The following is a 72089-nucleotide window of genomic DNA, read 5'->3' as shown; positions in this document are numbered from 1 at the left end:
ACCACTTCTGGCCATTTTCTATATATGTGGTGCTGGGGAATTGAACCCAGGGCTTCATGTGTTTGAGGCAAGCACTCTTGCCAGTAGGCCATATCCCCAGCCCCAATAAACTTGGACTTGAGCAAAAAAAAAGAAGCTCAGGAACAACATCCAGGTCTTGAGTTCAAACCTCAGGACTAGTACCCATACCCTCCCCCCCCACACACACACACCACATAGATGTATATGTGTATATGCATGTATTGGGGTATATTTGGTCACACACACACACACACACAATCTTTATATATAGTCCTCTCCAATGAAGCACATTGGCTGACATGGGAATCGTGGAATTTATGCTCTATTACTAAATTGTTTCTGACGGTATTAAAAAGGATATTGAGATTATTTCTAAATGTGAAGACCAGAAAATTGAAGAACTCTGTAAAATTAGAAGCATTTGAATTCATATTGGTGTCAGAGTTTACTTCACAAATGTTTAATTTGTCATTGTAAGATAGATTTAGAAACACTGAGCACATCAAACGAAAGATCTGTTGTGATATGTCTTTTTTTTTGAGAGCTACATGCTTCCAGAGAGCTTCTGTCATCCAAGTTATTCTAAGACACTTTTGTATTCCTGCTGTTACTGTGAGTGACAGCTTAATACAACATATAGCGAAAAGAAAAAAAGGCAGAGTTTCTTGTTCAGACTCTGAGCTTCCATGGCCCTATCAACAGCCATGAAGAGCAACTATATTTTCAAAGGATTATTGAATTCTAAGTTAAGATCCTTTTGCATCCACTCATAAAAATACTAATGTGGCATCCTGAGGCAAATTGAAGCAGGCTGGGCTATTACTTTTAGAAATGAATTCCTTACCAGGCATTTACTTCTTTGTTCACCATTATGAAATTGTCCCTTACTTACCATAATAAAATTTCACTCACTGGTTTAAATAAGAAAGTAAGTAAGTAAATACATACATAAATAAACAAGTCTGTTTTGCCTAGGAACTTTATTGTCCCTCACAGGAACCTCAGGGTTAATGCTCAGTACAAAAGGATTTTCTTTGTATTTGGTTATATTTAGCTTTGTTGCGAACTTTTTGCTAAATTCAAAGCAGAGATTGACCCAAATTCCATCCTGACGCCAGAGTATTTCTGTTTCTCCAGCACAGTATCCAGTCCTAATACTTGTAGATATTTCAGAAGTTGCATTTTTAGAGGACTGTTATAAATTAACTTTTTACTCTATACTTCCTTAATTTTGAACTGTGGTTTCTTCCCCTTAAAAAACCTTGTATTTGTTGAGCAAATGATATTTGAACTTACTTTCCCAACTGGGTAATTCTGATCTCATTTTAGTGAATCTTCACGTGCTTGGAAAAAGAATCCTCTTGTCTCCTGACTTTCTGAAATAGAAAGGCATGCTCCCGGAAGTAAAAAACAAAATTCTATGATGTCAGCATTACTGTGATACAAAAGGTAAAGTAAGATTCTACAGGAAAGATAAATGATTGACAAATATCTCCCAGAAATGCAAAATATTATAAATTAAATTTTAAGAAAATTGAGTCCAGCAATATGTGAAAGGCTAATATATCATGAGCCAAAAATGTCTTTACAGAAATGTAAGACTGGTTTGACGATCTTTATTCAAAACTAATTAATGTCAGGGAGGCTGCAGTCCAGCCTGAGGAGCCAGATCTGCTTCCAGCAGATTACCCCATTGTGACCACACCGGGACAGAGCGGGCTGGCCCTGGACCTAAGCCAGGCTCCTGGGACTGTTTGTCACCCAGGTGCTCTGCCTGCTCCTCATGAACTCCTCATCCCCGATATAGAATCCCCATATCGGGCATTACTTGTGTCTTCTGGGCTGAGCGTATCAATGGAATGGATGCCATGAATTAAAGGTTGTTACTTCCAAAATACCAGTATTGGGGCTGGGAATGTGGCTCAGCGGTAGAGTGCTTGCCTAGCATGCATGAAGCCCTGGATTCGATTCCTCAGCACCACATAAACAGAAAAATCCGGAAGTGATGCTGTGGCTCACATGGTAAAGTGCTAACTTTGAGCAAAAAGAAGCCAGGAACAGTGCTCAGGCCCCGAGTTCAAGTCCAAGGACTGGCAAAAACAAAACAAAATACCAGTATCCAGGAGAATACACATTCTAGTGTGCTCTCAGCTATTGTGGTTCAAAGCCATGGTCACAGCAGTGTTGTAGGTATGTAAGATACAATGTGAAGGCTGACTTCAAGAGCTAGCTGAGGCAAAGAAAGGAGAAAAAAAGGAGAGAAAAAAGAAGAGAGCAAAGAGGTAGTAGTTTGTGTCTTCACTTACTTTGCTCCTCCACCATGGTTATTTCCAGGGTTAAGGTGCACAAGTCCAGGTGTGCTCTGGCAGCTGACTTGTGGTTTGGAAAATGGTTCATAAATTAAATGCCCGCAGCAATGGAGCACATGCTAATGCTGGTTCTCAAAACCCGCGCCAATCCTTGTTATTAGAATGTTTGTTTGCCAGCAACCATCATTAGCATGTTTTGGGTCTTTCTGTTCCAGTAATAAGAACAGTCCTATGTACTTCTTCATAATTTGTAAGTTGATCACATCAATTATAATATGCTCTCTCAATATTCAATCTATGATGTTGAATGATAAACAGTACCATACTTTTCATGGGCCCTATGATCTGTTTTTCCTTGTGAATTGAAACAGGTGGCTTCTCTTCATTTCCCTTGGCCACCCTACTTACTCCTCAGCAAGGGAGCTTGTGGCAAATTTGGTGATGCTTGTTGCTAAGAGGGAAGTGCTGCTTGCATAAACTGAGTAGAGTCAAGAGGCTGCAGAAAGCCTTTAGGGCACAAATGAGCCCCACTGAGAAGCCTTATCTGATATAGAATGCCAGCCCTGCCAGGAGACCTTCCTGAGATAGAACTCAAAACATAGTGTATCTACTTGTACTGACCTGTCTCTATGATGTCAGGCCTCTCAAATGAACAGCTTGCATTTACTCCACTCAAAACATTTTTCTTTAAACATATTAAAATAGCATGGAAGCTGTAAAGTCAGGAACCCATGGAAAAGAACATGTTGGATGTGCCCTTTGATTTTGCTTTCCCAGCTGCAAAATCACAAATATTCAGTGATGAACTTGGTCACCCTACTTGTGGTGAGTGAACAGCTATTCCATTCCTTCCTGAGTATCATGTCTCTTATAGTTCATGCCATTGACTATGGGAATATGCAGGGCATTCAGTCAGCTTGGATTTCTCTTTTTCTAATTTAATTTTATTGTCAAGGTGATATACAGAAGGGTTATAGTTACGTATGTAAGGTAGTGAGTATATTTCTTGTCAAACTTGTTACCTCCTCCCTCATTTTCCCCCATTTCCCTTTCCTCCCCCAATTCCTCCTCCCCACGTTGTACAGTTAACTTCTAACATATTGTCTTGTGTGTGAGTTCTATTTTGTCACAAGTTTTAGTGCTGGTGAATCTGGAGCAGTGGTTAAGAATGACAAATAACCAAAATCCACACTTTAGAAACAGGGAATCTTGTTGGGTTTTCACTTTGTTTAAAGAAATTGCTGCAATCATTTCTCTAGTTTAAATTGCATTCTTTCTCTGAAGTGCATCATTGTTCAACCTTGTAAAAGAAAAAATAAAATAAATGAAATGAGAACTATACTTCGGAAGTTAAAAGTAGATAATTTCGTAGATTTGGACATTGTCCTAAAATCCACACATGTAATTGCAAAATATGTTTATGTCATTTTAAATGGTTAGAAGGGAGACTATTGAATGAATTGTGGTAATCCTGAGATCAGAGTTGATAGACTCATCTCCATGAAGCCCCTGGTGTTGTAGACATAAAATTCTTTTCCATTCTCATCTGATTTGTTCAACTTTTACACTACACTCTAAAAATGATCTCAGAATTGACAAAAAATGTAAGTCAATTCTTAAATTTGACATGACTCTATTAAATTGTGTGCCTGTATCTCAGGCTGTGTCTGATAGTATAGGTCAGAAAGTTGTGAATTTAGGATGTTTAATGGTATTATAGCTCCAGATATGCTAACTGTGTCATGAGTTCATTTCAGAGAAAATCAAAAACAAGTTGGTCATATTTAAATAGACAAACCTGGAACAGGAGCATGCTTGACAGAACAGATTTGTTCCTCTCACAGGTGTTTGAAGCCAGGAATTAAAAATGGGTCTGGACATTGTTGAGAACAAGAATGTATTTGTGGGGCTGGGGATATAGCCTAGCGGCAAGAGTGCCAGCCTCAGATACACGAGGCCCTAGGTTCGATTCCCCAGCACCACATATACAGAAAACGGCCAGAAGCGGCGCTGTGGCTCAAGTGGCAGAGTGCTAGCCTTGAGCGGGAAGAAGCCAGGGACAGTGCTCAGGCCCTGAGTCCAAGGCCCAGGACTGGCAAAAAAAAAAAAAAAAAAAAAAAAAGAATGTATTTGTGTTCTACTACCTAGAACATCTCTGTGAGCCATGGGTGTAGCTGGAGTGAAAGGAAACCTCTATGAAATTTTGTGACATAATTCTATCATCTACTCATTGGACTGTTCTGATTGGGAACTATCAAATTGAATGGAATTCCTTAAAAACATAGTGTGTTATCATTGTTTGCTATGTACTATCTTGATATTAGTGTAACCATGACCCGGGCTTTTCTGTTTCCTTCCTATATGTTCAGATAGACATATGTGCATGTTTTAGAGGAACAGTTTGCTGTCACAAAAACAAACTTGTTTTTTATCTTTCAATGAAATTCATATTTGGAAGCTGAAATTGCTCTGCTAGTGGCTCTTAATGTGTTGTTTTCCTCATGTGAGAGACAGTCCTGGAAGCAAGAAACACCAATAAATAGTTGAGTCATTCATAAATGCATGGAGGGGTAAAGGCACTCTGAGGAGTTTGCCGATCTGAGCCAAGCTGTATTTGTTCTCTGTTAATGAAAGGCTCATTTGTGATCTCTTGAACTATGTAAGTAAACAAATATTTTGGCTCTATGTTTATAAACAAAGCACTGAAAAAAAAACATATTTATTACTTTTTAAATCATTTTGCACATTCCAGCCTATGACTCCTTAAGTTTATTGATTGTTCTGCAGCAATGTAACTATGACAATACAAAAATAATAGTCAAGGTAACTCATTAAACGTTGTAAAAAGAAAAGATATACATATCTCATTAGATATTAGATACAAACATGTACATATCTCATTAGATACAATAGATACAATATATCTAGGATAATATAAAATTAATACTCAAAGTAACTCATTAAAAGTTATAAAAAGAAAACACATACATATCCCATTAGCTACAGAGTAAATTTGACAAAATGTAGTGAAAACTCTAAAGCTCACAGTAAACTAGAAACAGAGAGAATTTGGTCATTAAGCTAAAGGACATCTACAAAACAACCGTGCTTAATATCATACTTAATGATAAAAGACAGAATGTTTTCCTACTAAGATCATAAATAAGAAAAGGATGTCCATTCTCCTTGTGAAGATTCCAGTCAAAATGAAGAAAAAAGATATCAGACACTGAAGTCAAAGCCATGTGAAAATATACTATTATGCAGTAAGATAAATATGTATGCAAATATGAAAAATAATAGTATGACACATTATCATTTTCCACAAAAGTTAGAAGATGAATAGAAATCATTTTCAATCTCTGTTAATGCCAGTATAACATGTAAATGTGTCTTTTGTGAGATTAATAACCAAAGCATTAGAGTTATTCAGTAGTGAGGGTTTTTGTATGTGGCTAAAGTTAAGGATCAATTCATGATAACCATGAAGAATCAAAGGAGAGTCTGTTTTTGAGGATATATCTATGTTGTGTCTGTAAAGTAACTTAAGAAAGGTGAAGGTGAAAGAATAGAAAAATGACACTTTATTCAAATAGTAGATAAAAGACAAACTTGAAGTTAAGACTGTTTATAAGTGATAAGGTTGACAAAATAGAGGCACAATATCATAAATAAATAGAGTTACAATATCATAAATAAATGAATTCACCCAGAAGATACAGCAATTCTCGACATCTATGAAGGGAACATTAGAGTTAAAAGGAAGAACAGATATTTGTATTGTAATAAGAGATTTCAATAACCCCAAGCTAATAATTGATAAAACAACTAGATAGAAGATTAATAAGGAAGCAGTCAGATTGAACAATACTTTTGACCAAGCAATGGCTCACAAGGGATTTTAGAAAAAGATCTGACATAAATAAGCAGTAAAATAGAGCATGCTAAAACTTCCCAGAGCCAATGAAAGTGGTACTAAGAGGAAACTTGGTAGTTCTGTGAGAAAAATTAGAACAACAAATTTCTTTCTCTACTGCAGTTCCACTCAACAATAATTAACACAGAAAATGTTTATGACCCTAAATAGTGTGTGTGGGGGGGGGGGGCGGGATTTATCTCCACTGGTAAACAAGGAAGTGATTCTGTAATGGATATCAGCTGGGCATCCTCTAATGCAAACTGGTTCTGACATATTCTGTCTGGAGACAACATCAGATCTGACAGATGCAGGGTTCCATTCCTGGGATTGCCCTCAAAGACTTCAGATGCCAGTACTGATCCTCAGGGTGTTTAATTTGTACATCTCTGAAGTCATAGGTAGATATAAATTGAAATTCTCACAGACCCCTCTTTCAATTGGATTATTTTCCTAGAGTAACACAGAACTAAGGGAAACATGTTTACTAGTCTGTTAATATAAAGCATATTTTAAAGGGCACAGGTAAACAGCAGATGAAAAGTACACAGAGTGTTGCATATAGAAGCTCTGTCCTGAGGAGTTGGGGATCCCACTCACCCAGCACATAATGTGCTCTTAATCACCTTCCTGGGAACACACGGTATTATTTATACACTAGCTATCCTGAACCATGGCTTTTTAGGTATTTATGGAGACTTTATCACATAAAAATTGTTGATTAAATCATTGGTCATTGATGATCAATTTAACCTTCAATCTCTCTTTTCTGCCTGGAGGCTGCCAGGTAGAACTAAAATGAAAAAAGGAACATCCCCACCAATTTCACTGAAATAGAAAGGATTGTGAATTCAGTGAACAATTACACTGTAACAAATTGGATAATCTAGATAAAATGGACAGATTTTTTTAAATACATAATTTACCAAAACTGTCCCTGAAAGAAATAGAAAATCTCAACCAATTCATAATTGGTAAGGAGATTGAATTAAACATCAAAATCCTGCCAGTAGAGCATTAAAAATCTGGGACAAGGTGGCTTTATTTATGAATTGTGCCAAATCAAGAATAATTAACATCAATCTTCCTCAAACTCTTCCAAAAATATCAAACAGAAGGTAACATTTTAATGCTTTTTCTAAGAAGCCAGCATAATAGCATTTACTAGCCTGTGCCAAAGCCAGACAAAGTAGCTATAGACTAATATGCTTGGACTGTAGTGAAAGTGCTGCAATAATAATAATAATAATAATAATAATAACAACAATAATAATAAATAGTAGTGTAATTTTTAATGCTAGCAGATCAATTAATAGCAGACTACTAGAAAAATTGTATTCCTGGATGAAGTGAATTTTTTCTGGAATATAAGACAGTTTCACATGCAAAAATCCATCCACTACACATCAATACACATGATATTGAGCAGAGAACATATGTTTACCTCAATTGACATTGAAAATATGGGCAAAAGTCTACATGCCTTTTAGAATTGGTCAAAAAATCAGTTACAGAACTGATAAAAAAAATTCAAGGTCAAAATCTGTACTGATGAGACTCAAGGCAAACTCTTGCAAAATTGAAACAAACAAACCAACAGCTAAGACATATACCCAAGATACAGTGGCACAGAATAAACAACCACACTCCAAAAGGGAAAAATAGGGGCACAGAAAAGATGGGTGGTACCAAAGTAAGAATACTGAAGACCAGCATGGTAAGTCCTATATCTCTAGCACCTGGGGTGTATGTTATCATCATGTCAACTCCAATAAGCCCCATCCCTATGACCTTGATGTGTGCAGCACATATGCCTTCTTTGTTGGGTTAGCTCTACTTGCTGCTTTGGGATTTGTTCAGCACATTTCATGATCCCTTGCACCTTCACCCTCACAAGCTCCATGCATCCCCTTTGGGACTGTCTGCAGGTGCTCTGACTCTGTTCTAGCCTTCAAAGTTTCCATTTGAAATTTGGGTGGGAGCAATGATAACACCCCAAGTCTTGTATTTTGTGTCCCTCAAAACCAGTATTACAGAGATGACACGGAAGTCTGTTACTAGCATGAGCAGTAGCTGGGAAGGCCATTTTGAACCATGGTTACATTTTCTCAGAATCTCTAGGTCACCAAGCATGGTGAAATAACTCTTGGGAAAACAACTACCTAGCCATCCTGGTGAGCTGAGTGTCTGAAGTGTTTTCTTCTCAAGGGAAAGTCTTTTGAATGAATTTATGTCTTCATTTCCTTTAGCCTGTGATGGGTAGGGTCTGGCCAATTTTTGAAATGCCCTCAAGTCACCTTTCCTATTGTTCTCATGTAAAGTACTTGACTTCTATGGAATGCCTCTAATTTCTTCAGAAATCACAATTTCCATAACGCCAATGCAGACACTGCTAGGCTCTGCTTTTTTGGTTCTAGGTTCTCCCAATCAACCTCGCCAAAATTGTCCAGTAAAGCCAGGTGACTGCTTTAATGGTCTGCTGTGTTGTTCATCACCTTTGAACTCAGCATCTCACAGAATTTCAGGAAACAGAATATACACAACTTTTCTTTTTTCGTAATAATTAAGAGGAATGGCTTCTAGTCTAGTTTCCAATAATGGCTTCATTCCCATCTAACATTTCACAAACAAAATCTTTATTGTCCATACTTTTAGCAATTGTAAATTTTTAAATATTAGTATAAATTAATTGTACAAAGAGGCTTCATTGTGATATTTACACACATATACTATACTTTGAAAGATATCATTGAGTATGCTCGATTGCTCCGTTTCCCTCCCTCTTTCTTCCTTTTAGTCAGTCTTTTAAAATTGTGTATGTTACTTTTCAGGCTGATACAAACTCAGTAACCCAGATTTAAAGATGATACTACAAGAAAGAAAACTTCATTACACTATGTTGAAAATGAACTATACAACTATACAACTTGTCAGGAGGGAAAATCTTGGAGAAAAGGAGGGGAGAAATGACTGTCAAAAAATACATTCACTACATGAGTTATGCAACTGTAACCTCTCTGTACATAACCTTTACCATAACAATAAAACTTTTTAATGAAAAATTATCAATATCACTATCAGCCTGGGTACAAAGTGTGCAAAAGAAACCTATGCAAAGTAAACCCAGATTTTCAGCAAAGACAGTTACACACACATATAAAAAAACAGCATTAGGAGAAGTTAGGTTTATTCTAAGACTGCAGATATTTTTTTCATTAAAAAATCTATGTGCATAATTTTCTATAAAATAATTAAAGGAGAAAAAAATAGTCCCTTTCAACAGAAGCAGAAAATTGTTTAATAAATCACCTGCACTCATTAATAACTACTTGCAAGTTAATAATAGAAAGAAGCCCATTAAAACAGTTTTGTTTTGTTTTGTTTTTGCCAGTCCTGGGGCTTGAACTCAGGGCCTGAGCACTGTCCTAGGCTTCTTTTTTATTTTTGCTCAGGGCTAGCACTCTACCACTTGAGCCACAGCGCCACTTCTGGCTTTTTTTCTATATATGTGGTGCTGAGGAATTGAACCCAGGGCTTCATGTATAAGAGGCAAGCACTTTACCAATAGGCCATATTCCCAGCCCCCCATCAAAACAGTTTGAGCTAACAGCATTCCTAAAGGTGAATGAGAGAAGCATTGCTCTCAAACCTGAAACAAAATAACAATAATCACTGTGTACGCTTCTTCTAATATTGTATATGAGCTCCCAGTAGCACTTCATTTAGACAAGGAAACAAAATTCTTAAATACAAATATTATAAACAAAATATTCATTAGATTTAGATAATATGTTTGTTATAATTGCCAACATAAGAAATTCTAACAGAATTAATAGAGGAATTCAGTAATATTGCCAACTATAAAATGTTTATAAAAAGTTACCATCTAGGGGCTGGGAATATGGCCTCGTGGTAGGAGGCCTCGAGGCCTCAGGACAGGCCAAAAGAAAAAAATGTTACCATCTAGTATCAAGAAGCACCACTTTGAAAAACATATATTTAAAGAAAGTACTGTGTAAAATATCCATAAACCCTATAGAGGGTGGATAAACTTGTAATATAGCACTCAACATCATAAAAAGAGATACCAGTAATTGAAAGAAAAACCAAGTTCATGGATGGGAAAATTCAATATTATAAAAATGTCAGTTCTTTCAAAATTAATCTATAAATTCAATGCAATCTAATCAAAATACCAACAGGGTTTATAAGGAACTTGAAAACTAATTTTACCATTTAGAAGGAAAACGGAGGGACCAAGAACAGTGAAGATAATTGAGGATAAATGCAGCAGGGGATCTCAGCCAAGACAACAGCAATTATTATTATAACAGGATGGAGATAAGGAGACTAGAATACTGATGCAAAAACAGCAAAAGGACAATGAAATCAAATAGAAATCCCAGCTCAAAAAAAATAGAAAAGAAAAGCAGGTCAAATTGATTGGAGATGAATACCAAAACTAAAAAGAAAAGGTGCTAGGGAATTTTTTTATATACTAGAAACAAAAACTGTATTTCTACTGCAAAGCTCATGAAACAAGAACAACAACAACAAAAACCAATTGCAGTTGGATTAAACAACTCAAAATTAAGGGCAGAAAATGTCTATAATTTTGGTTACTGGAAGGATTTATTTTTGTAGTGCACAAACAATAGAGAAGAAAGAAATGATTGCTCCAACCTCATATTACAATAACAAGCTTTTGTTCATTAAAAAAAATCACTTAGAAAATGCAATAATAAGCCAGGTGTGATGATGTGTAACTATAATCCCAGTACTCAAGAGGCAGAAGCAGCAAGATTGAAAGTTCAAGGCCAGTCTTGTGCTTCATAAAAAAGATGCAATCTCAAAATAAATAAATAAAATAAAAACAATAATAATCCACATATTGGTAGAAAATACTTGCAAATATATTCACAATAAAGTAAGAATATTTTCTCTAGGCATGTATATTAGCTTTCTATCACTATTGTAATAAAACTACCACAAAGATGACAAGGAAAACAACAAAAATTACCTTATAGTTACGTAGTCAGACATATGACAAAGGCATTTGCAGGCTAAAAACCACAGTGTTTTGTTAGACAGGCTTTTATCAATAAGACAAAAAATTGTACATTTTGGCAAGGATGTAGAGAAAAAGGGAATTTACATTTCCATGGGAATGTAAATTACTACAGCCATAGAAAATAGTATAGCAGTTTCTCAGCACATTAAAAATAGAACTTCCTTCTAAATTAGCAATCCTTCTACTGCACATATATCCAATAAAAATGAAATTGTTGCATTTTTCATAACTCCAACATATGGAATCACACCTTTACAATGGACTACTATTCAATCTTAAAAAGAGAAAGAATCCAATTCTTTGCAACCTGGAGGACAGGTTCAGAAGAGAAAGAAAACTATCTTCCTTAAATGTGGCATCTCAAGATTTCACTCATGAAAATGAAGCATGAAATTATGCTTGTCAGGGCGCTGAGAAGGAAGTGATATGATAAATAGGGAGGTGTTGTGGGAAAGGGACAAAGTTTCTGTGAGGCAGGAGAAATTAGCCTGGCTACTATAGTTATTAATGTCTTACATGCTTGAAAATTGCTAAAAGAATACATCGAAAATGTCCTCACCATGCAAAAGAATTATTCAGAGTGATGATATATTAATTAGTTCAGTATAATCATCCATCAAAACATCACATTATACCTAATAAATAATAATAATTAAAACAAGTACACAAGATAAAGAAAAATGAAGGCATTGGTGGACTACAGGTTGCAAGCCTAGCAGAAGCTCTACAGGAGGCTGCTTGCTCTCTTTGCTTATTAATGTCGCTGATACAATTCAGTCCCTTGTATTTGTGGCACGTGGGGCTTGAACTCAGGGCAGTGCTGTCCCCGGACCTTTTTCCCAAGGCTAGCCCTCTCCTACTTTGAGCCAGAGCACCACTTCTAGTTTTCTGGTGATTACTTTGAGACAAAGGAGTTTCACATACTTTCCTTCCTGGGCCTGGAATCAAACTATGATCTTCAGATTCCAGCCACCCCCACCCAAGTAGCTAGGATTGCAGGCCTGAGCCACTGGCACCCAGATAAGCAGAGGACCTTTCTTAAGCTTCTGAACACTGCCTACGTGTTTTCTCCAACATCTCCCAAACCGGCAATGGGGGATGGAATCCTCCTCATGTTTCAAATGTCTTCATCTTCTATCACTTTTTGATTACCTACTTTCTCCTCTCCCTTCTTCTCAAGACTGGTAAAAGCATACCATTCCACTCAGATAATCCAAGAAAATGACCCTCATCTCAAGCCCCTTAATGAAATCTGCAAAGTCACTGTTATTTCCAGGAAAGGTAACCTATTCCCAGGCTATGAGTGCCTGTGGATATTTCTATCATTATCTATACACATATCTCAAAATTAGTAAAAAAAAAAAAAAAAAAGTTACAGAGTGACTTGCTGCCAATAAATGTGGAAAATGGGAGTTAGAATGAGTTCTGACCTATTGTGGAATTACAAAATCCCTCTGAGAACTTGACTGAAGCTTGGAACATACATATTTGTAGTGGACCCTAACCCTTTAAACTGTTTTTTCTTTTTCTCTTTTGCTTTGCCTAGAAATTGGATGGCTGGATGGATGCAAGGCTGCTGGTTTATAAAACAAATACAGTGGATATTTTAAAATATATTGGCAGTGTCTCAGCCATAAAGTGCCTTCAGGAGAAGCTACATCAATTGGGAAAAAAGGAAAAAAATCCTGGACCAACTATTTTCACAAATCTATAGACAGGGTGGTCAAAAACATCCATTTAAGTCATACTATATCTCTCTGTCTTTAATTCTTTGTTCCAAAGGATGCTTACAGAAGACTGAAAGGCTTCCTTGCTTGATGGTTTTGTTTTTGTTTTCTCCCTGACTAATTGGCTTACTCCACAGGCATAAAAGGGAAGCTAAAATTGTTCCCAGAAGCAGTCATTACCGTACAATACCAGAAGAATAACATGCATAACCCAGCATGATGGATGTATGGGCAGCTTCCTCATTTCTTGGGAGGGAAACTATGAGCTTTCTGCTTCCCTGTCTCCTCCCAGCTCTGATGGAGCCCTGTTGCTGACCTCTTCCATAATATGCCCTGCGGGTGCATGACTTTCTCCCCCATTCTTTCTCTTACCACTGCTTTCCTGGTGTTTCCTCAATTAAACGATCTCCCAATTAAACATTTTTTTTCACTCGATCCCTTATAGTCTGCTCCTAGGGAGACTCAAACAAAGACTTCCAAAATGTTGGTGGGTAGTGAGGAGGAAGGAGGAAAGTGAAGAGCGGTCTCCCTCTGATATTGTCTAGTTAGCTGGTGAATGATGGTGGAACATCCCCCAAATAATTGGCACTCAAGTAGGAAACAAGCTCCTGTAGCTGTCTTCTGAAGCGCACCCCAATACTGAAGCAAGACTTTCTCACGCCCTTTTGTTTGTGTTGTTTTGTGGAAAAACCATGGGTGGCTGGTAGCGTTTGCTTTATAAAAGAGGGTGACATGTTGAATTTATATTGTCATTATTCTGATTAAAAGAATTACAACCAGATAAGAAGATTTTCCTCCTTGTGGAAACACCATTAATTGACAGCTGGGAAAAATCGTGGTGATAAAAGTTAATTTGCTTTCCCAGGCTCCTCTGGATTTTTACAATACTTGTCTTTTTTAAAGGCCACTGCCAGCTATCTTGGCAGAACAAATGAATGAACTCTGCAATAGTAACTCAAACTTCCTGTTTCCCAGCAAAGTCTGAAGTGAACAAACACAGGCAGCAGAAGCAACATTTGAAGGTTGCAAACATCTCCCAGGGGGATATATGGCCATCCTTGGCACTCTTTCAGTTAGTAAGAATTTGAAGGCAACATTTGTCAAAGTATGAAGCCTGGACAACTTGTATTAGAATCCAATAATGATGTTTCTAAAAGCATGTGATTCAGGGTTCAATTCCACATTCACAGAATCAGAATCAATATGTAGGGGGGCCAGGAGCGCCATACTTTTAGCCAGAATAGAAGTAAGTCTTCTGTCATCCTGAGGTTGCAATTGTTTATGCTTTTTTGCAATGCTATCAAGTCAAGCTTCAGGGCTGGGAATATGGCCTAGTGGTAGAGTGCTCTTCTCCCATGCATGAAGCCCTGGGTTCGATTCCCCAGCACCACATATATAGAAAATGGCCAGAAGTGGTGCTGTGGCTCAAGTGGCAGCGTTCTAGCCTTGAACAAAAAGAAGCCAGGGACAGTGCTCAGACCCTGAGTCCAAGCCCAGGACTGGAAAAAAAAAAAAAAAGTCTCTCAAGTCAAGCTTCACATTTGAGTTTAGCAAGTCTTACTAAAGTCTTTTTTGTAAAAATTTCTGCTTCTTTCAGCTACAAAATTATATGGTTTCATGTAAAGAATCTGTGCAACTCTCTCTCTCTCCCTTCTCTCCGGCCATGGATCATCTCTGCCACAGGCCAGCAGTTCGGTAATAAACTTTCTCTCCTGCCTGAATACCGCGTGGTGTTCTCCTTTACCGGCTACCTACTTTAAAAACCTAACATATATGGTGCCGTGACCCGGGATGGGGCTTAAGAGTCAGGACAGGTGGAATTCCCCTCTATTTTTCTTCTTTTTCTGGGAGTATCCCCAGTCCTGATGGCCCTTTTTCCGCGAACCAAACTGCTGCGAGTTGCCACGCAGCACTTTTCACTAATACCATTGCTGGCCTCCACATCCACCTCCACCTCCTCACCACTTGTCTACCCTGGTGAGTGAAACTGCTGCTGCTCCGGTTCTCTGCCGCTCCGTCTTCTGCCACTTCTGCTCTGTAAGCTCTCATCCACTCACCAGGCGCCTCCCTCCCGTGCTTTTTGGGTTTTGCATCACAGTCACACCCGAGCCAGGAAACTGCTAGCACGCCTCTTGACAGTGCAATGAGGCCTGCTCGAAATACTTGCTCAGATACAGTTTTTGCCACTGCAATGGTAAATGGTTAGAAGTCACTTATATTCAGGCTCTCTCTCTCTTTCTCTTTTCCTCTCTTTCTCTTCCTTTTTCTCCCTCTCTCATCTGCCTGCTTACTTGTTTACTTTATAAAAACTCCAAGTTGTAGCATCCTGATAACGTGCCTTGCTCACAAAGCTGCCTCTTTTCACAGACCTCCGATACTGAGGCTTGACCACCAATGTGCTTTGTCAGCAAAGATATCTAAAAGTTCTTTTCTCTAGCATTAACCACGTGGTGAATATTGGGTTTAACAGGCCTCAGCTCAGACGCCATTATGCCATGCCACGTGTTCTCTGTTAGTGTGTTTGTGTCCTGCCACCCCCCTCAACATGGCATCCCACTGGAGTTTATCAAAATATGGTTTCTCCATTTGATAATCTGAAAATTGTTGTTTGCTAGCAAAATTGTTTTTCTAACCGACCACGTGGTTTTAAAATATTGGGCCAAAAAAAAGTCATTTACTATTGGAATTCCAAAAGAGTCTACTGCTGAAATTCATTTTTGCATGCTGTAAAACCTATGTGCACAGTGTGTATGTCTGTGTAAATGTCATTTGTTAATATGTTCATCTAGCTATATATCTGTGCTAAAACTCATCACATCTACTGAGTTTTGTCATTGCAGAATTCTGGCAAGTATTTGGAAATTTTAAAAAAAGGGCTTTTGTGGCAAAGACTCCTTGGATTGCAGTTCGAAGCCAGCCAGGGCTGAAAATCTCTCTCAAACTCCATCTCCCAATTAATCAGCGAAGAGCCAGGCTGGAAGCATGGCTGAAGAGACTTACCTCTTACCAGACAAATGCTGGAAGTGGAGCTCAAGTGGTAGAGTACTAGCCTCGAGCAGAAGTGCTCAGGGACAGTGCCCAGGCCCTGAGTTCAAATCCTATGAATGCCAACGGGGGCAAGCCATCCCAGCAACAAGCAACTAGACCACTGGGACTCAGCCAGTTCTGAGAACAAGAATCATGGAGTGGAGTAAGAGGAAAATGATCGCATCCTAAATGGAGTCACTTTGTCTTGCCCTTTCAAAATTAATCAGAGCCAGGGGATCAAGAGATAGTAGCTTGTCCATCTAATGTCCATGCCTGAGTATAAGAACTGCCTAAGTCACCCAATTTTTAATTTTGTGCCCTAAGCCCTTCCTTTTGCCTTAATTTTTTTTTTGTACAGCCCGTGCCTCATGAGACTTCTTCCAGGCTTCATTCAAGGACTGGCATCTACCACCAAGGGACCCTGCTACTCGCCTTCTCCAGGAGGGGCCACATTTCTGCCTTTTACCCCTAATGCCGAAGCCCCTTGCCAGCAGGAAGCAGCCAGAGAGAGTCTTTGCCCTTTTTCATAACTATTAAAAGGCTGGAATGTTAGGTCCTCTCCCTGAGGGCTCCATGCAGATGCCCCCACCTCATTAAGTCTCCATCCAGTTACCTGGGTAACCTGCAGACCTGGAGGCAGTTACCTCCCCTTTCCCTGAGGTCACATCCTAATCCACCTGGCCACACCCCTTGCCCCTGCCCTAGATATAAGGCAGGGCTGGGTGGGGATTTCTCTCTCTCTCTCCATTTCTCTCCGGCCATGGATCATCTCTGCCACAGGCCAGCAGTTCGGTAATAAACTTTCTCTCCTGCCTGAAAAAAAAAAAAAAGAATCTGTGCAAGCAAAATCTAAATCTTACTATTAAAATGCATTGTAAAATGTAGTATAGATGCACTTTTAAAAAATACACCATCATGATTCACAAGAATCACTGAAAACAAGCTACATGCACAATTATATCCAAATGCCATCAGTATGTGCCTGATGAGAGCAGGGAACACTCAGCAACCTTTTTTTTAATGTACTTGATCAATGAGTTTGTGCTTATTTCTATTTGAATCAATGTAAATCAGTGTGTTTTCAGTCTTTCACATATCAACATTGAATTTGAACTAATGGGAGCGGAGTTGCATCAAAGCAGTGGTTATTCAACTACAGTCAGACATGCAGAAATCAGCATATTTTTTAATTCAAATCTTGTTTTTAAAATATCTTCAAGCAGCAATTTAAAAACCAACACATTTGAACGTGTTGCATTCCAAATGATTAGCCCATTGGAGACTCTCGATTTAAGTCACATTGCCAGTTCAGCTAGATTCCGTACCAATTTCGAATTATTTCCTGCTATTTCTCGCCATATGTGAAGAAGTGTTCCTATGAGAAAGGCTCAAATTCTGTTCTAATAGTCTACGTTTCATGAGTAAGCATTTGTGTGCATATGAAACTATACAGAGGGTCAACCATGTGCCAGGATGGCCCAAGTCTGTATACCACCCTGGTATACAAGTCTATGCAGCCAGACAGGAAATGATGTAATAAATAAAGACACAATGATGATGTCAGAACTTAAGGTCTTTAATAAATTTTACATGGTCTGGAGCTATCATTTTTACTTAACAGACATTATCATACTGTCTCTACATAATACAGTGACTCTTAAAAATCATGAGTGGATCAGAGGTTAAAGAGGGAAAAAAAAGCAAAGAAAAATGTGCTGAGAGATTAAGGAGACTGAGCAGGCACAAGGGGAAATGACGTAGTCTCCTCTCGGAGTAGCAGCAAGTTTTTCAGCCTAATGAGTCATTTTGGTTGAGAGTCTGTGTCTTGCAGTTGAAATTCTCATGATGAGCACTGAGGGGTCAATGGGCTGTAAGGATATTTATCAGGCATTTGTTTTCACCTCGGTAAGGCAATTCACAGCCCTGAGTTTCACTCCATGGCATAGTTCCTTCCACCCTCTCCTCTAGCCCTTCTCAATTTGCAATGACTTATTTAAAACAAAGTCTGAAAAGGAAGCTTTCATTTTCTTTCAACTACAAAATTATATAGCATCATATAAGGAATCGGTGCAAGCAAAATTTAAATCTAAATATTAAAATGCACTGCAATTTTAAATGCATTTATGTTTCACAATACTCCGACATCATTCAAAGGAATCACGTAATACAAGGAAAGCCAAGAGACCTGCACAATAACATCCACATGCCCTGTCTTTACCTGATCTGAGCAGGAAGCACACAGCTACCTTTATGTAATATACTTGACCAGGGAGTGTGTGATTATTTCAAATTGAATTCAATCAACCAAGATTGAATAATTTTGGGCTTCAATGGGGGTAGGGTAGCCACACCTAAGATTCTAGTTATTGGAAAGAAGCCTCAGATCTTCTCTTAGTGTGCCTTTCTAGAGACTTTTTTAGCATGGTGGTTGGCTTCCCTGAGAGTGAACCAAGGGAGCAAAGCAATAGCCATGGCATGAGATGGTTTACTCTTGCAGTCTCACAAAGCCATTTTTGTAAAATCTTTTGGGATACATCCATCTCTCTGTTCATATATAAAGGAGCTGCACAGAGGAGAAGTTGACAATGTAGCACCAAATTGAGACATCTTCTAGGCTGACTTCCATATTCTCTACAAACAAATTTATGTGGGTGCTACTCTTTTCCTATTCTGATTCTACTTTAAATGAAGAAAGGCCAGATGTGGGATTTCAGACCTGTAATCTCAGTTACTTCTGAGGCAAAGTAGTAAGATCACAATCTGAGTCTGGCCCTGGCAAGAGGTCGAAATACTATTTGAAAAATAGACTTAAAAAAAAAACAAAAACTGAGAGCATAGCTCAAGTGGAGGAGCACTTGTTTTATAAGTGATGAGGTCCCGAGTTCAAGCCTCAATACCACCACAAGATGGGAAGGGATATTCAAGAAAATGCCTTCAAATACTCCAACTTACAGGACTAACTCCTCGGAGGGCATCCTAATAAGAAGAGCAAAAGATAAAGTAATAAAAGAAAAAGAAACTGAGAGAGGAATATTGAAGCATAAGCAAATGGATAGATTTGGAGAATGCTGAAGCCAAAGAGATACCCAAGAGAATCTGTCAGGAAAGCTGTGTGGATTGCAGCCTGAGCTCTGCAGCCATGCATGAGAATCTCTCCTAGGACTTCTTAAAACTTCAGCTGTTGGTCTTCTCCACCTCAGTTTCTCTTTCAGTAGGTCCTAGGGTGAAAACCAAAAATTTACATTTCTAATTTTCCACATGATGTTCATGCTCCTGATCCAGAGACCACACATCAAGAATACAATGTAACACAATAGGAATCCTTTGAGTGCAGAAAGTTCAATGTCTGGATGCTCTAACACTGTTATTACAGCTTGGTCTTTGGATCTCAAGGGTGGGAGGAAGTATAGTTGAAGGAAAGAGTTTCACACATGTTTTTTATTCCCTTTGGCTATGACTTCCTTGTAATCAATACATCAAGTTTGTATTTCACATGTACTTGTATAATACTGCATGGATTTAGCTAGACAATTCACAATTATTATTTGGTAAAAATTAAGCAACTTGTTTTTTCCTTTTAGAATGCTTGATTATTGTTTGGAAATATCTCCCCAAAAGACTTGTGTTGAGGGCATAGTCTCCAGCTGGTGGTATTATTTTGGAAGATTCTGGAGACCTCAGGAAGTGAAACTTGATTGGAGAAAGTACATAACTGGGATCAGGGGGCTCCTTGAGTGTATCTTATCTCTGACTTCTCTTCTTTTTTCATCTTCTCTTCCTCTTCTTTCTTTCCCTCTCCTCTCTTCCCCTTCCTTTCTCTTCCTTCCCCTTTAATTTTCTCTCTACTTCCCCACTTTATTTATATCCATCATAAGGTGAGAGAACCTTCACCACCACATACCCCAACCATCATGATGTTTTGCCTAAATGGGTAAAGAATTAATGGTATGAATCCTTTAAAACAGAGCCAAAGTGATCCTTTATTTATTTCAATTGTTTCTGCCAGATATTTGCTGACTAATGCAATGGTTATTATCCTTCTTCTGATGGCCGACATCTATATTCCATGAATCACAACACAACACATTCATCGTGATCAATTATCACAATATTTATCAGACATTTTGCATGATGGAGATGAAAATGCAAGCTACCAGTTTGTCCCCAACCTGGCACGAGGCAGCTCAGCCCCAACAAGCACTGGCAGTGGAAAGCTGCTCATGTCACACCCTGGGAGAGATGGAAACTTAGCAGGTTAGGTAAGTGAATAAACACAACAGTAGGACTGCAAGCTGAAGAATATCAGCTCTATGCTGCTAATTGGGTCATTTATTCCTATCACCTTAAATTTACTTTCCTCTGTGAGTCCACTGTTGGCAATGTCCCCAAGTCATTAGCATCTTTATTAAGGAAGAGAAAAAGATAATAGTATGTCTGCCATTCTCTAATTTATATGCATCCTGTGTATACCAATTCTGCATCTTCATTTATTTATTTCCATTTTATAGAAAGTCCAAAACTGGATCTCTGGCTCACAGATCAGAAACACAGCATCTCAGAACTAGAAGGGTTATTAGAAGGTATTAATAATAAACAAAAGTCTACCACAGTTTGAAGTGTGACCAAATAATTTGTTCCTCATAACAAACAGCAGCATTTGGAATTAATTAACTTTTTAAATGGCCTGAAGTAGTCTTGAATTACCTTGAGAATGCCAATATCATTCTTTTGCATTCTAAAGTCTTCTTTAGCATATGAGAAGATCTTGATACTACAGTGAATGGCTCTGGAGTTGTCAATTTCCCTCCCTTTGTCTATATGAATGTTTGAGTATGCTACTGCAAAATATCAAGAGATATATAGATGATTACATTACAATCCAGTTGAAATATGTTGGCCACAAAGTTAAATCAAATGTGGAATTTATTTTAAATTTCACATAGTCACACTAAAAAAGTGAGTAGCAGCTGAGCACTGGTGGCTCATACCTATAAACTTAGCTACTCACGGTGCTGAGATCTAAGGACTGAAGTCTGAAGCTAGCTGAGAAAGAAAAGCCCATGAGTTTCTTATCTATAATTAATCAGGCAAAAATCTGTGAAGGAGATGTGCTCAAGTAGTAGAGCAAAAATGTCAAGTGAGAGTGCAAGGTCCTGAGTTCAAGCCCCAATACCAGGTCCAAAACATAGATGGGTATAATAACAGATGAATAGGAACAGGAAAATTAGCAATACTCTTATTTGGTTCATATGTACCAAATACCAAATTTTATCCTTTCAACATAATCAATATAAAAAGTGAAATTCTTTATGTTCATTTTCATACTAAGGTTTAGAATTCCAGTTTGCATACAATCTTCAATCTGGACTAGTCACAGTTCAAGGGCCAAGTAGTCCTTTGAGATTTCAAATGACCATATTGGTCATCTCAGATCTAGCCTGGGACCTTTAATTTTTGATGAGTAACAGGGATCTCAAAAGTTTTGGTCTTGTGCTGGGGATATGGCCTAGTGGCAAGAGTGCTTGCCTCATATACATGAAGCCCTGGGTTCGATTCCCCAGCACCACATATATAGAAAATGGCCGTAAGTGGCGCTGTGGCTCAAGTGGCAGAGTGCTAGCCTTGAGCAAAAGGAAGCCAGGGACATTGCTCAGGCCCTGAGTCCAAGGCCCCGGACTGACCAAAAAAAAAAAAAAAAAAGTTTTGGTCTATGGTCATGAAGTTGATTAGAGAAGATGACATTGAATCTGTGCCCACTGAGCTGCAAACCCAAACACCTCATATACTCATACATACATATATGTGTAAATATATGTATACATACATATATATAGAGAGAGAGAGTTATTTTTGCTTTTATGAATTGTTCTCCTGTAAGAAAAACGTCATGAAAGAAACCACCATATTGGCCATGAGGCTCAAGAGTCTAGGGTCAGAGTGCTAGTATTCTCAGTATGATACTTCAATACAAAATCTTAGGTTATTTTGTCTCTCAGTGCCTCTGTTTTCTCACCCATAAAATGGTAGGTTACTAGGACATTTTGTTTCTCAAGGAAGTACAAACACTCAATACTGTAATATGTACATAGGAGCCCATGTATACCTTGAAATTCATATGAACCCAAGGGAAATAACTAGTATACAAACACAACAGTATAGTTTTGAGTTATGTACTGTAAAACTTTTGATAACTTCTGTGGCACAATTTTATGTGACTATAAATTAGCCATGTGCTTTTGTCTGATAATCCTGTACCATATTAGAAGGAAAGGGTTCATTGTGTCTCCATTACATACTTACTAAATTTTAGAGCGTTCTTTAATTAAAAATTCTTGGGAAACACAAAAAAACCAGCTCCTGATTGAATTTCATTTAGCTAAAGATCCAAATATAAACTTCCCATGTTCCTGGTAATTGGGTTAATTAAGGTGTTGCTATATTGTTTTTGCAGCATTTTCTTCTCAATATGTAAAAGGAATGCAAATGTACTTGCTTTATGTGGTAAAAATAAGGTCTATGTAATTAACTGAAATCTAACTGAATGCATAGAAGTAGTGACTGCCCAGATTCTACAGGAATCAAAAACATCTATTCCCTGCCAACTCAGTGTAAAACACAACCTACAGCCAAAAGTTCCTCCAGAGTATACTTTATAGCTCAGAATAGGTGTTGTTTTCATTTTAACAACTGAGTGAACCAAGGTCAAAATAATTTTCTTTATTGCAAAAACACAAAAACTGTTCTTGAAAACATGTCCAAGAAGCACTAGTGTTTGATTACAAAGAAGGTCTCTTTATCTGGCTTTCTATGTGTTTTTAGTATTTGAGGTTATTTGAGGAATTTATCAGGTGAATATAATGTGTGGGTAGGTTGTGAACAGAGGTCACAATCCCATCGTTTACTTTGCAGACTTTCCTGTGGTTAACCAAGTTACAGAAACATGTAATTTCAATTCAGCTGGTGACATTTGTCCTTAGAATCCAATCAGAAGTTGGATTCATTCTTAAGGACTAAATGATTCTAAATTTATATGTACAGCCCGAGTGGGGCACAGCCCTTTTATGTATGTGTAGCACAATCCTCTGACCTCTAAACATCACCTCTTGGCCTGTGGTGCTTTCAAGAATGGGGATATTTGAGGTGATTTGTAGAGGTCTGAAAGTATTTTTCCATAGCACATAACTGTCAAACTATGCCTTTGGGTTATAATTGGGCTTGCTGGTCTGATTCCCATTGCTCACTGGGGCTATTAGTTTGTTTTAAATGGCTCATTATTTCCTATGTGAAAATGAAATGTAATAAAGTAATCTGTGCCTTGTTGCTGTTTACCAGATTAACAGCCCACCCCCTAGAGATGGCATTCAAACACATTTCACTTTGAGGCTCTGTCTTTGCTCCTACAATTCAATTCTCTTTTCCATTCTAGTTCCAGACCATTTTCAATTCATCTTGAAACCAGCCTTCATAAATAACCTTAGTAATACACTGGTCCATGTCTAAAGAAATCTTGAAGTGGTAAATAACTGTGTTCATGTTTCTTAATTGTCAGCATTTTAGAACCTGACTGAAAACCTTAGTATTTGTTTTTCACCGAGGTGACTCGCAAAATTTTTGGGAAATCAATAGTTTATTTTCTTTCCAAGTTATAGAAAGCAAAATAATACAAATAAAAATATTTTACCAATATCAGAAAATCAAGAAGAGTATACGGTGAGGCTCATATAATAGTCCCTGTCAGATCATAATTAATATTCTTTTTCAGTAATATTGCAGGAGAAAGAGTATTTGGCCTGGAAATAAGGGATATGGGTACATTTCCTATTCCATTACTTACTGTATGAGCTAAAAATCCCTGACTCCTTCAAAGAATTCCTTCTCTTTTCTGTAAATAAGGCTAAGACTTCCAGTAAGGAGATACTTTTTGTTCACAGATGTACTTTGTTCAGTCGTACCATTCTATCCCCACTCTAAGTCATACTGATAGAGCTGTCAGTCACAGAGCCACTGTCCCAAGCACAGCAAGATGAGGAACATATGTTGACCCAAACCCATTCTCTCCTTCAAATTTGAGTCTTAAAATGGAGATTCACATAGTGAAGAAACTGAGCCATCATAAGTCTAAAATATTCTAGTTACCTCACTGAGGACTTACAAAAATATTAATATTTAGTGAGTTTTATATAAATTACCTCATTTAACCTCTCAGTTGACCTCTCACCTGGATTATCTATCTATGGGACAACTATAGTATATTATTGTCTTAAATTGGATTTCTTCCAAAGCAGAATACATAACAGAAACTGGAAACAAGCATCTCCTTTGAGAGGCAGTGAGATAGAGAAAGAAAAGTTGATACAAGTTGTGTTAATAATTCGGATACAGTTTTTATAATGGGCAATGTGACTTGTAACTTCACCAATAATAATAAATCTGACTAAAACTATTTACTTGTTCCATGGGAACAGATTATTGTTTGTGTGGTTTCCTTTGTTATTATCATGCTTTGAATATCAATAAAGGATGACTATGATCATTGGGACAACATGGCATAGTATGATAAAGGTGTAAATGAAAACGCAGGGCCAAAATAGAAGATACAGACTAAGCTTTCTGGGAATCATGGAATGAATGTTGAGATTTTACAGGATATAGAATGGGAATACGGAATTGGGAATTGCAGTAAATTTTTCTAGATTTTTCAAGAATTAGTAAACCCTAAATTATATTTAACTTAAGTCACAAAAACAGAGACAGACAGACATTTGTATTATTTTACATCTGTTCCCTTTTATGAAATTTTTGTAATTTGTAGTTATTCAAACCTGGAACCATAATAAAGAGTAACATCTGGATCTATATTTAGCCTCACTAAAATATACTATACCCTCATGACCAGCCACCAACAGTGGATATGAGTTAACCCGATATAAACAGTCACTGATAATTCTAATATTTTATATTTCCTACAGTGCCACCTAGTAACACATAGCTTTGCCAAAGATTTAGAATCCTTCATGTAGGAAATATGAAATATGAAATTTATATTCTGTTTTATTTTTATATTGCAGTTTATAAGATGAATCCCAGGAAGGAGAAAAACTGACTTCATTTTCTTTTCACAGGGGGCGGGGGAGGGAATAAAAAGCTGGAGATGGGGGAAAGGTTTATTAAACACACAGGCTGAATAAGTTCTGACTATATCATAACTTTTTCCAACAGCATCTTAAATCCAGGTTATTACTCTAAGTTGTTTATCTGGTACTTTGTATTGCTTAACACTTGCTGCTGGCAGATTTAGGAGAGAGTATAAGTCTTGCTTTGTGCTTGAATCCTTGAATAACCCGAGGATGGATAATGGTAAAAGCAGACCAGTCCTGAGAAGGTTTCAAAAAGCACTACTTCAATAATGAGAAATAAGGTATGTGTTGTAAGGGTAGCACCAGGTCCTTAAAGTTGGTTATACCTAGATAGTAAGCATCATTTTCTTGGCTGTCAGAAAATTCACCTTCCAGATATGAAAATACAATGCCCTTTCTTGGAATAAAGATCACAACTTGCTAAAGTCAAACCCACAGCATGTACTGAATGCTGGCTTTCTGTTATTCATATTGGTACAAAATTCTTGGGACCAGATGTCACCTGAGGGATCCCTAAGTCTATAGAGCTGAGTAATTTGCTCATGCCCCTGTCTATCTTCAGTGGAATGTCAAAATCTTCTCCCAAGACAACTTAGGAGTCTAGGATGCCCAATTCTCCATAGACCCACTCTGGACTTCCACTCCTGCCAAAGCATGCTATACAAGAAGCAATGATATTGAGACTCCATGTCACATTGACTCAGTTGTTTCTTTTAGCAGTCCCCATCAAACACATTTCACTTACATTATTAGCTTTTGAAGATACTTAGGTTTTAGTAATAAATTTGAACATGTTCAGTCTTTAGATATTTTAGGATATTTATTTTAGTTCTAGGAGGAAGGTCATTTGGAATTGTCTGGAACAATCTAAAACATAGAAATCCAAATCTTTTGATTTTTGTATTCTTCATGGAAAAAAAATTTATATGTGGGGCACTGATGATGAAATGCCTAATCTGGTGATCCAACAAAGAGGGAAAGAAACACATAGAAAGTCTTGGAAGCACCTTGTTATTCATTTCAAGTTTTTTCTATCGTATCATAGTCGCACATATACCAAATATCAGTGCTCCCCATATATTGTCTTATTTAAGTCTTGCACTGGCATGGTGATCATTGTTACATCTGCCATGCCCTGAATGTTGGGACCTTTGGTGCCTAACACCAGTGAGGTTCTAGTATTGGGACTTTCAGACCATAGAGTTCAGTGGCTCCCATGCACTCTTCCAGAAACTAGGGCTTAGCATTCAACTCACCTTCAACTCCTTAGTCTTCTGCCATTCACAATATTAGCTTTCTGCTTTCTCTCATCTTCCCTTGCCTTCCAACACCTCAGCTGCCTCTGCTCTCTGTATTTTCTGCCATGTCTGTCTCCTGAACTCCTTTTCATGTTACCAGCTCAACCTGCTCCACGAAGGCTCAGAAGTAGACATAAAAAAGACCACACCTGGAGAGAATTTTTTTTTATTGTTGGAAATAATGTGCAACACCAGGAGGCAGCACAGGAGGATACCTTCAGAGCTGCCTCCCAAAGGGAGCTGAAAAGACTGGTTACATCACCATAAGGGTTGTGTGGAAAGAGAGTGTGTCGTGCAAATGAAGGATTGTGTTTGCACCAGACACAGCACAGCTGCTGGTTCCATCAAACACAGGCCCTGCATTGGGACTAATCACAACCCTTGAATAAAGGCCCAGTCACAAGTTATACATTGCACCCATCGCTGGCTTCTGGCTGAGATAGTGAGGAAGGTGCATCCCTTTTTATCTGGAGTGAAAAAAGTTACAGGGGCACCAAAAGTTAACCAACGCTGAGGCTTATATTGCCCAGACTTCTGCCTTCCAAGGTTAGCAAAGGTTGTGCCTGGAGCAAGACCTTCTTGAGCAGAAATCTTAGTTTCAGTTGCAATGGTCTTTGCAAATATACTATTCAAAACAGCCAGGTTATCATAATGGTAGCCTAGCTGCTTGGCAGAGAATGGGCTACTTGGCTGACATGCATGAGCCAAGGATCTATCTGATATATTCAGATGGCCAAACAACCACTACTGATGGTTTCTCTCATTCATAGAAAAACGTTATGGGGCACCTACAACAGAGACTTAAGAGATTACTACCCAAAATCTAACGCACTCAACAGAACTTAACAGAGCTGTCTCACACCTCTGCCTGTAAGGAGGATTGGGCTCCAGTAACTTGTTTCACTAGGGTTTGAATTTGAGCCTTATAATCCTATTGCAATTCTCAGTCAATCTATCCTGCCTCCTACCAAATTCTCAAAGTGAAATTCTCTCTCTCTAATCTCTAGGACTTCCAAATTATGACTCTTATCCTAAAGCAGCCACTTCATCTTTCCAACTCTTGTTAAAGGACATTTCCTGCTCCTGTTAAAATACATTCCCAATTCCCTTCACCTTTCAAGATCGTCCAAACTCACCATTATACCTTGATTTCAAACATAAATATTTTTGAAATACCATCTATTGTTTTTTATTTCACACTCCTGCTGCACTTGTACACTCAAAACTCATTTACCTAAAACTCTCACATGTTAGTTTGACTTACAAATAAATTAAAGACCCCTATAAGGCATTTACAGTGGGTTGTTGTTTGGAATTTTTATTGTTTCTTTTTGTTTTTGCTTTTCCTTATAGTATATGGGAAACTTAATAGGTATCAATGGATGCTTATTAATTGCCTACTAAGCAAACTATACTTTTATTCAATTATTATCTTATGTTTGTTCATCTGTTGTTTGCAATTAGTGACTGGAAGCAAAGAGAAAAAAGATGAATATAGTTCTAAGACTGTAATTAAAGCCAAGAGAAAAGATGCTCAGAATATAAGCTATTTTTATCACTAGGGATTTATTCCAAGCACTGGTTTGGTTGATGCAGTTTGGGTAACAGGTAATTCTTAAAGGTGATTAATTCCATGTGGATCAAACCTTAATATACTTTTGAGGATGATTCACTTTAATTTGCTGCATCATTACTTTTAGGAAACAGCAAAGGATACCAAGTACTACAGATGTGGGCACATTCTCTCCAACTTCCCTCCCACGTTGAAAACCATTTAAAAATAATTCGAGATAAAGTTCAATCAGTTAGCCAGCTACAGCATTCTCTTAGGGTAGCATTAGCATTAATTAATATTTGTGGATTACTTTGAAAATCACAAATGCTATGGAAGTGCTGACGATTAATTTAGTAAAAGCACAGGCCATGAAAGCTGAAATTTAAAGGCAGTTGCACACTGATGAAATGTTTTAATATTTAAATGAACTTGCCCGAAGAAAGTCTCTGCCATCCTATGTTTATAAATCAGGAGAGGGAAAAAATCTGAAGTGGAGAGATTTAAAATGCTTTTGAAGAGACTACTGAGGTGAAAGTGAATAGGAATGATTCTCACCTGTAAGAGGAAGTAGTGACCTTTTAAGATAATCAAAATGGTGCTTGGGGGCTTGCACATCCATCAATAGAGCTCCTCCTTGTGCTGGTAATTATTAGGAGTGATTTAGATGAGAAGACACGGGCAAAGAATAGGAATTAGAGAAAGTGAAACAAAAAGATGGAAACAAAAAGAAGGAAAGACAGTGAAAGGAAAAGAGAAAAATCCTTGGACCTGAGATTCAAACTAATTTTGTAATGAAACTGCCCTTTCTCCAACATAAGTCAGCCTATGGAGAAATCTTAAAATAAAAAGGGATCCCAAATGGAAAAAAAAACACAACACAAAACCTCTGACTCTATCTTCCCCAACAGGCCTTTGTACATTTCTCTTCATTCCTCGTTTGCTTGTAGATCTGAGGAAGGCCTTCTGTGGCCCCTCCTTTTGTATTCACAAAAGGCTGCCCCAGATATGGCTGGCAATCTTGACATCCCTTCACCCTCATCCCCCCTCCAGATGGGTTGGTCTTACTGCTTTTATTGTCTTCCCTAATCTCTGTCTCTGTCTCTCCTTCCCTCTCTCTACCTCCTTCCCTCCCTCTCATGGCTAAGACCTATATGCTCTTTTCAATGACAATTTCCAAAAGAGTGAAAGTTGTCAAAGCATTCAACTGTTGTCAAAGTTGTTCAAAGTTGTCAAAGTTGTCAAAGTATTGTCCCTCGATGAAGCTTGCTAAAATATTTCATTGTGGTCTTACCAAAAGGTATGAGATCAAAATAAATGTCTCACATATAGGATGAAATTCACATAGAATAGATAACAAATTACCTTCTTTAATTCCTTCCTTCCTTTATTCTTTTTGATCTCTGGTACCTTTAAAAAATTATAAACAGATATGTTTCTCTGAAGAATACCTGGAAAATACAAAATCATTAAATTGAAATATACGTTTGATAATAAAAATTTGAAAAAAATAAAAATAAAATAAATTGAAATATACTAAATTTGAAAATATACAAGCATATTTTAACTATGGTTTCTCTATATAGTTATTCATGTGTTTTGAATGTAGTCATAGTTCCTGTCTTATGTTTGCATTTGGCTATAATATATCATGTACACATTACTTCATATTATTATATAGCTATTTAAGGATACAAATATGTTGTATTTATAAATTCTATATAACTACAAATTATAAACCTAAATATAAGTATACTTTCAATATTTATAAGATATTTACCACTAATGAATATGTAATATTCTATGTCATCTATATTACCATTTTTTACATTTATGGTTATATTTTTAGAATTCTCACAAATTTTGTTGTAAATCATGTTATAATATTTAGGAGTCAACATCACTGTGACAATTTTCATTGAATGAATCAAAGCCTATTTTCAACAGACAATTGAATTCTATATTTTGTTTTTTCCATTTTCTTTCCAAAACTTAACAAATTCACAACTGACAGATAATTACGCTAGTCAGTATAATTTTTTGTGAATTTAGGGGAGGAAAATTTTTTCCTTTATCTTTTTAGCTTCTGTATCTGAAGCTTTACAAATTGAACCATAAATAACGAGACAGATGAATATGACAAATATTTTTTTCTTCACAGAAAAGATTCAAAGTAATAGAATTGGGACTTGCATGCTATTTTAACAAGATATGAAAACATAAGTAGCAAAGAACAGCGGTTTTAAATTTCTAGAGCTGATGAATTCTGGGAAAGATATGGAATTTTCTGTGTTATATATACCTAGATTCATTCCTTTGGAACTAGCATGGAAAATGTCTTTATAATGGAAGGGGTTGCTTTACTTATTATAGGCTAACAATAAGAGCACAGATAATTCTTTTTTAAAATCAGCTTTCTTTGACTCAAAATAATTTTTGTGTGGAGGATAACATATTTTCTCCTCTCCACGAGTATGTGAAGCATCACATTTCATCAGAATTTGGATTGTGGTCAGAGATGTAAAAGCTTATTTAATGAGAAGAAGAAGAAGAAAGAGAATGAGGAGGAGGAGGAATAGGTGGAAGGAGGGAAGAAGGGTGGAAGGAAGGAAAGGGAAGGAAGGGAAAAAAAGGAAAGAGGAAGGAAAGACAAAACTGTTTCTAAGGCATTGATTAAATGCTTAAAATATATTGGCCAGATGCCAAGATGGAACTAAAGAAATTGAGATGAATGAATCTCCTCTCTCTCTCTCTCTCTCTCCCTCCCTCTCTCTCTCCCTCTCTTTCTCTTTTTGGTGCTGGCCCTAGGGCTTGAACACTGTCACTGAGATATTTTTCTTCAACATTAGTGCTTTACAACTTGAGCCATAGCTCCATTTCCAGCTTTTTTTGCAATTCCTTGATGATAAGAGTCTTGCAAACTTTCCTGTTAAGGCTGGCTTTGGATGGTAATCCTCAGATCTCAGCCTCATGGGTAGCTAAATCACAGGCTTCAGCCACCAGCCCAGCATTTTTTCCAATCTTTAACTGGCCTGTGTGACAGAATTATTGGAGGAAGGGATGCATTTCTTTCCCTACCTATATTGAACACCACAATAGCATGATATTGAGACATCTCTGAGTCATTATTTCCATCCTTGAGTTTGAAATGACCAGGTGACAACACTTTTGTCAACGGAATGCATCATAGGTTCTGATGCTAGCCTGGTCTGAAGGGATGTTGAGCACTTTGCAAACCATGAGAACCCAGCTATTGATGTATTAACATGCTAACGATAACCTGTGGGAGAATGAGAGGCCACAAAGCACATATATGAGGTAGCCACAGAGGCTACCTTGAACATTCTGGCCCTAGCCAAGCTGGAAGTTAACCACTAACACATGCCATGGAAGGCAGGAACTGCCAAACCAAGTCCAGAATCCTCAGCTAAATCTATATGCTGTTTTTTTCTGTTTGATGATCTGTAGTACAGGGCATGCTAATGGATGCAACCTATAAACCAATTGTGAAAATGTGCTTACCATGATAGAAGAGGTAGAGAGCTGTAAGCTGTGAACATGGTTTTCTCCCTCAGTTGCTTTTGCCCTTGCTGACTTTAAAATTTAAGGTAGAGAGTATTGAGATGTACTTGGGGAACTTCCTAAAACATAATGAAGCTAAGATGATAAAGAAAAGAGTCCAGTAGGTTTTTTGTTGTTGCTTTGTTTTGCTTTTCCTTCTTCCTTTCAACATTTTTAAGTCCCCATATGTACATTTCCTGGGATGGCAGGAGGTCCAAGTGATGCTGAACTGAACTATAGCTGACTTCTCTTGTATTAGCATTTCATGATGAGTAGGCATTGGTTCCCAGGGTAGTACCTGCTTAACTATTTTCTCCATAAAACCCAGTGCTATTGAGTCTTTGTGAGTTGCCTAATAAGTCCAAGTGAACACGTTAGGCCCAGCAGCTAGTTTAATGACAAGCAGTAACTTTGAATTTTGCAGCTCAGCTTCTGTCAAATGAGCCTCCTCATGCTCTCTGGACTTCTGTCTCTTTGGTAAGCTTTTAAATAAAAATCTGTCTTTCCCCTAAATTGCTGTGTTGTCCCAAAAACTTAGCAATCAGTTGTTCCTCTCTCCCAGACTCCCACTTTCTTCTGCCTCATTGCATATTAAATTGTGAAATACATAGGGATTGTCTAGTGACCTTGCTAAAATGGAGATTTCCATCCAGTAGGTGAGCACTGAGAATTTGCATTTTTAACAAGCTCCCAAGTGACACTGCTGCTCCCAGGATAAAACTTGGAATATTAAAGTCTTCCATGGCAAATGTGTCTCTACTAATGAAGAGCTGGATAATGAATAACCTTTCTGGGTAAAAACAAAAAGTGTCTTATTGCAGATAAAAGTTTCCAGATCTCATCATTCACAGGCAGGTGTGCAAACTGTAGCTCCTTACTTCAGGGAGGAGAAAAAGAATCAGATTAACTTTGATAATTTTATTTGTTGAGTACTCTGCTAGAGGTCTGTGCCAGATACTTCATCTTTTCCTTAATTACTCAATTGAAGTGGCCTCTCATAGCACGGTGCAATGGTGGTTTTGGACATGAATTCCAAAATAGCTCCTTCTAATTGTCTGTCCTGGTTTATCTCTTCTTGTCCTATTTCTGGCCGTTGCTTATTGCTTGTCTACCACCGTGCATAGCTCATCCAAATTAAACTTCTACTTGTCTCATTTCTTCTAATCTCTCAGATCCTATTTAACTTTGAAGAGCCCCTACAGTGATAATAATGTATAGAATAACAGTGTTGTTAGTGCATGATTGATTATGACATTTCCCATTCTGCAAGGTGGTACATTTGATTTGTTTGTTTTATTTTAAAGTGTAGGCTCTCACTTTTTGCTTCAACATTCATTTCATTGAGGAGAGCCTCAGTATTCCAACAAGACCCAGGAGCCAGCAGCATTACTATCACCTGGGAGCTTATTAGAAATACTGAATTTCTAATTAAGTTCAACTCCAGTCCAATTTAATGAATCAGAATAGGCATCTTAGCAAAAGTCCACTATTATACCAATTAGAAGTTAGGATACACCAATGTAGAAACTTCAGGGTGTCTAGTTAGACTTGTAAGTATGAATCTCATGACAATTCTTATATTATGACATATTTAAAAAATCCAATCTGATTTAAAGCCTCCTTCTACTCTGTAGTCATGTGACTCTTTATGTTTGAGGGTAGGCCAATCACAGTTATTTAGAAAGTCATGACAATTAACTAAGCACCAAAACACCTCACTTGTTGTTTAGCACATTGGAAATGTGGAAAACTTGTTTGGTTTAATGAATGATCTAGAGAAGAAAATCCTTGAAAGATTCTCTATGGACGGTAGTATATGTAAGAATAGAATGTTATAGTAGAATTAGACATTTGTATAACAATTGATATATAGCTTATAAAGAAATATTTATGTAATTCTTAAGTTTTCTTATTAGCTTAATAAAGTGAAAAGGCTAATTTATTCAAATATGTATATACCTTTTGAAAACTAATATTCTTACATTTTGAATAGAGCTAGAAATGTGAAATAAGAGACATATTTGCTTTGCTATTATCTGAATATTCTCACACCAGTTCTGCACTTAAGAATAGCATAATCTGTCATTCTAATATAGAAAGTAGATAAACAGTTTAAGAAGCCTAATTATTGCTAACAGTAATGACATTTTTTTAACAGAAATTACTTCCTAAATACCCAAATTCAATGTAGAGGTAAGTAAACTTCCTTCACATTTGATATTTCCTTGTAATCCTACTTACATGGCTATGGAATGTAGGTTTCACATTAATATAGAGTTGTAAATGAGAGTGATATTAATTGCCTAGAGAACAATGTTTTATGTATCTTGAGCAATAAATAGAAAATCTCAGCATGGTTACCCATTTTAATGGATGAAAATTTACTGCTGCAGCTAGACACTGGTGGCGCATACCTGTAATTCTACCTACTCAGAAAGATTGCTATTCTAGGCAGTCCAGAAAGAAAAGTCCATGAGACTACATTTCCAAAACAATTAGCAAAAGAAAAACAAAGACAAACTTGAGGTATGATTCAAGTGGTCAGGTACCAGCCAAGCAAGCCCAATACAGAGTTAAAACTCCAGTATCAGGAAAAAAAAATCAATACAAGAATTTATTTATTTATTTATTTATTTATTTTTAGGCCAGTCCTGGGCCTTGGACTCAGGGCCTGAGCACTGTCCCTGGCTTCTTCCCGCTCAAGGCTAGCACTCTGCCACTTGAGCCACAGCGCCGCTTCTGGCCGTTTTCTGTATATGTGGTGCTGGGGAATCGAACCTAGGGCCTCGTGTATCCGAGGCAGGCACTCTTGCCACTAGGTTATATCCCCAGCCCAAGAATTTATTTTTTAAAGTATATTTTAACTCAGTACAAAGACTTATGCAAAGATACCTGTATACCTTGAAAACACAATGAAGGGGAGAATCTCCCCAAATGACATCTCACTTTAATGTAGATCTCCATAATAACGATTTGAATATCAAAAAAAGCAATCATCTGCCTTCCAAAGATTTATCTAGAGTTCATGAACCAATTTCATTGATTGCCCCTAGATTTCCTTTTCTGTTCTAAATGATGAGATAAATCTGTTTTTATCTTCTTCTTCCAAATAGATTTGTTTTGAATCCAAATCAGTCTAAAGAATATAGAACTCTGTGGGCAACGTAAGGCTATCTATCAAAGGAAAGTTGCTCTTTAGACAACCATTTTATATTTCAATAAAAAATTTTAAAAAAAACTAGTCCAAAACCACCTGCCCCATCATCTGTTTAGATATACTGCATGACACTGCCAATATTAAGTAATCTTTGACCTATAAAAATGGCAGTTTCATATAGTTCAATACACCAATTTCTCCTTTCTCCATACTTTGATGAAACTCTCCATGTTGATACTATTTATTTATCTTAATGTCAGTTAGTAAAAGAGACTTTCTTGGTGGCCAAGAATTGAATTAGTTTTCTGACCCAATTCTTGTTATTCTTTGGGTTGCATAATTTAGAGGTTCATAACTTACATACAGAAAAACCACCTGGGAAAAGCAGAAATAATTTGTATTCTTCTTGTTAATATTTGGTAATCATATCAGCAGCCAGGAGTCAGAGCTCTCCTTTATAATTAGAAATGGGGGGAAACAGAAAATGTGGTTATTTAAAAAAAAATAAGCTTCATTTAGAAAGCATTAGATGATAGAGTAACTCAAAAGGCCTAAACACACTCAAGTTTTAGTGGGAGGATGATAAACAAAGTTATCAGAACTTTCTCAGTAAATACCTGGAGTGTATCATAGAATAAAAGAGAATCATCTCGTGACCCCATCGTTTAGTTGTCCAGCCCAGTGAAAAGTGTTGTTTTGAATGATTACAGAGAAGAATGGGAAAAATCTTGAACTGCCTTCAAAGCCATTAAGGAGATTTAGTTATGTTCAGTGGAGCATTCGACATTTATGTATTCCAATGCTTCTCAATTTCCTGAAAACTTGTAAATTGCTGATGTTCGCAGGATGATGCTCTATGGAATTAACTTAGATGCATGCCAACCAAAAGTCTATATTTTTACTACTGCCTAGATTAATGAGCAAAAAAGAGAACTCTTTTTGCATGATAAGTGTTTGGTCTTCTGAATATGTGATCTAAGTTCTCATAGGTTAAGGATCTCCGTTAGTAGAGACTTCCAAGACACTCTCAGAAATAGACTGGAAACTCCTTATTCTAATTAGCAGGAGCGCTTTGCTTTGGGATGGTGACTTTTTTTTATTCAGAGTCCCTTATCATTATGTAAGAAAATCACTCCCACTGAACTTTCCCAAACAAGGCCAATTCCCAGGCAAGTCCAGTAGAGAGTAAGGCTCACCTGCAATCTGGAAACTGACTCTAAGCCCAGTATTTTCTCAAAACATTCATCAGCATCACTGGTGGTGTTTAAACTATTTCCTTCAAGTTGCAATGGGAGTTGGGGGAAAAATAAATTAAAGGACGAAGTTTATCACAGGTTTATCTACCAAAACCTCAACACACATTAAACACGAAAGCAAAGCATGTAAGATTCTTTCTTTAAGAGCAGTTAATTTTCTGTCTCATCTGTAATGTTGTCTTTAAAGAATATCTAAACATATCAAAGGGTAAAGTGAATCTGGCTGGAAAAAAATTACTTTGCAAATTTATGAGCATTTCAAATCTCTATAGTGAAGATGGAAGATATATTATGAAACAATCATGAATCAACAACAGTGAAAGAAAAAATGAACAGATGAAGATTGCTCCAAATATTCAAAAAATAAATACTTTAACACATTATCTGGCCCAGTTGTACTCAACATATGGTCTGCAGACCAACACTACCACAAGAAATATTTCCCACAGGTCTGAATAGAGATGTGTATAGAAACATTTATAAGCTTACATAACAATTCAGTTGACTCATTTTATATCTATTTCATCTAACAAAATTGGATGTGAATTTTGTGTGTATGATTACTTCTTTTTTTCATAATTTTATGTTTTATTCTATTTTTCTCTACCAGGGGACTCTGTTGGAAACTTCACAGGACAAATATGGACTGTTCTCTTGGCCTTGTTACACTTTGAAAGGGATAGTTAAGCTTCAGAAAAACAAATGTACTCATTGCATTATGTATGAAACTGTAACTCCTCTGTACATCCCTTTAACAATAAAGAAATGAAAAAAAAACAAGTACCATCAAGATATATTTAAAACTTGACCCAGTTCTGAGTAAACCACAGGATCATTACAAATACATCTTTACCCTTCAAGATTAATCTCAATTTAGGTGTTCAGATATGTAACTGTCACTACATTAAACCAATGAACTCACTAAGTACAATTACAATTTAAATTCTTAGACACAGATTGGCTTGCAAATATAAATTTAGCTATTATGTTCTTGATAATTTGCTCTCTTTCTTATATTTAAAAATAAATAAAACAAGCAAGCCACCCGTGGGTGATGTGTGCAATCCACCCTAGCTACTACAGAGGCAGAGATCTCAGAATCTCAGTTTCTTTTCTTGGTTTCTTGTCCTCAAAGTGATGGAATATTTCAGACTAAGTAAAATAACCATGTTTATGTTTATTCATTTAACATCTTCACTAAGTTGATAATCATACATTCTATTAAACTTACCACTTTTAATATAGTTCATAATGAAATCCCATAAATGTCTTTTTAATCTGTATTCTAAATTTCAATCCATTTTTTTTGTCCATACCTGAATTTTTTTTTCAAATTTTTCTTATCAAACTGATGTACAGAGAGGTTACAGTTTCATACGTTAGGCATTGGATACATTTCTTGTACTGTTTGTAACCTTGTCCCTCATACCCCCCTCCCCCCTCCCCCTTACCCTTTCCCCCCCTGAGGTGTTCAGTTCACTTACACCAAACAGTTTTGCAAGTATTGCTTTTGTAGTTGTTTGTCTTATTTTTACCCTGTGTCTCTCAATTTTGGTATTCCCTTTGAATTTCCTAGTTCCAATACCAGTATACACGGTTTCCAATATACTCAGATAAGATTACAGTTTTTCATGTCACTTATACTGCATCTCACAAAAATATTGATCTACAAAGGAATAGGAATTAAAATAAAGCAAGAGGATCTTTCTTACAAACATTCTAGTGCATCTCTAGCTTCCAAATAAGTTCCTAGGACATTCGGTCTCTGCTAGGCAATTGGTATGTCCTGTTTTTAAAAGTACCAGGGGTTGAGTAAGTTCATGGCTATCCTTAGAATTCATTTGAGTTCCCCTTATAACTAATATAAGTTTAAGATGTTCTATGATGTAGCATAGTGTGACTGACTTCCATTCTACTTCAATATCCATTATTGAGAACACAACGAGACAATGGTTGCCTCTGTGCCCATCTTTCCACTTTACTGTTCTGTTTTTACAATGAAGAAAGATAAGAAGAAAAGTGGAATTGATTGGTTCTCTTTTTTAGCCTGAGTTAAATTTTAACAGAAACTACCTACTATTTCTTTCTCTCTCTTTTTCTTTGTTGTGTTTTTAACCAACCATGAGTCTGATGTCTGAATATTTTTATGTATCTACAATAGCATCAGAAACAATAAATGAACTAGGAATACATTTAATTAAATATATGAAAGATCCACTCACTGAAAGCTATAAAATGTAGATAAAAGAAATTAAAAGAAAAAATAAATGAAAATGATTCCATATTCATGGATGGGAAGGAGCACTATTGTTAAAATCAGTATACTACTCTAAGTGATACACAAATTCAACCCTAATACCTATCAAAATTGCTGTGCATGTTTTCAAAGGAACAGAGGGCAATTCTAAAACTTGCACGGTACTACAAAAGACCCTAAATAGAGCAATCTTAAAAAACCAATGTTGGAAGTATCACATTTCCTGACTCCAAAGCTATGGTAATTGAAAGATTTTGTCCCGGGTGTAAAAACAGATACCTAGACTAAAGGAACTTGGTCGAGCCCAGAAGTAATCTCATGCATATGAAGTCAACTAGTTTTCAAAAGAGTCAAGGAAATGCAATAGGAAATGATGCTGAGAAAAATAGGTATCTACATAAAAAACTGGACTCTTATTTTACACCATGCATAAAAATAAACCCCAAATGGATTAGAGGCTGAAGTTAAGACCTAAAAACAATAAAATTCCTACAAGAATACATAAGATAAAAGCTCTATGTTGTTGGACCTGGCAGTGGTTTTATGGATTATACAACTCAGAAGAAGGAAGAGTAGAAAGTGAGGGAAGAAGTAGATAAGGAAGGAAAGAGGAGGAAGAGAAAAAATGTGTGAAGAGAAGAATGACAATTAAAATTAAGTGTCTACGTCCATACCACCCTGAATGCACCCGATCTCGTCTAAAATGGGTAAGTTCCCAAATAGTTCCCAAAGGTGATATAAAATGTACAATCAGCCTCACAATATCAGTAAGAATGTCCAAAGTAAAATTATGGTCCAATATCACCTCAGCATTGTTAGAGATAGCAATAATCATTATAATAATGTTAATAAGATAGATAATATGTATTGGTGATGGTGTGTGGAAAGAAAACTCTGTTGATAGGAACATACATTGGTACAGCTTCTGTAGAACTCTGTATGGAAGTTGTCCAAAATGTTACAAATTGTGTCAGGCACTAATATAGGCTCAAATCTATAATTCTAAACACACAGGAGGCTGAGATTAGGACATCAAGATTCGGGAGCCAGCTCAGACAGACAAATCTACAAGACTCAAATTTGCAAAAATCCAAAAGTGAAGGCATGGCTCAAGTGGTAGTATGCTGGTCATAGGCAAGAGGTCAAGGCCTGAAATTTAAGTATCAGTACATGCCCCACACATAGAGGCAGCTATGGTGGTGAATACCTATAATCCTTGCTCTAAAAGAGGTAAAGATGGAAGGATCTTGATTCAAGAAGAGCTCAGACCAAAAAAATTTCTTAAAAAGATTACAGGTCCTATTTCAACAAACAAACTGGGCATAGAGCTACAAGCCTGTCATTCCAGTCATGTGAAAGAAGGACATGTTCTGAATCTGGCCCTGGGGAAAACTCTTGGGACCCTATATGAAGAAAGAAAGGATTGAGGTCATGGCTCAAGTAATAATAGTGTTTACTCAGCAAGTGCATGTTGCTGAGTTCAAACTCCAGTGCCACCAAAAAATAAAAAATCATGAACAGACTTACCATATAGTCCACAATTTTTCTGAGTTATTGGAATAAGTAAATATATCTGCACTCCCACGTCCAGTGTAGCATTATTGAGAACCAAGATATGATAATCTGTTGATGGTGACTGAATAAAGACACTGTGCACATTTGTACAGGAGATTGTTGTTCTTTTTCCTTTCTTTTTTTTTTTTATCATTTATGGCACTTGAACTCTGGGCCTGGGCACTGTCCCTGAGCTTCAGCTCAATGCTAGTGCTCTACTACTTTGAACCACAGCACCACTTTTTTTTCTGCTAGTTAATTGGAGATAATAGTCTCACAGACTTCTTGCCTGGGCTGGCTTTTAACTGCAATCCTCAGATCTCAGACTCCCGAGTAGCTAGGATTACAGATCTGAGACACCGATGCCCATCTTGGGGGATTGTTATTATGCTTTATGAAAGATGAACCTTCTATTTGCAACAATATTGATGAATCCAAAGGACAATATACTAAGTGCAACAAGGTAGGCACAGAAGAAAACTATGGCATAATCTCTCTTATATATGAAATCTAAAAGGCCAGACAAACATGTGAAAAGAAAGTCACAAAAGGAATAGAGAAAAGAAAAGGAGGATATAGGTCAAAGGGCAATTATATATGCTGATTGAATCTAAAGATCTAATGTTCAGTAGTTTATAATATCGCATAGTAGGCTAGAAATTTGCCAAGAAAGTAGCTCCTAGGTACTCTTCTCTTTTTCTTTTCTTTTTATGCTGATCCTTGTCTTGCTTGAACTCAAGGCCTAGCCACTGTCCCTGTTCTCTTGTGCTCAAGGATAGTGCTCTAACACTTTAGCTGCAGCTCCACTTCTGACTCTGTGTGTGTGTGTGTGTGTGTGTGTGTGTGTGTGTTTAATTGGAATTAAGAGTCTCACATACTTTCCTGTGCATGCTGACTTTGAACCTCGATCCTCAGATTGCAGCCTCCTGAGTTGGTAGGGTGACAGCATAAGCCACCAATGTCCGGCTCTCCTAGGTACTCTGACTGCCAAAGAAAAACAGGAACTAGGTGACACAATGAATTTGTTGATTGGCTTGACTATCACAATTTTTTAACTGTGTTTATGTATATCAAAACATGATGTTGTGTACCTTAAATAGACACAATATATTCTTAAGTAATTAAATTGTCTGAGGCTCACAAGAGATTCCCAAACACATGAATGACACATACTCTCCCCAAGAAGTTAGAAAGCAAGATATATTTTGAAATTTTGATATTGCCGTTGCTTTGTCCTTCCATCTTAACATGAAGGTCCTCATCATTTTACTACCAGCGGGATCTTTTCTGTCAGCAGCAGCTCTAATTATGCTCCAATTAACCTTAATTAAGACTGTTCTTGTGTAACAGTGCACCCAGAGAGTGCACTGCACAAACAGCTTGACAAACGCTGTCATTTAAAATTCTTTCCAAACATGTCACCTTTTTTTTTAAATTAGAAAATCAAGTTGTGAAGATTCTATATTCACACACATTATTTGGGAAATTAGAGGAGAGAAGATGGGGGCTAGTTCCTCTTCACACGCCTCAAATGTATTGGTTACAGCAGAATGTGCAGCCACAGACTAACCTGCAAGGCAGAACCACGAGGCATGCCATGCCATGTGTGCATTTGCTCCAAGTGGACAGGGACATGGTATCAGGTTACTGCAATGGGGAACAGTGACCTGGTGTCAGGTTCCCCATTTCATTTTTCAGGGAAAGATAAAGAAATGAAAGGAGAAATTCCATGCAGATCTTGAAAAGACTTAGATTGACCTGTTTGTATTAAGCTCAAAGTCTCTCTCTCTCATTCTTTTTCTCTCTCTCACACACACACACACTACAAATCTGATAGAAAAAGCTGACAAAGTTGGTACTTTAAAGTGTATCTTCAACATTTTTATAATTCTGGATTTATGTTGAGAAAGACACATTTCCATTCACTCAAGTTTTTACTTAGGATCCTCAATATTGTATCTATACTCGTCTTTTTTCATATGCTTTCTCTTTTGTAAATGGAATCTTCCAACACATTGCCAGAATTTTATCTTAGGATAACTTAATGTGAAATATACACAAAAATATAAAGAATATGTACATGAAGTGTATATGTTTATTCATCTATCATCGATTATCTCAATATATGTATATGTATATATATATATATCCACCTTAAGACATCCACATTAAGAAATAAAACACTAATAATCTAAATTTCCTGTTTACTTCCTAATAATACTTGTTTTCCTCCCTGCACTCCAGAAATATGTTCCAAAGCATCTTGTGCAATAACATGATAATATGTGTACTACAGGATTATGTCAAATTATTTTCCAGAGTAATTTCAACTCACACCTCTTTCAGCAGTGTAAGTGTTTCCATTGGTTTATATCCTTTCTTATGCATTCTATTGAAAGGTTTAATTGTCAATCTAACCACTATGAAATAATATTTAAACACTGGTTTTAATTGGAATTCCTCTTAATTATTAGTCACACTGAGAATTTTTTCCATCAATCACAGGAATAACCAATATTTTCCCCTATGCATCTGCCAAACTGATTTGAACCATATTGACTTTCCATATTTATTAGTCTGTTTGGAGGTGAGCCTATTTGTTCATTATCTGCCCATATTAGGTTACTTGTCTAGTCCTATGATATTACCTATGTGTTATACTCATAAACATCTCTGTTATTATTTTAATCTCTGTTACATTGTTAGGAATACAAGTTTTGTCCAACTATGATCTTTTACACAAAATCAAGTTTCATATAACTGATGTTATCTGTGGCATAATTTTTTTCTTTTTAATAACTCCTGCTTTTTTATTGTGTTCTTTGTGTCATGTAGGTGTATAGTAATTTTGATCTGGTTAGTTTTATTTTGTTTCTATTGTTTCGTCTTAAAATAAAATTTTAATTCTTCAATTTCCTGTCTTCCTTTTACTTTGGCATTTGCTCTTTTGCCCCACAGATAATGATTTGCCCTTTTCTGTATTTTTTCTTAATTTTAGTCACCAACCTGACCGATAGCAACACTTTAGAGTTCCCAGTTTACCCTGACTATTCCATCCCACTTTATTCCACAATCAGTATGCTTGACCTGAAAATGTTTGGGTTGTGTCTCCTTGCATACAAAAATAACTTTATATTATTTATGAACATCAGATCAATAAATAGTGTCTTCTAGAAAAAGTGGAGATGATTATTTTTGTTGAAAACTACAGATATCACCTTCCTTTGCTATGTCTACCTGACAGGGATTTAACAGACTTCGGGGAGAACTTCAAATGATGTAGAGAGCTGAAGGAGAGCCTCAAATGCCTTTTAAATCCTTTATCTTTAATTTTCAATCCTGTACTATGTGGGTATTCATTATGTACAACTTGTAATCTTTTTTTTTTTGCTGTCAAAGCAGAAAATTGTCTTTCATCAATTTTAAATTTTTTAACGTTTCCTAATCCTCTATGTATAGATTAGAGTGAACAGCCATTTAGAAGACTGGAATTATTTCTCCTGATACATGGACTTAGGCAAATTATTTGGATGACAAGTAATAAAAACATGATTATAGATACACAAAAGGAAAATTCTGTGTAAGAAGAAGAGTTTTGTTGTGAACTCCCTGACTTGTTACTTCTAAGGAGAATCCAGAACAAAAGGTTGGAAACCTTTGCTGTTAAAGCTTTAAAATCACAAAATAAATCACGAGAGAGGAAAAACAGACTTTTGAGTGTTGATTGGGACCCACATTCATTATCTAATCAATACCAAATATGATAAAAATAAGGACCATTTAAAAAGAACTTTTGGAATCAACTGTTTTGTGAGAGGGTGACCATTCCTGGAAAGGAAAAGGCAATCCCACACTAAAACTTTGATTATTTTCTGTCAAAATTTGGAGGACATGGTAGCAAACTAAAATCAATGGACCATAGTATAATTGTAGTTTTATAGCAGTAAATGAAAATTCAAGGTGTGAATGATCAATGCTGCTTAAGAAATTAGAATGAACAAAGGCCCAAACAACAAGTCATTGATATTAAGTCAAGTGAATGAATCCCAAGGAAACCATCATTGGAAAATGATCATTGAAGACAAGAATTTAACATATGTGAAGAGTACTTTCAATGATAAAGAAATACAGACTCACTCAACAGAAATAATGTATAATATATAAATATATATAAATAAATTTATATATAAATTATTATATAAAAATTATAATAAATTTATATAAATATAAATAATGTATAATATATTTATATATAATATATTATAAATATTTTTATATTTATGTATTATATATTTTAATATATAATGTATATTTTTTCAGTTAGATTTTAAAAAATAATAAAGCTTGGTTTTGAGTCCTTCAGTGAGATTTACATGCCAGAAACTTCTAAAGGTTTTGAGGAGACATTTTTAGAATACCATCAGTGAAAACAAATTCAGTTCTCTTTCAGGACATTACACTTTCTTCTACTAGCGAAAAGGTGTTTTGAAAACTAGGAGACTTCTTTACTCATAAAACTCTCACCCTGACTTTTACTTGGCAGCTAAAGTTTGCACCTCATCCTGTGGAACCTACTCAAAGGCAGCTCCTTCTTCTCAAACTAAAGCAGGTTGCTATGGTACTGTCTCATGGAAATAAAAAAAGATAACTGTCCTTCAGAGCATTTTGTAGTCTATATTTAGATATAATCATCCTTCACTATCCAGAGGGGATTCTTAAAATCCAGGACTTCTTAAAAGTCCTCTTGGGTTATCAAAAAGCACAGGATTTTGAGCATCTGAAAATGCTCATCTCTTATATAAGATGACCCAGTATTAACACGTAACCTACTCAATGAGCTTCAAAATATCTCTGGGTCACTTATTATGCCTCACATAATGTAAGTGCTATGTAAGTAGTTTTATTCTGTGTTGTTTAGGGAATATTCGTGAGATAAAGATCTATCATATTCAGTACAGACTCAAATAAAAATACTTTCAGGAGGCTTGGAATGTGGCTTAGAGTAGAGTTCTTACCTAGCATGCATGAAACCCTGGGTTTGATTCCACAGTACCACATAAACAGAAAAAACTGAAAGTGGTGCTGTGGCTCAAGTGAGAGAGCACTAGCCTTGAGCACAGAGAGGCTCAAGGACAGAGCTCAAGCCCTGAGTTCAAGCCCCAGAACCAGTAAAAAAAAGTTAGTTTTAGCCAGATTCAAAGGATCATGAATTCAATTGTAGCTACTCTGGAGACATAAATCAGGAGGACCACAATTCAAAGCTAGCCTAGGAAAAATAAATAAAAAGCTGGGAGGAGTGTTGTGCATCTATAATCCCAGCTACTTGGGAAGAATAAGTAAGAATATTTCAGTCCAGACTGGCCTGGGCATGCAAGATCATATTTCAAGAAATAGCCAAAGTAGAAAGAAAGACCAAGGGCATGATTCAGTTGGGCTTGCCTAACAAGAATAAGGCCCTGTGTTCAAATATTAGTAATCCCCTACTCCTCCCCCCGACCCCCAAAAAATGTCAACCCATGGTTAGGTAAATCCATGGATTCAGAATTCAAGGATGAAAACCAGAGAACTGACTCTGTTCAATGATATTCAAGGACTAAATATTAGTGTTATACAATAGAAGTTTCATGAAGGCAGCACAGAATGCAGTGCCTGGCAGAGCCTAAATACTCAACACAAGCTGGAAGGCAAGGAATGACAGACAATCCAGTCACACATCTTACTTTAATGGAAGAATAGAAAGGAAAAGAGCAGTAAAAGGCAGAAGGGATGGCTAGGCATGGTATCTGAGGCAGAGGCCCACAAGTTTTAAAAAGGAGTGTAGGATTCTGGTAGTTATATACAGGTAGGTAGGAGGGTGGGTGGGTGGGTGGGTGGGTAGATGAATGGATGGATGGATTGCAGAAAGAGATGGCTAGAAGAGCGTTTAGAAATGAGGAATCTGAAGGAAGGAAATAGGAAAAAGAATAGTTTTCTCTAATTTTCCATGAAAATCTCAATCTCCAGCTTCCTTTCCCACAGAGGAACTTGTGCCCAACTCGTGTGTTTTTTTAATTTTATTTTATTGTCAAGGTGATGTACAGAGGATTCTCACCCCAGCCCTTCTCAGCCTACTTCTTCCAAATTCATACCGTGTTCTGTTAGCTTGGATTCTCCTGGTGATTTTTTTGTTTTTCTTTTCAGAATTTAAAATCTTTATTTCCCCTATGCACATTCCAGCATACCATAATTATAAATTCTGCGGTTATAATTTTCATTGAAAATTTTTAATGTCAGTACTTATTTACCTCTTAGCTGTGGATATTCATAGTGTTTAAAAATAGAAAGGAATGTGGAAATATCTAAAATCATATTACCAATTAGTGAATAAATAGTTATTATGATAGATCAATTTTATTTTGTGCTTAGATTGGGTTTCATACTCGGGGCCTTGTTTCCTTGTTTAGTTATTTTTGCTTATGGCTGGTATTCTGCCCATTTTGCTACACTTCCACTATTAGTCTTTTGCTAGTGAATTGGAGATAAGAGTGTCTTAGATCTGTTTGTCCAGGCTGGCTTTGAACTTTCATCCTTAGACCTCAGGTTGAGAGTAGCTAGGATTATAAGTACAAGCCACTGGCATCCTTCTCAATGCTTTAAATGTTGTTTAAATAATTTGGTTCATTCTTGTTTTAGTCTGTGTTATTTTATCCATTTTTATAGTTTTATTAAAATCTCTAATGTTTCTATATGTGTTAACTATTCCTTATAATTCTGTAATTCTTTGTAATTTTACTTTTCTTAGTTTCATGCTTATATTTTGAGTACCTACAAGTTCACAAGTGTCATACTATCTCTCAGCTTGTACTTTTCTCATAATTATGTAGTCTTGATTCAAATGAAATTTTTAAGACCTTTGATTTTTTAATACAAAGCTTAAATATTTACATTTCTGTATCTAGTAGAGGTTGTGACTGTTATTTCATTTTGCTCTGAAGGGACAATGCTCTTGCTTTATTGGTGCTATTCCTTTTCCTTGCTTAGTATTTGCTCTGTAAACTTTTCTATTTCCTTTTTTCTTTTCATTTGCTTTACAACAAACTATTTTATTTGTCTGTTTCTTTCTGGTTGCACAGCTGACTTTCTGGGTGAATGAAGCTGGGTTCTCTTACCAGGAGCCACATTGGGAAGAAGGGGGTTATACTCTGAGCAGTGTGGCCTTGCCACAGGTCCTGCTAGAGAAGATATGTTGATGTATCTAATACTTTTCTTCAATGTGCACCAAGTCAGAATTTTATCCACAGGAAATGATTCATGGAGGAATCTCACCTCATAGCACAGATAGGGATGTGTACTATATCCTCTGCAAAACACTTGGTTCTCTTCACTTGGAATCATAAAAACCTTAGAAAGCATGTGGACTCCACATTTCAAGTGCAACACCTGACCTTCTGTTCTCTATTTTGGTTTGCTGTCCTGTTCCTTGAAGATAAAAATGGTTTTTAGTTACTGATTCCAGACATGTCTTTTAAAATATTTTCCCTCCATTGTATGTCATTGGAGCAAAGCTACCATCTTCACTTCAGTCCTCTGTTCTCTTTCTAATTCAGTGAATATGGTCTGTTTAAACATTGCCCTGTTTCTCGCAAGCAATGCCTTTTTATTTTCAAAAGTCTGTTTTGGAAGTCAGAAAGCTGAACATTGACTGTTTTTTCTTTTCATTTTTCTCTCTAATGATCTGCTTATGCCCAAGGCAATGTAGATGCCTCTCAGAAAGAAGGAAAAGGTCACAATGAAGAAGAAGAAATAATAAAAGGTAAATGTTCAAAAATTTCTACTTTTAGATGATTTCTATATATGTCCTTAATGAGAAGTATGACTCAAAGCCTGGGTTAAGACATTATTGTGTGTATGAAGTTGAACTTAGGCCATCTTGGAAATAACTGTTGAGACTAAATTAATATGAATTATTGACTTCCTCTAGCATCTTCTATTTCTACTGTTGTGTGAGTCCAAAATTTTGAGAAATACAAAATGGAAAACAAGGCATTCTTTAGGCCTTGCTGTCTCTTGGAGGCAGGAACAGAGAGAAAAATCATTTGCTCTAATGGAAGAAGGAAAAGATGATAGAAGCAGATTTATTTCACAGAGACCATGAACTCAGGAATGTTTCAAATCATAAATATATGACTGCTAGGTAAAAAAGAAAGCTTTCAAATAGATTAAATGATAAGTAATATAGGTAAATAGATACATAGAGTAAATAATTTTTTAAAATGTCCTAACAGTAAAATATTTACCACAATAAACTGGAAACTGAGTTTCACATTCAAGGCCTATTCACTTTCCATCTTCTTCCCAATGGCCATAGCATCCTTCTTTCTTCTGGAGCAAGCTGAGTGTTCCAGGGAACCAGATTCTACATAGACTTCATTGTTTATTAAGTGAGTCACATACAATATGGAAACCATGAATGAGGTCCTTATCCGTGAATTACTTAGTAACTCTGAACATGACCAAGATATTTCAACCATATAAATCTTTTAAAAATTGTGTTGGAACTTAAGATAAAATAACAAAAGGCAGCCAAGTACAGGTATCATATTTGGTTGGTATCAGATGATCATTTTATGCATCAGTTTGTCTATGCTGTATCTCACACTAAAAGAAGTGTGACCAACATCTATAAGTAGTTAACTTTAAATAAAGGAGATTATATATCTATAACTAGTTAAGTTTAGATAAAAGAGGTTATCCTCAATATGCTGAATGAGTCTCACCAACTCAACTGAGAAGTCTTACCAACAAAACTGATGCTTCCCTGAGGAAAAAAAAATATTGCCTATGGTCGACAGCTTTCACTTGTGCCAACTAGCTCCCAATTGACCTTTCTGATGGTACATGTATGGACTTCAGAGTTGCCACCTCCATAACCACACAATCCCATCTCTTATATAAATCATGTGTGTGTGTGTGTGTTTGCAAATGTATGTGCACATATGTTTATATATATTTATATCACACCCATACATATACATACAGGTCTGTATATGCATGTGTGTGTATATATGTGTGTATGTGTGTGTATACACACATACTCACCCAAATATGGGTATATGTCTCGTATTGAATCCTGACAGTTTTATATTAGAAGTTGATATAGATAAGAAGAATATTTAAAAATACAAAATATAATGCATCCTTTCAATTAATTGCAATATTGGAGCTGATTTAACAACTCATAACTTCTTAAGTGAAGGCCTGAGGACAGTACTGCTTCCTTTAAGAAAGATCCTACTCCACTGCCTAAATTAGTGCATTCTTCTTGGAAAAGAAGATAGGGATTGATATGGATTAGCTTTCTGTGCATACAATACTTCTGCCAAAACCATGGACGTAGAAAATATTTTTCCTTCCATGTAGGAATGCTTTCAAAGAAAGAAATTTCTTTATAGCATCTGGGTTGGTTCCATATTTTAGCAATGGTAAATTATTCTGCGATGAACATAGTTGTGCTGGTAGCTTTACTGTGGTCTTGCTTGTAATCCTTTGGATAGATGCCCAAAAGTGGGGCTGCTGGGTCATAGGGGACTTCTATGTTTAGCCTTTTGAGGAACCACCACATTGCTTTCAAGAGTGACTGAACAAGTTTACACTCCCACCAACAGTGTAGTAGGGTTCCCTTTTGGCCACATCCCTGTCAGCATCTGTTGTTATTAGTATTCTTGATAATGGACATTCTTACTGGGGTGAGGTGAAATCTCAATGTTGTTTTGATTTGCATTTCTTTTATGGCCAGAGATGTTGAGCACTTCTTCATGTGCCTCTTGGACATTTTCATTTGCTCTTCAGACAAGTCTCTTTTTAGGTCTTTAGCCCATTTGTTGAGGAGGCAGTTGGTTCTTTGAGGGTTTGTCTTAGAGGAATTTAATTCTTTGAGTTATACATATATTTTAGATATGAGGCCTTTGGCCATTGTATGACCAGTGAAAATCTTCTCCCAATCTGAGGGCTTTCTATTTATCTTGCAAGCTATGTCCTTTGCCATGCAGAGGTCTGCAGTTTGAGGCAATCACATTTGTCCAACCTTTCTTTGATTAGTTATGCTTCTGGGTCTCTATTAAGAAAGTTTCAACCTGTTTTCAACCTGTGTTTTTCCTCTTCCTTCCTGCAATGTTTTCAGGGAATATGCTTTTACCTCAGGTCTTTGATCCAATTTGGAACTGATGCTGGTGCGGGGTAATATATAAGGATCCAGCTTTAGCGTGTTACAGGTGCTTAAGCAATTTTGGCAGCAGCATTTGTTGAAGAGCTTAAGACAGCCAGATTTTAATAACTATTCAGTGGCTCATCAACTATCCCTGCAGTACCATTTTTCATATGTTCAATTTTTTATTTGTCTTTTTTTTAGTTTTTTCTTATTGTTCTAACTTTTCAAAATTGATTTTTGTAATTCATTTTGCCATATATTTCATCTTTGAATCACTTCCCATTCTAAATCATTTTCTGTTTTTGCAGTGAGTCATGTAAAGACTTTTACAAAATTTTGATATATTCTGTTTGCATATTTGACTCCCCCAAAATAAATGATCACAACATTGACATTGTGTGTGTGCATTGTGTGGGTATGTATACATGTTAAATGTTCCTCAGTAAATGAAGAGATGTTCTTTTTACACATACGCATTAGCAAATGACAAATTTCCAGCTCTTTGAATGACTATATTCCATGGTGAGCTATCACAATTTTTTTATCATTTTTGTCAAGGTTTTTCATGGTGATATTTCAGATTATTGCAGTGATAAAATTGGTGCCCACAATTACAAAACACTGATAGACCTACTTATATTTTGCTGTTGGACTTACTAATTTATGAACATGAGTTGTCTTCTCATAACTATTATCCTCATGTGTCTGTTTTGAAAATACTTGAGGGGTGATGTTTGTAGTATTTGTTATTATGCCATACTTTTTTTGTGTCCAAGTAGCCCACAAACTATTATGGCTCCTTTAAAAATTGTAAATAAATGGACTTAAAGAATTTTAAAGTACTTTTCCTAGAATTATGTTTCTGGGATTTGGTTATTTGGGGAGTTTAGATTTTAAGAATTTATATGTAGTTTAAGGACTTTCATCTTTTAGGAGTTCAATATGTAGTACTATGACATTTGGGATTTTGTCTTTTGGATTATGTGGAAAACTCTTCAGCTAATAAATTAAAGGAAAGGAATTAAACCCATATTGGATGATTTAGAAGCTCAAATATTTTCACCAAAATATATGATTCTTTCACTCTTACTATAGAGTGCATAAACACTCAGCCATGTGAAGTGGCACTAAGAAAACTGTACCAAATTTGAATTTTAGTTCTCTCTTAATAATCTTTTAGTTTCTTTACAGTAAATGCCTTTTTGTATCAAATCATTCTTGAAATAGCCTTAGAAAGTCTTTTTGTTTTAAATTCCTTCATTAGTTTTATATTTGAACATTTTTGAAGAGTACCTATACTTCTAAGGAAAATGTGAAAGAGAGAGAGAAAGTGAGAAAGAGAGAGAGAGAGAGAGAGAGAGAGAGAGAGAGAGAGAATTAAAACTAGAACCCAGACATCTTCTTTTTCCTTGCTTCTATGCTGGGGCAAATCAATTCTAAGTTTTATTCCCCAACTGTTAAAAAATTATAATTTTATCTAAATTCTGTATAACAATTTTATGAAACTAACCCACAAATCTCAAAACTGAGTTCAATATTTACTTCTGATGATGATTTGCACTGCAAACTTTTGGTGATATTTTCATATCTTGCTCTATATTTTGCTTTGTAGGAACTGTAAATGTTTACCTTTTACAAATATTTATGCAATGTATATGGGTTGATTTGGGCAAATAATAGTAGATCAATAAACCTGATCAACTCAATTTTACAATTAAGTTATAAAATACATAATGATAATAATTATATCTTTTCTCACACTCCTGTATTCCCCTCCAGGATCCATTATCCTAGAATAAAATAATTAGCATATTGGTTACAATTGGATGGCATTATGATATAATTAATCAGTATATTAATTTCTAGGACCTTTCATGGACCCTGGAAAAGTAATTTTGCTGGTATATATTTGTGTCTATATCTCTTTTCCTCATTGATAATTTCAAACTTACATATTTTTATGTTCATCCTTTGACGGTCAAACATCTCAAATATGAGCCCTGGGCCACAGCAATTAAACTTCTTTGTTTAATTTTCTATAAATCCACTTTCCTACTTTCTCTTCCTTCTAGCACCCCTTAGAAGTTATGGGTAATGAGAGCTCAAAACCCATTTGACTAATTTCTCTCTCTCTTTTTCTTCCCAATTTATTTAGTTAGTAAGGTCTACCAGTTTTTCTTTCTAGTCGGGATATGAAAATGACTTACTGAGGAAAAAAAAACATTTGGGGTTACTCTTACATCCGAACATGTCTATATTTTTTTCTTTTTGGTTTTTATTTTGTGTCTCTATATTTTTTTAAAAAAAATAGCATTTGTAAAAATGAATGAGTAGAATTTTCTAAAGTTGAAGTCTTGATTTTCTTGCTACCAAATTAAACTTTAGTGGAAATGCACAAAAAGGTCTAAAGTAGCAAATTTAAATTGCACAACCAGACTTTTTCTGAGCATCAGTATTAGTCTTATAAAAGACATTACATCTCTTCTCTTCTTCTGCTCTCTTTTAAGGGGAGGGAGTACCTTCCAATTATAGGTTGGTCTCTGAGTCAGCAAAAGGATTGAGCTAGAGCTATTTCATATACCCTAAACCAGCTTCTCCAAAACTTCTCTAGATGGTCAGTGCATCTACTCTGCCAACGTCTAGTTAGAATTTAGTTACAGTGTAGTGACTCTGATAATATCCTTCAAGAAGGGAGGGAAAGCAAAAGGGAGAGAGGGAAGGAGGAAGGAATGGAAGGTAGGTAAATTGCTTTAATTTCCATGAAGATATTTATTTAGCATTTAAGAGTAAGAAATGAGGGACAAGGCAACAAACAGTACAAGAAATGTATCCAATGCCCAACGTATGATACTGTAACCTCTCTGTACGTCAGTTTGATAATAAAAATTTGAGAAAAAAAAAAAGAAATGAAATTTCCAGAAAGCTCTAAAATGTCAAAACATGAGGGATTTAGTCTGATTTTTAAAATAATTTTGTCTTTTTTTTCCAAATTTTTATTATCAAACTGATTTACAGAGAGGTTACAGTTTCATACGTTAGGCATTGGATACATTTCTTGTACTGTTTGTTACCTTGTCCCTCATACCCCCCTCCCTCCTCCCCCTTTCCCTTTCCCCTCATGAGGTATTCAGTTCACTTACACCAAACAGTTTTGCAAGTATTGCTTTTGTAGTTGTTTGTCTTTTTTTACCTGTGTCTCTCAAATTTTGGTATTCCCTTTCAATTTCCTAGTTCTAATTCCAGTATACACGGCTTCCAATATACTCAGATAAGATTACAGAGATAGTGTAGGTACAACCACAGGAAGGTGATACAAGAACAATAATTTTGTCTTTAATCAGTGATTTTTATGAGGAAAAAGCAAGAAGTAATGGAAACTTGTGTCAGATTAATTCCAGTCAACTTTTGTCCTTCCTTTTCTTTATGTTTTAGTACATATGCCCCAGAACTCTTGGAAGAGTTGGATAGAAACATTGTCCCCATCAATGAGTCAAATGAGTTCTGGAACCCAACATTCCAGTGACACTTACGGAACCTAGAAGACAAGAGCCCCTGGCCTTGACCCGAATAACAGCTCTTGGGACAGTAAATCCATACCGATTAGATATTTCTGCATTGGAGAAGAACCTGAAAGGATGTGATTTCATGTTGTAGAAATTTCTGGCAGATTTTTTACAATCATTTGGTTTCTAAGTTTGCCAAACAGAAGCTTCTTTATTTTTTTTAACAAGCTATAGCCTGTGTAAAACTGCTAAGTAATTGAGCAAATGAGGTTTGTAAACCTGCCTTCTAAATCCATATTCACATTGCCTGAAGGAGAGTACTAGAAGCAGTATTTCCTGGATGAACTCCATGATCTTGTCTCTAGAAGTATCAACCTTCCCAAGCCACTGCTACCTACAGTTGCTTATGACCATCAGATCCTCTTTTTAAACTTGTTTTTCTCACCTACAGAAAGATCAGAAGATCACATATAGAGTAATGGTAATATTATAATATGTGAAGGCTCTAATGCTGATGAAAGGAAATTTTCTGCATTATTTCCTTTCTAGCATGTTTTTCTAGGAGTAGGTTGGGATGGTTGGTAAAGCATGTATGCATTCCTCTGTCTGCCTCCAGGGGGCAGCAGCTTCATTGGCAAAGGAAAAGCCAATGGAGAATAAATAAATGGCATCTGGGAGACGCTGGACCACCTGACATCTTTTAAACCCTGAGGGAAGGAGACGACCCAGGAAAATGGACATTTCCAAAGACACATAATATCCTCAGAAACTATCCTCTCTAAAGAAACCATGACTCCAGGGAGCTCCTCAGAACATGAACATTGTGGGAAAATATTGAAAATATTTCTGCTGAAGGGCTTTGCTTAGATTTTTCTGGATGGGATTTTGGCGAACGCAGATTTATTTTTGAACAAGTGCACACATGTGGCACCCTATCTATTAGCTACAAGCACTTATTTTTATTTTTCAGAATGTATTTGGCAAGGCCTGGAGCCAAAGGAACAAGACTGTAAAGCCTGGTGATCCTCTATATCTGAGAAGTGATAGAGGAAATAGTCTGATTTCCCTGTCCACCAAATTCAACGGGATTATGTTGTGTTAGCATTATGGAGTCCTGACCTAGTAAAAAAAATCTGCATCTTTTCTCTACTCTTTCATTTTTAATAGTGGAAAGGAAGGAGGGGGGAGTAATTTGTTTAAACACAAAAGCCTGTCAGAATTGCCAAATAATAATATTATTATTACTATTATTATTTTCCTCCATGTGGCTATTAGTAAAGTGCTTGCCCCAGAAGCCCTTGTAATTCTTGCGCCTAGGAAACTGAGGTTTCTGATTAAATGAATATGTATGGCACATATAATCTCCAATTTATTAGCCTGCTTCACTGGTCATTATTGAGATTTGATTGTAATGCTTAGCGGCATTAACATCCTCTGCACATCTCCCTAACAACATTTATGGCCAGTAATAATATTAGTTCAGTCTTTGAACAGTGTGCTCTGCTGCATGCATGAATCAGCTCCAGCTCATCTTGCCTCATTACTTCTAACAATGCTTCTGAAGTCATGTCACACTCCAGTGACATGCCAGACAGAACGACATCTTTTAAATATTATCTCTGACATATTTCATTTGAAATACTAGCCTTTCAATTAGTGCCATCCACTGAGAAGTGACAGCTTCCAGAAGAAGAGATGCTCCTCTAGGTGAGCATAGTAATAGTAGGGTGTCACAAAGGTATGGGGGGCTCAGAGAAGACTTCCATGAATAAGTCTTGAAAAACTTGCTTGAAGTTGTTTCTTCAGCCCAAGTGGACACTGCTGGTGGCCCATCCAGACACCTACACTCCCTCTGACTTGCATCGTGCATGCATTTCCCCTGCTTGTTCCTGCTTTACTATTAACGGCAAGCTCCTGCCATTGCCCAAGTCCATAGCTAATATCAAACGGATACAGACACCCAAAAGCCCAACTCTTTGGCCTTAAGATCCTGCAAACTCTGATATGCAATTTATGCTAAAGAGTCTCTATAATTTGAGCCAGACCCAAAGAAGCATGGACTCTATGGTCTCCCTTATAGGGAATAATTAGCACAGGTTTAGGCAAGTCACAGCAGAGGATCACAAGAGCCCAATAGCTATACCCTTATGAACACATAAGATGATGCTAACTGAAATGAACTCCATGTTATAGAAACAATGGTTATATCATTGTTGTAACTACTTTCAACGTGCCATGTGTAACTGTAGTTTCTATTATTGATGATCTTCTTGTATCACCTTCCTGTGGTTGTACCTACACTATCTCTGTATCTTATCTGAGTATATTGGAAACCATGTATACTAGTATTAGAACTAGGAAATTGAAAGGGAATACCAAAATCGAGAGACACAGGGTAAAAAAAGACAAACAACTACAAAAGCAATACTTGCAAAACTGTTTGGTGTAAATGAACTGAACAATTCGTGGGGGAAAGGGAGAGGAGGAAGGGGGGAATGAGGGACGAGGTAACAAACAGTACAAGAAATGTATCCAATGCCTAACGTATGAAACTGTAACCTCTCTGTACATCACTTTGGTAATAAAAAAAAAAGTCTCTATAAGATTGAGCTGAGGTTAGAGTTTCACTTGACTTCACACCTTTGCTTGGCTTCTTCTTCTCTTTCTACTGCTTCCCACAATCCCTTACTGCCCTCTCCACAGAACCCTTCTGTAATAAATCACTTGCCAGGAATGTTTGGCTCAAGATTTCCTTTTGGGAAAACTTGATCTTGGATGCATCAGGCAGACAGACTCCTGCATCCCAGCCGTGTGAAAGTCTCATAACCATTCTGCTTTGGGATTTTCTTAGTTGTCATCTTTCTAGCATTATAGATTACATGTCCTCCCCAAGTGCCGGCTCCCTTCTCCACTTCCTTTGAAGACCAGAGACCTTTGATAGCTTACTATTGCCATTTGTGTCCCTAATGCCACATATCTTCTGACCCATCATTTCAAGTATGTGTTAGTAGATCTGTTTTCATAGTTTCATACTTAAGGAAACAAAAGTCCAGAAAATGTTAGAAAACAAATTCCCACACCCAAAAGATGTTAAGTCTTTGAACCCAGCCTTTCAAATCCAAATAGAGTGAATTTCATACATACTTTACTCCAATGACCCGCTGGAAGCTTGGCCATAAACATCCCCCCTTGAATAAAAATAAATAAAATCACATCATGATTACAATTGCAAGAAGATGGACACAAGGACATTTCACAGCCATGACAGTGACAACTGAGCAATCCCTCTGTTGACTCATGTGATGCCTTGTTCATTTACATCTTTCTGCTTCCTAATAAAATGAATTCTATTTTGTGACACTCTCCAGTCTAGAATCCCTGCTTCTCTGAGTTTACCTTAGGTTCTTCCAAAGCTCCAGTCAATCAGCAGCCCTCCTCCACCTCCCCTTACTGAGATTTCTCCAGCTTTCTCCTGCACTCCATTCTCTTTTTGCTGCAGCAAAGCTAACTAAATATAATTTTGTTATTGTCAGGTATGTTTCTATAATGGCTTCATCATTGACATTTCAAGCCATATCAAGTTATTTTCCAAAATAATTTCTCCCATTACTGTATTTCATATTTCAGGAAATGTTAGGTCACAGCCACTGTAAAATGCCCATATGGCAGGAAAAACATTTAACATCCTGCTTTGAACTATGGCACAGGCTTTTATATTTGTCTTGAGCAATACTTACATTGGTTACATCAGGTTCTCTTAGTTTTTGGGTGTCCTGTAGCCGAAGGGATGTGGCCATTTCTCTGGGCATTCATTTCACTAGTTGGCAGGGCCTAGGAAATATGTTTCCCTGTACTTCAATAACAAATATTTCCTACTCAATTTGTGAATATCTTGTATTTTGATTCATATACAGCACTTGGTATAGCTTTGTATGGAAATAGAGTTTGGTTATTCTTCCAACATGAAATATATGCTTCATTAATATCAAGTGTATGCACCCAAACACCCAAAGTTCTGTTCTTATAAATTTTGTCTTTCAAAATATTTTATTTCAATGCCAAGTTATTGATGGCTGTTGACTGGAGACTACATATAGTAACAGTTCCATCCGTGAAGTAAATGAATTGTTAAATGAGTCACGGGCAGTGTTGCTAGGTCCTAACTTTTATCTGCAAGAGGCAATCCAATTTCACCTATAATAAAATGTGCAAAAGCATGCATATTTATATCAATAAAATACGTGAAAACCACTGCAATTAGTTTTCATTTTTAGTAAAATGACTCACTGTAACATTACAAGTATGGAACAGAATTTACTTTTTTTTTTTCTTTTTGTCAGTTGTGAGGCTTGAACTCAGGGCCTGGGCATTGTCCCTGGCCTTTTTTGCTCAAGGCTAGAGCTCCACCACTTAAGCCACAGCGACACTTCTGGGTTTTGAATGGTTAAATGGAGATAAACATTTCATGGGGACTTTTCTTCCCACGCTGTCTTTGAACTGTGATTCTTAGATCTCAGCCTCCTGAGTACCTAGTATTAGAGGTGTGAGCCACCTGTCCAGCTTCCTGAGTATTCTTTTTTTCTTTTTGCTCAAGGCTAGTGCTCTAGCTCTTGAGAGACAGCCCCACTTCTGGGTTTTGATGATTAATTGGAGATAAGATTCTCAAATCCCCTGTTAATTAGACATTCATTGCCCACACTTGTCCCAATCCTAGCCCCAACTAAGTAGGGAAATACTTTATTACAACCTGTGCTGCATGACCTACACATTCCTTTCAGATGGTCAAACCTTAGCATGTGTGGTGGAAGCTATTGATAACATATCCAAATTCTCTTTAGTGGGCCATTGTACCCCTTCACTAGCTGCTGTACTTACTACTAATGGTTAGAATAATGTTTGTTTTGAATTGACCTTGCCAGTTGAAGTCACTCCACCTACAAGTAGGAACTGAGAATAGTAAGTTACTCTCCTATCACAGGAACTGATCTGTACCCAATGATTTCAGTCACTGTCATTAGGGGCAAGGTACACGTTGGCTGTCCTTTACCCCAAGGTGGAAGTTACTTTGTGGTACAATTCGTACCCCAGGACTCTCCATAAATTCAGTCTTGAATCATGTTTCTACATGACTTGACCACTTCCTTAACCTAAGCTATTGGCCTTACTTTCTAAGTCCATATTTACACTGAGAGCAGCCTCTACCTCAATACAGTACCTCCATAGCAACCACCATTATTAAGTCCAGACTCACAAGAATCTGAAGCAGGAAAAGTCCTAGCCTGAGCATCCTTTTGCCTTTGCCTCTGTCTCTCTCTCTGTCTCTGTCTCTCTCTTTCTCTCTCTCTTCTCTCTCTCTCTCTGTCTCCTTTTTACCTCCCTGTGTCCCAAGCTCTGCTCACAGAACCCAAATCACAAAGACACACTTGCTTTCAGCTTAGCTAAATTAACTCACTTGCTTCTTCTCTTGGTTTTGTCTCTCGTGGGGGGAAGAGGAAAAGAAACTGTTAAGTTGTGTTCTCTAACCATCCAGTCTAGTGTATAGAAATGGCAAGACCCATATTTCTCAGCCTCTGCTGTAAGATAATTTATAAGGTTATAAGAAAATCCCAAGGAAATAAAAGTGGTCAATTATTCATTAACAGTAAGATAATCAACCCTGGATTCACATTTGACAAATAGCTGATTGAGGGCCTCTGCCTGCTTCCTTGCTATGCGTCATGGCCATCATGGTCACTTGCCTTCTCCTACTTCCTCCTGTCACCTCCCACAGACTCTGAATATTAAAGGGAGACCAGGTGTGAGCTGAAATCAGGAGTGAACACTTTCCTGTAGAAAGCCACATAGAACTAATTTAGGCATTGGGAGGCATGTCCGTTGTGCACCACTAAACTCTGTATCGTGGTGCAGGAGCAGCTGTAGACAACTTGTGAATAAATATACATGCCTGTGTTCCCATCAAACTTTGTTTACAAAAACAGGACACAAATTGGATTTGACCTGTGGGCCACAGTTTGTTTACCTCTCAGTTAAAAGATAAGAGGACTTTGATATCTAAACTTTTTTTTTCTTAAATCTTTGAGTTGCTATAATTATAGGTAGAAAAATTTAAAGGTCCAGGGAAAGCTAGAAATACAAAGAGATGTTCAAGATTTAGCTATTGATTTAAATCTATTGTTAGTTAAAAAGAATGTTGAGCGCAGTTCACATTGCTCATGAATGCAATCTAACTAGGAGCCTAAAAACTGGAAGATTGTAATTAAAATCCAATGAGGACAGAAAAGTCTGAGAGACTCCATTTCCAATTAACCACCAAAAAGGCAGACTGGAGATATGGCTTAAATAGTAGAGTACTAACTCTGAGTAAGAATAACAAGTTATTATGAAAGGACCTGAGTTCAAGCCCCAGCATTGGCACAAAAAAAGAGAAAAATATCTGAAATAAATGAAAAATATTTTTTCTCTTTATATATTTTCTGTTCCATATTCTCTTTTAAAAATTTTTTATTATCAAACTTATGTACAGAGAGGTTACAGTTTCATACGTTAGGCATTGGATACATTTCTTGTACTGTTTCTTACCTCGTCCCTCATTCCCCCCTCCCTACCTTTCCCTTCCCCCTCCCATGAGTTGTTCAGTTCATTTACACCAATCAGTTTTGCAAGTGTTGCTTCTGTAGTTGTTTGTCTTTTTTTACCCTGTGTCTCTCGATTTTGGTATTCCCTTTCAATATCCTAGTTCTAATACCAGTATACACAGTTTCCAATATACTCAGATAAGATACAGAGATAGTGTAGGTACAACCACAGGAAGGGAATACAAGAAGATCATCAATAATAGAAGCTACAGTTACACATGGCATGTTGAAAGTAGTTACAACAGTGATATAACAATTGTTTCTATAACATGGAGTTCAGTTCACTTATGTGTTCATAAGAGTATAGTTATTGGGCTCTTGTGATCCTCTGCTGTGACTTGCCTAAACTTGTGCTAATTATTCCCTATAAGGGAGACCATAGAGTCCATGTTCCTTTGGGTCTGGCTCACTTCACTTAGTATAATTTTTTCCAAGTCCTTCCATTTCCTTACAAATGGGGCAATGTCATTCTTTCTGATAGAGGCATTGTGTATATGTACCACATTTTCCTGATCCATTCTTCTACTGAGGGGCATCTGGGTTGGTTCCAAATTCTCTCTATGACGAATTGTGCTGTGATGAACATTGTTGTACTGGCAGCTTTAGTGTGATATTGTATGTGGTCTTTTGGATAGATACCCAAAAGTGGGGCTGGGTCATAGGGGTGCTCTATGTTTAGCCTTCTGAGGAATCTCCATACATCTTGCCAGAGTGGATGAACCAGTTTACATTCCTACCAACAATGAAGTAGGGTTCCCTTTTGGCTACATCCCCTCCAACAATTGTTATTGTTAGTTTTCTTGATATAGGACATTCTTACTGGGGTGAGATGGAATCTCAATGTTGTTTTGATTTGCATTTATTTTATGGCCAGTGATGTAGAGCACTTTTTCTTATATCTCTTGGCCATTCTCATTTCCTCATCAGAGAAGTCTCTTTTTAAGTCTTTAGTCCACTTGATGATGGGGCTATTGGTTCTTTGCGGTTTTGTTTTGGAGGAAGATAATTTTTTTAGTTCTGCATATATTTTAGATATGAGGCCTTTGTCCATTGTATGGCTGGTAAAGATCTTCTCCCAATCTGTGGGCTTTCTGTTTATCTTGAAAGCGATGTCCTTTGTCCTGCAGAAGCTCTGCAGTTTGATGCAGTCCCATTTGTCCAACCTTTCTTTGATTTGTAGCCTTTCTGGGTCTTTGTTAAGGAAGTTCTGTCCTGTGCCCAGGAGCCCAAGTGTTTCTCCAACTCCTTCCTTTAATGTTTTCAGGGTATCTGTTTTGATTTCAAGGTCTCTGATCCATTTGGAATTGATTTTGGTGCAGGGTGAGATGAATCCAGTTTGATCGTGGTATATGATTTTTTTGATGACCTGTTGAAGTCGATTGGCCAGAATTTTGTTGAGAATTTTTGCATCTATGTTCATCAGGGAAATCGGTTTATAGTTCTCTTTCCGTGATGAATCCCTGCCTGGTTTTGGGATGAGGGTTATACTGGCTTCGTAGAATGTGTCTGGTAGTGAACGTTCTCTTGCAATTTCATTGAAGAGTTGGTGTGAGTTCTGTTTTGAAGGCCTTGTAAAATTCTGCTGTGAATCCGTCTGAACCTGGGCTTTTCTTGGATGGGAGATTACTTATTGCCGTTTCTATTTCAATGCTGGATATGGGTTTGTTTAGAAGGTTTAAATCTTCCTGGTTGAGTTTGGGGATATCAAGTTTTTCTAGGAAGTAATCCCTGTCTTCCAAGTTCTCGAATTTGTTGGCATAAAGGTTTGAAAACTAGGCCCTTATTGTGTTCTGAATTTTGGTTGTTTCTGTGGTGATATTACCTGTTTCATCTCTTATCTTGTTTATTTGAGTGTGCTGCCTTCGTTTTTTTGGTCAGGATTGCTAGGGGTCTGTCTATCTTGTTGATTTTTTCAAAGAACCAAATCTTTGTTTTGTTGATTCTTTCGATTTTTTTTTTGTCTCTAATTGATTTAATACTAATAATTTTATTTTACTTATTTCCTTCCGTCTATTGACTTGGAGTTTGGCTTGTTGTTCTCATTCAAGGAAATTAAGGTGCTTCCTTAAATTATTGAGTTGCTGTTTTTCCAGTTTGTTGGTGTATGCACTCAGAGATACAAATTTTCCTCTGAGTACTGCCTTTGCTGTGTCCCAAAGGAGCTGGTACTTTGTGTCCTCATCTTGGTTGAATTCCATAAACATCTGAATTTCTGTTTTAATTTCTTCAATGACCCACCGATCGTTCAGCAGTGTGTTGTTTAGTCTCCATGAATTGTAGGCTCTCTGCAGTGGCTGTTTGAGTTGAGCTCTAATTTTATTCCATTGTGGTCTGAGAGAATGCAGGGAATGTTTTTGATACTTCTGAATTTGTACAGATTTTCTTTGTGCCCTAAGATGTGATCTATTTTGGAGAATGTTCCATGTGCTGGCGAAAAGAATGTGTATTCTGTTGTTGCTGGGTGGAATATTCTGTAGATGTTGGTTAAGTCTAGTTGGTCTATGCAGTTGTTTAGTTCTGTGGTTTCAGTTTTTGGTGTGTTGATCTGTCCAGAGGTGATAGTGGAGTGTTAAAGACCCAAACTATAAATATGTTTGGGTCTATGTGTGTTTTTAGAGTCAGTAGTGTTTCTTTGATGAAGTTAGGTGCTCCTTTATTTGGTGTGTAAATATTTAGGATGGTTATATCCTCCTGTAGGAGAGATCCCTCTATTACCCTCTTCTTACCATTTTTAATTTGAAGTCAATTTTATCTGATACTAGGCTGGCAACACCTGCCTGTTTATGAGGGCCATTTGCTTGATATATTTTATTTCTGCCTTTCACTTTCAGAAGATGTTTACTTTTGCTGGATAGATGTGTCTCTTGGAGGCAGCAGAAAGATGGATCTTGATTTTTGATCCAACTTATGAGCCTATGCCATTTGATTGGAGAATTAAGTCCATTAATGTTGAGAGTTAGGATTGAGAGCTGATCATTTGTTCCTTTAATTATCACTATCTTGTTAAAAGCTGTGTCTACCCATTTCTTGATCTAATATTCTGGTTTTCTATTTAGGGTTCATTTCTCTGTCTGTATTGGGATCTGTATTTTCTGTCTGTATTTTCCCTGTATAATACATCTTTGAGGATTTTCTGTGAAGCTGGTTTGGTGGAGATATATTGTTTCAGTTTTTCCTTACTGTGAAAGACTTTTATTTGACCTGCTATGAATGAGAGTTTAGCTGGGTACAGTATTCTTGGTCGATAGTTATTTTTATTTAGGGTTTGGTATACCTCATTCCAGGCTCTTCTTGCTTTCATGATCTCTGCTGAGAAGTCTGTGGTAATTCTGATTGCTTTTCCTTTATATGTGATTGCTTTCTTCTCCCTAACAGTTTTAAGGATTCTTTCCTTGGACTCTGTTGATCCTGTTTTGATCAAAATGTGTTGGTGGGATGTCCTATTCTGGTCTGGTAGGTTTGGGGTTCTAAATGCTTCTTGCATCTATATAAGCCCATCCTTCTTGATATTTGGGAAGTTCTTGGCTAATAGTCTGCTAAATAGGTTGCCTATTCCATTAACTTCTTTCTCCAGGTTTTGCTCAATACCTATTATACTTAAATTGGGATTCCTGATTGTGTCTTGGAGCACAGGGAGTGATCTGTTTTGTGGATTGAATTAAGTTTGTAGTGGTTTTTGTTTTTTCTTCATAGATTCTAGGGAATTTTCAGCTCCTGAGATTCACTTCTCTGCTTCAGCTAGTCGGGACTGTAGGCTAACTACTTGATTTCAAATCTCTTTTCCTTCTGACTGATCTTTCCGGATGATTTCCATTTCCTTGCTATAATTATCTCTTAGGTCCTGCACGGACTTCTTTACTTCATTAATTTGGTTTTGAGTGTTTTCTCTCAAATCTTTTAGCTGGGTAGCTATCTTTTCATTTGACTCTTGAAGTTCATTTATCTTTCTGTTTGTGGAGGCTATGAAATTCTCCATTAATTTTTGCTTTGCTTCCTCACGCTCTAGAATAGTTAACTGAAGAGATTCAAACTTTTCATTTATCATGTTTATCAGTAGACTTTGTAGAGCATTTTGAGGGTTCTCTTCTATGTCTTTTATTGACTGCTCTGCTTCCTGCTTGTTTTGAGTGGGAGATAAGACTCCATTGTTTGCCATCTTTCTTGTGTTTCTTCTGCCCATGTGGATTGGGAATGCCAATCTACCAGCACCTGTGAGCACCGTTTAAGACCCAAAGCAGACCTTACCAAGCACTGTTGTGTAAGTCTTAGAAGTTCACAATTATATACAGATACCTTGTATAGCTGTATATAAAATTAGATTTGGTGTTCCTAAAAATACAATTTCAATATAACAACCAATCCTGAGCCCTGTATTCAGTAGTTACTTATTTACTGTTACAACCATATGAGCAATTCTTGTTCTTATATTAAGTTCTTTTTGGACTGGCTTTGTCTATGAACCCCTTTGATTCACTCGGATTAAGCAGGGATATCCTCTATCCAATAACCAGGAGTCAATGGAGTCAGGAGGTCCTGGCAGTAAGTCAGGAGGGTAGGTTAGAGGCAGTAAAGAGAGTAGAGTAAAATATATGGGGGTGGCGGTGATGGTTTTGGTTTAGTTTCAGTGACTTGAAAATGTGGAGAATAGTGGAATCAGTAGAAAGAACAAAGTTAAAATGATAGACAATGGAGAGTTAGCAGAAAAGAGTGGAGGTGTTATTCATAGGAAAGTAATTTTTAAAGAAAGAGAATGCAAAGAGAAATAAAAAGAAAATACTGGAAGTCAGATGCACAAAACAGAGAAAAATTGTTAAAAAAAAAAATAATGAAAAAGAGTAGCCGTGAGCAGCAGCAGCAGCGGCGTGTCATCGCAGTTGCGCCATCTGTCAGTGGAGCCGGCGGGAGGGGGCTGCAGTGGGAAAGGAGGAGGGGTCACCGCCAGCCGGCCACTGAGACCGCCCGCCGGCAGGCCGCGAGAGCACAAGGCAAGGCTGCCCTCAGAGCCCGGCGTCCTTCCTCAGCCGTCTGGGAGTGCAGCGCAGGCTTCAGCGCACCAAGGACTCTGGGGTGCATACAAAGCTGCCACCTGCGCCAGCCAGGGTCGGGCTTCCGGGCCAGGGATGCCCCCGCGCTGCCCCCTCCGCACCTCACGAGGCCCACCGGCCCTGGGCCCACCGCGGAGCCACCAGAGAAGCCTCGGCCGCTTGGGACAAGGGCGAGCAGAGGACCATGTGAATGGGATCCAGAGCCCAAGCGCTGCGCAGTCTTTGGAGAAGCAGGATGCTGATCTAGACATGGAAAAAGAAGTGACATTTGTATGACTTCTAGGGAAGGGAACTGTTGATCACCTTGGTTAAAATAATTTGGGAGAGGAAGATGGCACCGCCTCAGTAGGGAGGCACCCCAACTTGCTCCCACTGAATAGCAAGCTGGGAACTCCAGCACCCAACACCCCATCAAGAACCCAGCAAAACCAGCAGCCAGAAGCAATAGAGAAATGCAGGAAACAAGAAGAGCCTATAACCTGCACGGAGCCAGAAAATCTCTGGGGTACCCTCCCCCCACCCACCGACCCTGGCCCAAACAGGGCCAGGCTGGGAAAGGGGACCAAGTGCCAACAAACCGACTGCTGAAAAGTCACGCCAGGAGCACAGAGTCCAGACAGCAGGAGCTCCATGCCCAGGGGGAAAGTGGACCAATGGAGGCAGACGACAGCAATGGGAGGCACGGTACCTCATGGCCGGGATCAGACATGAGAGGCGGGGGAACTGGGCAGTGCAGAAGGGGAGAGCTGGGGCCAACACCACCAAACAACCGATCAGCACACCCCAGCACCCCACCCACAAGGGCCAATAGCAGTGTGGGACACACACACAATCCAGGACCAATAAGTTCCCCATTACCCCCTCCCCCAACGGGAGACCAGCTATCAGAAACCCAAACCCTACAAAGAAGCTACAGCTCCCTCCCACCCCCTCCCCACCCCGAGGGAACAAAGAACCCCCCAAATCAGGAGGCAAAAGGTCCCTTCAGATTCTGGGAGGACACAGGAGCTAATAGGGGAAGGGCAGAGCAGAGCCAAGGCAGAAGAGGAGCCTGAACTGGCCACACTGGCCTCACCCCCTTCCCAACAGGGGCCCGGGGACTGGTAGGCATTGGAAGCCCCACCTGAGGCGCCTGGTCCTTGCGGAGTTTTTGAACAAAAGTCTCAGGCACACTGGTGGGCAATACCAGCCCATCAGGGACACCTGGGCATGATCATATGCCCCTCTCGCAGTGGTGGCGCAGTCTGTGGGCGCCAACCCGCGCCCGGGCACTTGATCTCACTGGGGTCCACCCATACCACCCCCCACAGCAAACTCGCAGGAGGGCACAAGCACACCCCAACAACCCTGTGCTAGCTCTGGTAGGCATACCCCACACAGGTGGGCAGGGCCCCCCAGCGGCAGTGCCCACTCAGATTGGCAAATTTCACACAAGTGGGTAGGCCGCCCCTCAACAACACCGGCCCCGGAGCAATCCACACAGGTGGGTGAACCAACTGAGAGGTGAGCTCCCCTGACCAAGATACCGAGTGGAAAAAAGAACCAAAGAAGAGAAAAGCCTCCACGACACGCTGAATCAGCGACCAGCAAACCCCCACCAGGGGCATGCAAGGGTCAGCACAGCACAGCGGAAGGACACTATCCCGCAGAGAAAGACACAGAACCTACCCACCCCCAAGAGCAGTGAGGGTGACCACCTCGGCAACAACCGAGACAGTCACGCTCACCCATTGGGCAGTAAGGTTCAACAGCCAAACTCAAACCCAGAGCCAGAACACAAACAAGTCTCCCACTGATGGACCAGTGGGAACCAGCACAAAGCCAAACCAGGGAAGCCACCCACAGATCTCCAGATGTGCAAATCACAAAGAAATATAACTAATTTCATCAAAGGGCAAGCCAACTCGCCAGCTCCAAAAAGCAGCACGACTGAAAAGGAGATGGAGAATAAAAAAACAACTGAGGCTATGTTAGCAGAAATGATGGAAAGCCTCAGAAACAAAATCAGAAAACAATTCTAGGAGTTTAGAGTGGAAGTCTCGAAGGGCATCCAGGAAGCCAAGAAAGAAATGGAAGCAAAAATGGATACAGTGCAAACCTCCGTCAAAGAAGACCTTAACATCCTGAGAAGTGAAATGCATGAAAAAATAGATTTAAAATACAACTCTTTAAAAGAAGAAATTTCCACAATCAGAGCTGATCTGGCAACCATAAATAGCTCTCTGACATCCATAAACTCCGCACTTGAATCCACAGCACAAAGAATTGACCATATGGAAGCCAGAATCTCTCTAATGGACAATGATGCAGCCGATAAGAACCAGAAAGTTACCACACTCCAAGAAATGGTAAAGCTCCAGGGCAGACTAATCCAGGAGCTAGTGGACAAAGACAAGAGATATAATCTGCGCATACTGGAATAGAAGAAGGAGCCGAATACCAGAGCAGAGGGCTTCAAAATATTCTCAATAAAGTGATTGCAGAAAACTTCCCCAATCTCACAAGGGACCCCATCCAGGTAACCGAAGCCTATAGGACACCTGGCAGACCGGATCCTAGAAAAGCCACGCCAAGGCACATAATATTCAAGACTTCAGATCCCAAAAATAAAGAGCAAATTTTGAATGCAGCCAAAGTGAAGAAAGAAATTTATTACAATGGGAAGAGGATCCGAATAACAGCAGACCTCTCCACACAAACCTACCACGTGCGAAGAGAATGGAAGAACACCATCCAAGTCCTACAGGCCAACAATTGCCAACCTAAAATAAAATATCCAGCGAAGCTGGAGTTCATATTTGAGGGGAAAACCAGATCTTTCCATAGCAAAGAGGATCTAAAGGAGTATGTGAATAAAAAAAACCAGCCCTACAGCGAATTCTAAGAGGGGACTTCCACCCAACAGAAATCGTACAGTACACATAGACAGAAACAGAAAGAAACTACAATAGCAGGAGCCCAACAGAAAGAGCAGCTCACTAAAGACAAGAAAAAAAAAAAAAAGAGGAAAAACAGCCCAACAAGAAAATGGAAAGAGAAAAAACACTCTCATACTTGATCTCTTTGAATATAAATGGTATGAACTCTCCAATAAAGAGGAGCAGAGTGGCAGAATGGATCCACAAACAAAAAGTTGCCATCTGTTGTCTACAAGAGACCCACCTTACAGCAAAGGATGAAAACAGGCTCCGAATGAAAGGATGGAGCAAGATCTTCCAAGCAAACGCACCTACCAAAACGGCAGGAATAGCCATCCTGATCTCAGACAAGCTGGACTTCTCATTAAAATCAACTCAAAAAGACAAAGAAGGTCACTACATTTTAATACAAGGAAAAATCCAGAATCAAGACCTCACAGTGATAAATGTATACTCACCGAACAAAAGAGGCCCTACATATGTCAAGCAAATTCTAACAGAACTACAGAACAAGATAGACCCAAGCACAATCATAGTGGGTGACTTTAATACCCCACTCTATCCAAGAGACAGATCCAACACCCAGAGGATTAGCAAGGGAGCTGAGGACCTAAGTAACACCATATCCCAAATTGATCTGACAGATCTATACAGAATCTTCCACCCTAGAGAGACCCAATACACCTTCTTCTCAGCAGCCCATGGATCATACTCCAAAATAGACCATGTCATAGCCCACACAAAGAACCTCAGCAAATACAAAAGTATTGACGTCATCCCATCTATTATATCTGATCACAGTGGATTAAAGGTAACCCTCAATAACAACGGTTACCACAAGGCTATACACAGTCTTGGAGGCTAAACCCCACACTGTTATCCAACACATGGGCCACAGAACAAATTAAAGATGAAATTAACGAATTCATAAGCCACAATGACAATGAAAATACATCACAAAGAAACCTATGGCACACAGCTAAGGCAGTACTGAGAGGCAAGATCATTGCCCTCGGCACTCACATTAAAAGAATGGAAACAGAGCAGGTGAATAACCTCACGATGAAACTAAAACAACTGGAAAAACAAGAAATGATCAAATCTAAAATGACTAGGAGGAGAGAGATCACAAAGATTAAAGAAGAGATAAATCTGATTGAAAATAGAAAGACTATTCAACAAATAAATAAGACTAAAAACTGGTTCTTTGAGAAAATAAATAAAATTGACAGACCCGTCGCAAGACTTACAAAAAAAAGAAGAGAAAGACTCATACGTAAAATCAGGGACTCCACCGGATAAATAACAACAAGTACACACGATATTCATACAATCATAAAGAACTATTTCCAGAACCTCTACTCACTAAAAAACTATAATTTTACAGAAATGGATCAATTCGTAGAGAAGTATAAACTGCCCAAACTGAACCAAGAAAAATAAATCAACTAAATAAACCAATAACTTATAGCGAGATACAGGGGGTAATCAAGAACCTCCCAACAAAGAAAAGCCCAGGCCCAGATGGATTCACCAACGAATTCTATAAAACCCTTAGTGAGGAGCTAATACCAATACTCCTCAAACTCTTCTGCAAAATAGAAACAGAGGGAGAAATCCCAAACTCATTCTATGAAGCTAATATCATACTCATTCCCAAACCAGGCAAAGACCCAACAAAAAAAGAGAACTACAGACCAATATCACTAATGAACACAGACGCAAAGCTCCTCAATAAAATATTAGCTAACAGGATCCAGAAACTGATCAAGAATATCATACATCATGACCAAGTAGGCTTCATCCCACAGTCACAAGGATGGTTCAACATCCGTAAATCAATCAATCTAATTCACCACAAAAACAGAACTAAAAACCAGCATCACATTGTTATCTCAGTCAATGCCCAAAAAGACTTTGACAAAATACAACATCCATACTTATTAAAAGCTCTGGAGAGAACAGGAATAGATAGATCATTCCTCAAAACAATAAAAGCCATATACAACAGACCAACTGCTAATATGGTATTAAATGGAGAGAAACTTAAATCCTTCCCCCTAAACTCAGGAACAAGACAAGGATGCCCACTCTCCCCACTTCTTTTCAACATAGTGCTGGAATCCCTAGCCATAGCAATAAGACAAGAGGAGGACATCAAAGGGATCCACATAGGCAAGGAAGAAATCAAGCTATCCCTATTCACAGATGACATGATCTTATATCTGAAAGACCCAAAAAACTCAGTCCCCAAACTCCTACACCTAATAAACCATTTTGGCAAAGTAGCAGGATACAAAATCAATCCACAAAAGTCATCAGCTTTTCTGTACACTAGCAATATACAAGCAGAAAAGAAAATTATGGAAATAATTCCATTTACAGTAGCCAAAATAAATAAATAAATAAAGTACCTAGGGATCAACCTAACCAAGGACGTGATGGACCTATTTAATGAGAACTATAAAAATCTAATAAGGTAAATCAAAGAAGACACAAGGAGATAGAAAGACCTCCCATGCTCATGGGTAGGCAGAATCAATATAGTGAAAATGGCCATATTGCCCAAATTGTTATACAAATTCAACGCCATCCCTATCAAAATCCCAGTCATATTCTTCACTGAAATAGAGAAAGCAATCCATAAATTCATATGGAACAGCAAAAGACCTAGAATAGCCAAAGAAATTCTAGGCAAAAAAAAGCAGTGCAGGAGGTATCACAATACCAGACTTCAAGCTCTACTATAGGGCCATCATAACAAAAACAGCATGGTATGGTATAAAAACAGACCGGAAGACCAATGGATCAGAATTGAAGATCCAGAAATAAAACCACACTCTTACAGTCAGCTGATATTCGACAAAGGAGCTAAAGACATACAATGGAATAAACATAGCCTCTTCAACTACTGGTGCTGGGAGAACTGGGTAGACATATGCAGAAAACTCAAAGTAGACCCAAGCCTATCACCATGCACCAAGATCAACTCAAAATGGACCAAGGACCTCAATATCAGACCTGAATCCTTGAAACTACTGAAGGACAGAGAAGAAAGACGCTAGACCTTATGGGCACAGGAAGGAACTTCCTGAATAGAGTCCCAGGGGCACAACAAATAGGGGAGAGACTCGACAAATGAGACTACTACAAATTAAAATTTCTGCACAGCTAAGGACATAGCCACCAAACTAGAAAGACAGCCAACCATATGGGAAAGGATCTTTACCAGCACAGCAACAGACAAAGGCCTAATATCTGTCATCTACAGAGAACTCAAAAAACTAAGCCCCTCCAAGCCCAAATAAAGAGATAAAAATGGCAAAGAAACATATGAGGAAATGTTCAACATCCCTGGTAGTAAAGGAAATGCAAATAAAGACAACCCTGAGATACCACCTCACTCCAGTTAGAATGGCCTATACTCTGAACTCAGGCAACAACAAATGCTGGTGGGGGTACGGGAAAAGCGGAACCCTTCTCCATTGTTGGTGGGAGTGCAAATTAGTACAACCACTTTGGAGAACAGTATGGAGGTTTCTCAAAAAGCTCAATATAGATCTACCCTATGACCCAGCCATACCACCCCTAGGCATTTATCCTGAACAGCAGGTCCCAAGATATCAAAAAGACATTTGTACTTCCTTGTTTATCGCTGCACAATTCACAAGAGCCAAAATATGGAATCGACCCAGATGCCCCTCCACAGATGAATGGATCCAAAAAATATGGTACCTATACACAATGGAATACTACATAGTGATTAGGAATGGTGAAATATTGTTATTCGCAGGGAAATGGTCAGAACTTGAACAAATAATGTTGAGCGAGACAAGCCTAGAACACAGAAAACAAAGGGGCATGATCTCCCTGATATATGACTGTTAAGATGGGGTGACGGAGAGACAGTAGAGACCAGGTCTGTGAAACCAAAAACTGCTTTTCAAATGGTATTTTCC

Source organism: Perognathus longimembris, chromosome 6 (assembly GCF_023159225.1).
Source record: "Perognathus longimembris pacificus isolate PPM17 chromosome 6, ASM2315922v1, whole genome shotgun sequence".
Taxonomy (NCBI): Eukaryota; Metazoa; Chordata; class Mammalia; order Rodentia; family Heteromyidae; genus Perognathus; species Perognathus longimembris.
Note: the sequence above shows the minus strand (reverse complement) of the source record.